The 72,089-nt window shown below is 35.7% G+C and overlaps 1 protein-coding gene across 1 annotated transcript; it reads left to right on the top strand.

The window, feature by feature from the left end:
* The first annotated feature begins 24,919 nt into the window (after nt 1-24,919).
* On the top strand, nt 24,920-63,390 carry LOC136027246 (brain-specific homeobox protein homolog). The gene is made up of 5 exons (XM_065704316.1): nt 24,920-25,022; nt 28,657-28,972; nt 41,669-41,853; nt 49,677-49,791; nt 63,079-63,390. Exons 1-5 carry the CDS (start codon nt 24,933-24,935, stop codon nt 63,186-63,188), a joined length of 816 nt encoding a protein of 271 aa, XP_065560388.1. The 5' UTR covers nt 24,920-24,932; the 3' UTR covers nt 63,189-63,390.
* Nucleotides 63,391-72,089: the final 8,699 nt, after the last annotated feature.

The following is a 72,089-nucleotide window of genomic DNA, read 5'->3' as shown; positions in this document are numbered from 1 at the left end:
TTAGATCTGGAACATTACAGCCATTAGTCACCAGAAGTTCTACCTTTCAATTCGATTCCTATCCCATACCGCTTGTCATGTTCCTTAGGAAAAACCCATGAAAATGATCCAAGTAAATGGGAATCAGGACACAAGCTCTGATCAACTCCAATTCTCCTAACAATTCAACTACTTCACTTCCCGCCTTAAATGCAGCAATATCATTCTTGTGCTTAGTACTTATCGTTTTGAAGTACAAGTCCCATTTATTTTAAGTATTTGTTTATCTGGTATTCAATATAAGAAAATGACTTTTACTAAAACTATTTTATTGGATTAATCCAATAATCTAAATAGTGAGGTTCAAAGGGGTATGATGATCCATACGCTTCTCAATCATTAACCTGAGTTAGGATTTGGTTGACATGCTCTCTCCTTTTCGGGAAATAAAGCTGTCTTTTCTCTGAAAAATGTAAGAATGAAAAAAATACAAAAAATGTAAGAGATCATGATAAGTAGTTTTCTTCCTACCAAAAATCAAGCTAGCGCATCTTTAAGTAGCACATACTCACTCTTATATTTTCCTTCTAAAGGGGCTTCACCTCCCTTCTAAAGTATTTTCTACTTCGTTTAGTACTGTCTTGAACAATACTGTCATAAAATAAATCTTACTTCACTTCCAAATTGTCGAATATTTGTCCAATCTTTTCCATTTAATTTCCCGTAGCTTTATCACACTTGCAGACATTTTTGAAACCTCTCCTACTACTTTTCTTACCGTTAATTGAGCCCCGTTCCTGTCTTTAACTGGGCCAAGTCCAAACTGACTATTTCCTCCTCATTTCTTGCCATGCCAATTCAATATCTTTTTATTCAGCCGTTGGCTGCACCTTCCAGATCATCGGCAATTTTACCCCAAAAAAATACTTTTGGAGATCTGGTGAGAAAAGCTGGAATGTGTGCCAGTTACTGCGTGTATTATATGTTTAACCACAGTTTAGTGTGAACTTAGTCAATATAACATGAAACAATAGTCCCATACCTTCATCCAATGGTCAAAACAAGAAATTGTTTTTCGTGCTTTATATCAGTAGTCTAGAAAGTGGTTTTCCCTTATGAGTTGAAAAACTTAAATGTTAATCAATTGAATAGTTACTAGCGAATTTATTTTTCTTATGTGGCTATGCAATATCCAAAGTATATCTTTATCTTATACAAAATTTTTTAGATTGTCAATTTATAGGAAATTTTGCATGCTTTGTTCCTTATAGACCCATTCAAGCAATTGAAGTCATGAATACTGTGTAAGGGGCTGTCAAATCACAACTAAATTTCATGCTTTATGTTTGGATTTGCTTGGTAATAGCAAGAATTATTCTATAGGAGGGTTCCATTATGACTGGTAAAGAGGCTAATCTAAACTTAGTGTGAAATTGTGGGACTTGGAAAGTGATTCAATGGGACTTATTGTGAACACAAAAGACTCAGACCGCGTCACTCCATGTCTTTACTCTGAATTGACTCCAGATGAGAAATCTCTTAAAATGAGACTATATGCTAATTAAGCGTGCAATATGGGCTCATCTTTCGAAAACAGATAGGAAAGATAAACTATAATAGAATCTAAGGGTGGATGCGGGGGTAGACACAAGAGTTTTTTGGCAAGACATTTCAGAATCCAGTAAAGAGCCTAATGTTTAGCAGTGGTGCGGGTGAGTAGAAGGGGCCGCTGAATCAAGATTTGCATCGACCTTAGGCAAAGTAAAAGTTACAAACATAAAAAGAAAAAAAATGTTTGTATAAATATTATATAATAGTACTGAACAAACTAAATACATTATTTTGAGTTATATTCATTTACATTTTATCTCACTTTCAGATTATTTTATTTTTCTTAAAATAAATTCCAAATTATAATAAATAAATTAAATAAATAACTTCTGGTTATAATAAGAACTCTCTCTGGAAAAATTAACAGAAAGTAATACCTGATGTGTAATGATAAGACTATTTCTCCAAAGAGGCATTCATTTTAATATTTTTTTTTTTTAAGAATTTTATGTCATATTTCAATTCCATCAGACGAGCAATGAAAATCAAACAGTTCGTGGTAACGCAATGTAGTAAGGACCGACCCGGCTCAATAGTAACCGAAACTCTAAATAAAGGAATTTTGATACCAAAATTCAAAACATCAAAGGAATCGCATTTTAATGCTGATTTTAAATATATAAGTTTCATCAAGTTTAATTTTACCCATCAAAAGTTATGAGCCTGAAAAGATTTGCCATATTTTAGAAAATAGGGGGGAACACCCTGTAAAAGTCATCGAATCTTAAGGAAAATCGCATCGTCAGATTCACCGTATCAGAGAACCGTATTCTAAAAGTTTCAAGCACCCATCTACAAAAATGTGGAATTTGTATTTTTTGCCAGAAGTCAGATCACGGATGCGTGTTTTTATTCCCTGGTGTGATTGTATCGACCCACTGGTCCTAGAATGTCGCAAGAGGGCTCATTCTAACAGAAATCGAAAGTTCTAGTGCTCTTTTTAAATGACCGAAAAAATGGAGGGTACCTAGGCCCCCCCCAACGCACACTTTTTTCCAAAGTCACCGGATCAAAATTTCGAGATAGCCATTCTGTTCAACTTAGTCGAAAACCTAATAACTATGTCTTTGGGGACGACTTAATCCCCCACATATCCAGGGGGAGGGCTGCAATTTACAAACTCTGACCATGGTTCACATATAATAATAGTTATTATGAAGTGTACAGACGTTTTCAGGGGGATTTTTTCGCGTTGGGGTAGGGGTGGGTTGGGGGGAGGGGGTTAAGGGGGAGTATCTTTCCATGGAGGAATTTATCACGAGGGAAGAGACTTTCCTGAAGGGGGCGCAGGATTTTCTAGCACTATTAAAAGAAAACAATGATAAAATAAATGATTTTTTTTTAAACTGGAAGTAATGAGCAGCATTAAAACTTAAAACAAACATAAGATATTACGTATATAAGGGGATTCGTCTCTTCCATAATACCTTGCTCTTTACGCTAAAGTATTTTTAGTAATTTCAACTACTTATTCAACGGCCTTTATGATTCAGGGGTCATTCTTAAAGATTTGGGACACAATTCAAACTTTAGCGTAATGAGCGAGGTATTGACGAGGGGGCAAACCCTCTCATATGCGTAATAAAAATACACAAATATAGAAGTTTGTTACGTAAATTAATTCGTAAGGTACGCATGTTTATTACTAACAAAAACATTTGTTTAAAAAAAATCTAGTTTCATTTATAAGTAGCCAAAAAATTGGAGGACAACTAGTCCTCCTCCCCCACTACTTTATATCAAAATCGTCCTATCAAAACTATTAGAAAGCCATTTAGCGAAAAAAAAAATATGCAAATTTCGTACTAATTATTCATGTGCGGTGAGCCAAAATCAAAACATCCATCAATTCAAAAATGTTCAGAAATTAAATTAAAAAAAAACAATTTTTTTTAACTGCAAGTAAGGAGTGACATTAAAACTTAAAACTAACAGAAATTATTCCGTATATTAAAGGGGTTGTCCCCTCCTCAACACCTCGCTCTTTACGATAAAGTTTTTTTTATTGTTTTAAAAAGTAGAGTTGTAACAAAGAGTCAAACTTTAGCGTAAAGAGTGAGGTGTTGAGGAGGGGACAACCCCTATAGCATACGGAATAATTTCTGTTCGTTTTAAGTTTTAATTTCGCTCCTTACTTGCAGTTAAAAAACTTGTTTTTATATTTAATATTGATATTAAATAACCTAAATATTGAACATACAAGGCTTGATTTCATTTTCTTTTTTTGATTCGCTGCAAAATATATTGACGGAAGAAAAAAATGTGAAGATAAAAATCATGCTCCAAAATACTCCGACATTTCTTTTGCTACAAAAGAGGGAAGGTTGCAACTATTGTATATTTGGGACTATTCAAAGGCCTTTAGAGGAATATCAACCAATTAGAATGACAAAGCATCGGTACTTTGAAAGCTTTCAGAACTATTATCACAAATTTGATGCTTGTTACAACCCTTTCATCTTTCGAAAGTTCATTGGTTCCTCTATTAAATTAAGTAGAAGACTAGTTGAAGCACCTAAGTATATCGTCATTTTCAAAGAAATACTATAGAAACCGCTAGATACTTTTCAAGACTCCTTTATGTCAATACAGCAAAGACTTTTATTAGATAGAAATATAGAAGCTATTAGACATGTAACTTTCTTTAATCCTTTCCTTTTTTTGTTTTGGAATTCACAGGACACATTTAGGGGTTCTTTGTGAGTAAATTGGATTATAAGGATTACTTGAGGTCTGCCTATTCATGATGGACCTGAAAAACTGATCCATTTTATTAAGGGATTTGGGTGGTATCCGACTGCTTACAGCCACAAAATTTGGACTGTTTTTTAAATGTAGGACTTCTTTGAAAAACCAGGTGTGCACTCAAGGAGATTGGCGTTTGGATAGAGTCGTTCGGAGGTTGAGGGTCTTAGAATCAGTATGAACAAGCACAAGCCGACTGTCTTGAGGTTTTTCAAGCGCAAAGACATAACAAGTAAAGTAGAGCGATGAATTGAAATGTTAATCTATTATGGGGTTATTTGGATTTTATAAAGCCATTTAAAGGATTTTCAAACACATTGAGACAAAATCATTTTCTCACCATTTTATGTCATCAATTTCTTGGCAACTACCAAAAGTATAATTTAAAACAGTAACTTTTTTTTGTGTCATCAGACAAAGTGTAATTTTTTTATTTTTGTCTTTGGATAAAGTTTTTTTTCGTTATTGCAAAGGATTCTATTTGCTCATTCAGTTGCTCATTCAAGAACAAATCAGTCTTTCTTTCATCTGTCGTTGCCAAAAATGTAATTGTTTTTCTGTAATTGGAGAAAGTGCAATGATTTTCTTGAGTCAGGGCAAATAGTCTCAAGCTAGGGAAAAGTCTCATTGTTCTAATCACTCATTGTAAAAATTGTCATTCCATGTTTCAGATGATAATCACAAACTGACACCCTGATTGAACTAACTAGACTGCAGGAAACATGTACGCTAGAATATACATTAGCTCAAATTTGAGAAATGAAAAAAAAAGTGGAATTAAGTGAAAAATAAAAGACTTACGTTTGGGAGAAGGGTTGTGCTCGCATCTGCATGCTCCTGAAACATTGGCACATTGCTTTGAAACCACTGAAGATTGTGCAAATAAAACTCGCACATAGGGAGAAAGGGTGCAATAGAATCTTGCCTCGACAGCAAAATACCCGACAGCAAATAGCAGGTTGTAACCTGACAAATTTTTAATCGTTTCTCATGGAACAAAATTAACATCAACAAAATTTTTTAAAGAAAAATTGCGATTTCCGTATTCTGTTCTGTTATCGCGTCAAATTCCATTGAATTTTGGTCACAGCTAAAAATTTGATCTCTTTCCCGTCAAACAGTTCTTAGTAATGAGCTGCAATTAAGGAGCGACTTGGGCTAATGGTAACAGGAACTCTAGGAAATTCAGGTTTGATAACGAATAATTTATCTTTTCATTCTGGATTAATGGATTTGCTTTTCATTCTGGTTTCAAATATATTAAACCCATTAATTTTTCAGTTTTTGTTTAAGAAATATGAAGAAAGAACGAATGAGCGTTTCTTTCGTGTTTTTTTTTTTTCCAGATGCGATCATATCGAGCCAAAGCTCCTAGAAAATTGAGAGAGGCCTTATTTGAACATAATTCAAAGTTCTAGTGTAATTTTCAAGTAACCATAAAGATTGTACCATGGGACAGTGGTATTTTCTGCCACTTCGTGGAACTAAACTGTCCTATTATTCCAAAGATGGTTAAATTGCTATTCATTAAACATTCTGAGATATCCAATTGACTGGGAAACATCGACAGGCAGCATTTATGAATGTGGAGCGATGGGCTATTGTACGGGGGATGTAAGATACTTTGAATAGACCATTTCATATGAAAATTGTCAAACTCTCTATGAGCTTTCAGACAAGCAAGAGAAAGGGGTCTGGGGTAGAAGTTAGAATTACCCCCTGATCTCCAGTCGTTTGATCTAAGTCTGAATAAAGGTGCTGGAGGGTAACAGCTTTTTCTTATTGCATAAATTTTTTTTTTTTTGTGACATAAATGATTTATTCGTATTCTTATCGGCGCAAGGTAAGATTGGAGGGCGCAATTCATCATCAAAAGATTTACCGGGAGAATGAAGCTGACTCCAGAAATTTTCTTTTTAATGACATTGAACGGAAATATTCTGTTCTATACTGCTTGCTTACATTGCACAGTCGGTGGTAACGAACAGCAAGTAAGGAATGACTCGTGATAATAGTAACCAAATCTCTAAAAAATGAATATTTGATAAAAATTTATCCACTAGAAGGATTGAAATTTTACGCTGATTCCAAATATTGAAAATTCCTTACGTTTAAAGTTATCCATCAGAAGTCACAAATTTGAGAAAATGTGCCCAATTTTCGAAAAAGTGGTAGAGCAACCCAAAGGGACGAGGGATTTTAACGAGAAGTACGCCATCAAATTTAGTTTATGAGAGAACTCGATTGTAGAGATTTTAAGCCATATCATATCTACAACAATCAAAAAATGTTCCATTTTTTTCGAAAAAGATGGTCATGGATCGGTGATTATTTGTTTGACTGTTTTTTAGTTATCCCATGGGTGATCCTATTTAACCGGTGGTGGTAACGACATCCTCCCATCCCAGACGAGGAAGACCTGCTTTCCGTTTAGCCACAGACGGTTAGCGAAAAAGGACAATCTTCGGCAATCTGTCATCCTTTATCCACAGAGCGTGGCCTAGCCATCTCAACCTTTCTTTCATTGTAGCCCTAGAAAGCAGGATTGAACCCGAGTTTTCGTACAACCTAATGTTTGAAATACGATCAAAGATTTAAAGGAAGTGGAAACTTCCAGGGAGAGTGTAAAGAGAGAGGCTTTGAATAGATTGGGATGGAGGAAGAGTGTGCGTAGTTGTGTTGGCCTCAGGTGGCTTGGTGCTGAGGTGAGTTATTACTAGTGGTAGTAGTAGTATTTACATTGCGCTGCAAAAATCGGCAGCCTAGATGTTCGTCGGCTACTAGTTATAAAAGAAACCACAGTAGATACTGAATATTATTGTTTTCTGACCATGTTTAACTAACCATAATAATACTTTCGATTACGTTGAACTAATCAAAAGAAAATATTTTCATTCTAATGCTACTGCTTCTACTCTTACTACTGCTTCTATTATGAATATTTCTTCTGCTAATACTACTGCCGCTAAAGCTAAGGCTATTACTATTAATTCTACTGCTAGTATTCCTACTACTGCTGCTACTTAAACTATGATTATTAGGGCTATGATTTTGGGAAATATTGAAAGTGTATGGAATTAAACTGAAACACACTATGCCCACACAAGTTAAAAAGAGGAGGTATCAGAGAAGGTTCAGTAACGGTTGATGGTATTATGTTGAAACTTTCATCGTGTGCTGAAGGGGATATTGAAGAAACCAAAGGTGCTATGTGCATAAGCTACTACTGCTACTATAACTATTGCTACTGCGCAAGCTAAGAGTATTGGGGTGAAGCTGTCCAGGAACATTTTGGTGGATGTTGAACTAGATCAAAAGGAACTAAAAGTATGTAGGTTTTCAAAAAGGTGACAAAGTAATATCCCAATAGCAGCTTACATAACTAAGTTAGATCTTCAAGGTTAAGTTGCAGTGGAGTTTGAACTAGCCAGAAGTAACTATCTGTGTTATATTAATGCTACCAAAAAATTTACTACAACTAACGACACTAAGGGTATTAAGGTAAAACTCTTAGGGAAGGTTTAGGGGAAGTTTTAATTAAATGAAAAAACTATAGGCATGCAGTTTCTCAAAAGGTCATATAGGCTATCTCTTTGGCAGCATCGCTCTATATTAGCTAGAAATATCATTGAAACTTTTAAAGGAGCTAATTCGACTGGAAATTAAAAGTTCTAGTCCCTTTTTAAGAATAAAAGAGATTCGATGACAAGCAGCCCTCCTAACAAACCCATTCATTTTCCAAATACATACAGTCAAAATTTTGAGACAGCCGTTTCGTTCAGAAGAGATGAGGTCTAGTAGCTTTGCGTCTAGTGACATTTGGTATGTCAACCCCCACCCTCCACAGCTACGCAATTGACGCATTATGGTTGCCATTAAGACGCCTCAGCAATCCATTGAGAGGGGTATTAAGTTGAAACTCTCGGGACTACTAATATTACTACCCCTGCTCTTACAATTTAAAGAAATCGAAAGAGTGGAAGTGTACCCTGGTTGTAAGAGAACATAGATAGGATTTTTCGAGAATAATATTAATTTTTTTTTTCACGTCAACTTGAAGAGGTATAAAATTAAATCAGAAAATACTATTCGTATCAGGATTAAAAATTGTTGAAAATATTTCTCCAACATACAAATAGCAAGCCAAACTAAGGATTCTTATAGAAAAAACCGAAAAGATATAAAACATTTTTCTCATTAAAATGACTGTCGACAAAAACGAACAGAAACCAATTAAAAAAAAAAAAAAATACACAGAAAAAATTTTTCAAAGAAAGTAAAGAACTCCATTAAACCAAAAATTAGCAGAAATAAAGTCACATAATCTTCCACAAATTCCAACTAATAAATTAATAAAACCCAGAAAGAATATAAATTACAATAAATAACCGAGATAAACTTAAAACAAGCAAAAATCATCATGAACAGGGCTTACAACCCCCTTGATTTCTCAAGACCAGAACATATTTTGTACTTTACTGAAAAAGAAAACTAAAACTATTGACCATGGATTGTCAGTTTGATATATTTACTCTCTAAAGTTTTGAAAATTTTTTGTTTATTAAATAAAAAAAAAATAAAAATAAAAAAAAATTTTGTTACACACTTGGATCGCTTTGATTTAAGTTAACTGGAGCTCTTTACTTTTCTTTGAAGCTTGTTCTGTGTCAAAGTTTTTTTTTATTTATTTATAAAAAATAGAATGAGCAGCCTCAGTTCAGACAAATTGAGGAATAACCATGCTAAGCAAGCAATGTTTTGTAATATTGATTACATTTTCTTTTACCATTATGTTCAGTAGTATTCAGTTACATTCTACTTGTTCAATCTTGATAAATAGAGTGGTTAAAAAGCTAATGGTAGCATGTGGGAAATTTTCGGCAAATAAAGTAATATTTATTCGAAAGGGTATGTATTCTGTACTACAGTTTTAGTTTTCCACTCATTCTTTTCCTTTCTGTTACTACACATTTATTTCGGATTCATTGTAGTACAACACGATCGATATATTTTAGATATAATAATGTATACCTCATTTACCAGAGTGGTACTGAAACAATATATTAGTAGATAGGTTTTACCTTATTGATACACAATTTCTAACAAATGGTCTTAAAGTAGTCTTTTTGTAACAACTTTTAGTTTTATCTCAAAATATGACCTTCTTTTGTCTTTTTTCTTTCTTGAAGCTGGTTGATTAATTTATTTTTTTGCTTATAGTATTTGATGTCGTTTTGGTGTTGTTTTCTTTCCTTTTCATTTTTCGTCTTCGTGCTCCACATTGTTGTTTTTGTGGTTAAAACATATACTGTTGCTACTATCATTTAGTTCGACCGTCTAGTTGCGTCGACAGGGGGACTTAAAATTCCAACTTCCCGAGATGCCAGCTTTCCCAGTAGAGACGCTTGATTTGCAGAATAAAAAGCTTAGGCAGAGGTATTCTAGAAAAAAACGATCAATGGCCGCTATTAACTCAATATTCTAATGCAGTTTCCCCAGCTTTAGTCGGTTAATCATCTGATTATCGCCTTTTTCCCGAATCCAAATTTGTATCCTTTATGCTTAAAGCTTATTAATTTACTGTCTTCTGCTTCATCCCAAAAATTGAATTGGGAAAAATAGCATCAATCAGCAGGTTCTTATCCTAGTTAAATAGATTGATAGTAAAAATCGCAGCCAACTCAGATTTCCCAGCGATTAGTCAGGTTTCTGTTGGACAAATTGGCAATCCAAGATACCATTCAGAAGCCGATAACACACAGATAAATAGATCCGTGGGAAAAATGTGGGGAATATTAAGTCGTTCTCTGGCCATCGGAAGTTTATAAGCAAAGGAAGTACATCAGGCGTAATTTTCTAAATTATAAAAGCTAACACAACGAGTGGTCAACGCTAAAAACTTTGTCAACGCTAAGGAACCCCAGTTATCATGCAGGGCATAATATGGAGCAAAGTACCGAACCTTTACGCAAGTACGGGGGGGGGAGAAGTGGCTTTGTGACTTTCCAAGAAAACCGCTCTATAAGGCTTTTGACGAAAAAGCAATCATTTTTTAAATAGCTGGCGAGAGACGGTTAAAACAAGGAACGAACTCTAGTAGTAAATACGACTTATTTACGAATAAAAATCACATTTCTAGTTACGAGTAAAAATATACGATATGTATCTCTTTTTAAACCTATCACATTAAATTCATTCTAGTTACTGAAGATAACTTGTTGCTTTGGTCTTATATTCACTTTAATTATCGAATATGAAGCAAATATTTTATCAGTTAGCAAATTAGTATGTTATTTGGTAAACCTGAAATAACACGGTCAAGTCTCAGCTTGAATGAAGGAATAAAATAGTCCTTTATAATCTTGACACTCCGTTATAATGGCTTGTTATTCGTTTGAAGTGCGAGCAGTTTATAAGACGACATCTTGAAGAAATAACATAGCTCTTTATGATCAAGGCACCTGATTCAGTCTACTTCCTTCTTTAGATACCTTCCATTTTTGAGACAAAAGATCTCAAAGTTTAGCACTTCTTACTGGTTTATTTGTGAAAATTAGCAGAAGTTTTACTTGGGACAATAAAGGATTCAGATAAACTCTAGAGCAACAATTTGAGGAATTTTCAAGCGAGAGCTGAATTAAAATTGGAGAATCATAATTTGAAGATGGTTTTAAAAATTGGGAATGCAAAAATATACTTTTAATATAAAATGAAACCAATATTCTGCACCAACTTAACACATACTAGATTAGAACTCACAAAATTAAAATTTATCAATATTGGGCCTAATTCTTAGATAGCCACATAAAAAATACTCTATAGATTTTGTTCTCCTCATGTCAATTTCATGAAAGGTAATCTTATTAGTAGCTATTGATAATCTATAAGAATCTCAATATTTTGTTATACCATAGTCTTGGACTAGTTACTAACTTATACATTTCCATGTAGCACAATCGATTATTACCCACGAAAAATACCCTCTGACGGAGAACACTCCAGAAAATACCCCCCCTCCCTGAAAAATTCTCCCACCTGCAAAATTGAGCGACCAAAAGAAAATACGAAAAATGAAAATACTGAAGAAAACAAAAGAAGTTTGAATATTCTACCTACATTCCAAAATACAGGCTGAACATAAGGTATAACATATCCTATAGTATTTATTTCTACGTTCCTTTTTATTTTAATTCTTCTTTCGTGTTTTTGCTTTGGATTAGCCCAGTAGGGCAAGATAAAGGTTAAAGAAAATAATTTGAAAATGTGATATTACGGGCAACTGTACACAATAGAAGAGTTACCCGATAATGGAAGTGCGCAGAGATAACAAGTTGAGACTAAGAAGTATGAGTTATTACTCCCGCTTGACTTCATGCGGTACTAACCTGATTCGTCACTATCCAAAATGTTTGGCGGTGCGCAATATTTTTACCAACTGCCCGATCATTTTTACCGACTGATTTGGAATATTTTATTATTGTGATCACAAAAAACTTATCTATGACTTTTCTTATGGAAAAAAAATAATTAATAGTTCCACGATTTCGTAGATAGGAGTTTGAAACCTCCAGGACAGGGTTCTCCAACATACCGAATCTTTTGGCGTAATTTTCTTTACGATCACTTGCCTTTTTGGGGACATTTTCCCCAATTTTGTGAAAGTCAGGCAAATTTTTCATGGCCACATAAAACTTAATGAACATTCTCCTCCGAATGAACACGAGAAACAATTCTGTTGATATTTTAATTGTTATCAAGATTCCTTATCTATAGTTTTGGTTACTACCGGCCCGAGTTACCCCTTACTTACAGTTCGTCACCATTAACTATTTGATTCTACACCATATTTTGGTCATGTATTTTGGAAAATAGGAAGAATTCCTACAATCCTTCTGCCTATCTCTCTTTTTATTTGTCTTGATTTTCTTTAGCTCCTCAATTTTACACTTTGGCAGAATTTTCTACGGGAATTTTCTCGGACCGGTTAAGTGCCAAATGGTACAACACAAAACCTGGTTTGTCTGCGTCAAATCATAGACCAAAAGGTAAATGTTTTCACTCTGGTCAAAAATGAAAAAAAAGTATGAGAACCGTCAGCAAATACAAGAAATTCAGTGAACAAATTGGATAAAATGCAAGTGGGATTTTTGGGATCCATAGTGTGCCCAGCACCATGAAGTGTTTTGTGTTAAAGGTCAAAAGAAAAAAGCTATATTCTATACTATGTTCAACAAAAAACGATTTACAAGGATTCATGCTGATGTCTATTCTAGCCTAGGAAGTTTAACTTTGTCACACACAGGAAAACTTTGTCACACGAAAGCATAAATCCCCTTTTATTAAGCTATGCTTCGGTGATAACATAATTAAAATTCAAGACAGCGTCAAATACTTGGGGTTTATTTTAGATAAAAAGCTGCTTTGGTTTCCTTATATAATTTACAGAGTGAATTCCGCTAAACAGTTCTCCAGCCACCTTAATGCTATGGCCAGATCAGCTTCGAGTCTAAAACCGTCAGCCCTAAAATTGCTTTATAAGATAGTTATTGAAAGTACTACTCTTTATGCTGTTCCTATATGGATTAGTGCAATTGGAAAAATGCATGTAAGGAAAGCCTTACTTTCAGCTCAAAAGCCCTCCCTGATTCTGATTTCTAAAATTTTAAGGAATGCTAAAATAAGGTCAAAGCCCCCATTCCTGGGCACTCCCAATTGACTACGGGGGCTATAGAAATATCCCTGCTACGCTATCTTAATGAAAATCCTCCCAGTGTATGGTCAAATTTGGCACCCCCCTTTTTTCGCATTATTATATCATTTGCTGATCTTAGTACCTTTGCTGAAGGATTAGTTGCTCAGTTTTTTGGGCACAGACATTATAGCACAAAAAGATACCACTCCCTCCCTTGCTGTTCTTCCTATCGTATTGACCAATGTAAATATATCATAATTGGCAAATAGGTTTTGGAATTTTGTCAGTAACTGGACGATGGATTTCTGTCGTAATAAGAGTGACCTTTTGTCTCTTAAATAATCCAACCTGTCTCCTTATTTAACTTAATTTATAACTGGTCGAAGCCACCTTAAATACTTCCTACACCGAATTGGGAGAAGTGGTCGTATAGGGGTATTGAAAACTGTTAACATCTCCTCTTTGAATGTACTAATTATTCGTACTTTCGCTCGCTTTCAATAGAGTGTTCAGATGAGCTGTTAATCTTCTCTCCTTTCGGTTTGTACTAACTTAGAGCTTGTAAACTTAGTTTTCCCTTTGTAATTCCATTTCTTATTGATGCGGTCTGATTCGATCGATGTTCATAGTTGATCTTTAAGGAGATGATGGTGATCACCAGTTGGATCCGGCAAAACTAACAGCCACTACACTCCTCATTTCTTCCTTAATAATTTTAAAGTTTAACGGCGACAGTCTAAAGATGCAGGTGTTTTTACGCAATAGATAATGTTTTCTAAAAAAATTCAAATAGTTTCTTTGACTATTTCAAAACCCACGAGGGTCAGGAAAAAAGTTCAGAGTCCCCGTTAAATCATGCTATCTTCGGCTGGTACGTAACAGAGAGTCTTAAAAAACCTTTAGGATCCCCTCCAAATTAGAATTACCGTGATTTTTATGTAATAGAGTTTAGGTAGTGCGCAGTAGAGAGTGTTAGAGTCTGTTATTCATGCGGAGATACCCCAGTTGCAAAAAAAATTATCATGGTCCAATATTTACAGGAGAGGGTGATGTAATCGTTCGTGACTTGCTAGGTTTACATCAGAATTGAAAAATTGTTCAGTGTGTCAACATCAAGGATATTTTTCTGTAATAATGGATGTTTTTACTCTATTAAATATTGAAGGTGCTAAAACTGGGAAAATAAAACCTAAGGTGTCTAGTGGTGCAGTAGAAATTATAAGAGGGTGCCGGCTAACCCTAGAGTGGGACGATATGATTGCGTGATTTGTTCCATCATAAAGCAAACTCGAGTCGGAAGAACAGTTATGTTTTGCAGTAAAAGTGAATACAATGCATATACAAAGATTACAAGACGGATTAAATGCATTTGTAGGGTAAATTGAAGACAGTCACCTGAATCAATCTATAAAAAGGAGTAAGTTTGTTACGAGATCTGATGTTAATTTATAATCGGTATTGAGAGTGTTAGGATTAAAAAGACCGGATTTGAGAGGGAAAAATCATAAGGAATTTAATGACTTCAGAAAACGCTTTGATTCTAGATGATGACATATCTCTTCAAAGGAAAATTTTTTCTCAAAATGATTCATGATATAATTAAAAAGTAGTCTCCGTCTTTGGACTACTGCACGAAGCTTTAACGTCGTGGTCCACGTATATTAACTAAATTTATTGATATATTAATTGAAATAAAACAAAATAATATTATGGTTTTGCTTTTAACCACTACCTAGACGGCCATTTTGCAAGGCAACAGGAAATAAGCTTTGTGAAGTCACTTGATTACTCCATCTCCTAGAACACTCTAAATTTATTGATGTCAAGTCAGTTTCTTTTTAGCACTGAGACAGTCAGCATCGACACTTTTTTTTACAGATGTCCATTTTGTTTGCACACATTTAGCTTCTGGTCGTCCTGTGAGAATTATACTTTTGTTGATGACTATAATCAAAATGGGGATTGTGCAATCCATGTAAATTGCATAGAGGATGAGCAGTAAAAATTAAAGACTGTAATTACTGTCCTGAAGATATTTGTGACTCTCTTATTAGTGATTGCTATGCTGCATTTGTCACTATGACGCGGCTGACCAACGGGAAATTACTTATCCTGGCATGATTACAAAAAACCCTAAATGTGATTCAGGTTTATTTGTACGAGACAGGTATCGTCGTGGTTTTCAAGTGCTTTGGGAAGAAGAACCAGGTCTACAGTTCAATTGCTGGAATATTAAGAGGGCCAGGACTTTAAGATATCGCTCTGAAGATACAGGCACTATGATTATAAACCTACTGACTTTTATTTGACTCTGACAAAAATGGATTCTTCAAATTAGAATATCGTGTGTGACATTGCTTCAAATAAGCAAATTGAAACACTTGAATTTTACAATTTGAAACAAAATAGTCGTACTGACTTTAGAAAGAGATATAATAAAAATAAAGTTACATTATATTGTCGAAAATGTGACCCTGAATATGAAGGCCAAGATGAATACAAGTTGAACATTGATGAGCTGCCACCAATTATGATTAGCGATTGTTACCTATACATGGAAGAAGAAATCTAAAGGACACAGAGTTTTGTACATACAAGTTTCATTAATAAACAGATTCATAGACATTTTTAAAGCACTTATCTCTTAAGGCACTAAAATGTATATTATAGAGGTAAAAGGAACTATTTTGAACTAGACAGTCATTCAATTTAGGATTCTCCCCATAAATGCAAAGAAATTCACTGTACGTATGTCCAAAACATCGAAAAATAAAATACAATAGTGTATGCCAACCACAGCTTATGGTTGATAAATCTTGTATTCACTCCAGGATTTGAATAACAGATTTTCCACTTTGCTCAAGAAAGTTTTTAATGTGAGGTGCGTAGACCGTATACGGTAGGCCGAGAGAATAAAAAAAAATCAATTTTCTTCACTGTTTTACAGATGCATAGCCAATACCCCGTCTTTACAGTTGATGGACTACTATTAACAATGACAAGGGTATTGTTAAAACTTTGAATATGGTTGAGGAAATCCGAAGATACGCAATAGGATTTGTATATGGACATTTAGGGATCCGAATTGATTACATTGATTATTTGATTTGTACTCATAGTGCCAAGTCTAATAGAACACTGATTTCAGGAGTAGTTTTCCAAGAGGTTTAAAATTCTTTTTGCGTGATTAATGTTAAAACTTCCTCAAATGGTTCGGCAAAGGTACTCACTAAACGAACTGTGCCCGTTCGGACAATAATCATATCTTAAGTAACGGACAAATTAAACTCGATATCCAATTCGATATCCTTTGTTTTTGCAAATATTTTTTAGGCTATACCATTTTCAAATAGTTGTGAATCTCGGTCTAGGAATTCATTGTCAATTCATATAGGGTCCTCTAGGATTTATCAAATGATAAATTGTAGAGTGTAATTCCGATTATTTTACATACAAGAGATGAAGTCCAAACATTTAAAATTTATGTGGAGAATTTGTCCATGATCCAACGGCATTAGCAGTTTTAACAAAAGCCAAAAGCAAGTTTTGAAGGAGTTTAACCATTGATAAATGACAAATCGGTAAAGGTACGTGCACCAGTAGCAATATGTCGTAGATTTGTGATTATATGAGGAACGAGCAGTTTGATATTATTTCCAATAGCTCTTAACTTTTCAATTGCCAAAGCCACAGAACTCATAACGTGTTGTTTTCGTACATCAGTTATTGCCAAGGTGAGAGAGACAGTCACATCAGGTGCATTGCCAACTACTTTTCGCAAAAAAATAGGATGGTGCATGTTCAAACTGTATATCATTTTTTACCTTTGGAGGCAAATATTGAGTTATATTAAAAATCTCATGGTTTATTTTCCCCACTAAATGTAAATCTTTAGTTGTCACATCTCTAAATATATTGCTGGTGTCAGTGTTCGTTTTATTTTTGTATCCAATAGCCATACCTCTCAAAAGCTTATATGGAATTGGAATCATCGAAACAAATTGTATATAACTAGCATAATTTGAAAGATTTATGCTTGTGCTCACCAATGCGCCATTTATGTAGACACTGATTTATCAAAACAAATTGTATGGTACACAATTTTCATATGATAATTCTTATCGGCTGCAGTTGGTTTTTTATTGTTAGATTTTTTGAAAATGATATGTAACTCTATAAGTGTGGAAGTAAAATCTATGAAATGATCTTTACTCGAACAAATTTGAAAATTTACATTATCAGAGAGTGGTTATTGCGGATAAATATATTCATAGTAACCATGTTTTGCAATCATATCAACATTTTCTGAATTGAAAAGATTTAGAGATGTGTTGACTGAAGGATGAGCTTTTCTATGTGGTAAATATGGCATTTTTAGGAAAAGGAATCCTTTTTTATCTAACAATTTTCACTGTTGGTTTCTTTTTCTTCTTCGGCAAGAGTGATGTCTTACGCTTCCGACCCAAACTGAGACTGATGAGCGATGAGGTGTATCCCGCTCTTTTTAAGCCTTTTGCACTTCGTAATGATTTCAATCTCTCTCCAAGCGATCGCACGCTAGGTCGCAGATTCTGTTAAACACTTTCTTTAAAATATTTCTCAAAACCCGAAACATATAGTGGAGTAATATATTCTTTAGCCAGGGGAAGTGAAAAACAAAATAACTTAGCAAACCAATTGCTGAGACTGTAGATGGACATGGAACAACGATTCCTATGATAGTCGATTCCATGACCAAATTGTCGTGGTCCAAGAGTAGCAGCATAGCAATCAATATCAGGACAAACAAAAGTGTTTTTTTCTACTAACCATCTCACTAAATAAGACGAAAATGACGTGTAATCACGACCACACCTTTTGTTATTGCTAGAGGATGCCCAATTGACTTCTTAATGTTAACTGAGAGAGCTCCAAATAAGATGTGTTGACTGGAATATATTAAAGGCGCTTTATGCTGTAACGGTAAATTTGTTAATGAGTGGTTTATTGTTCAAGAATAGGTAGAAGAGGAGTGTTGGTTTTAACTACTCTCGATGTCTTAAAAATGGATGCGTAAATAAATGTACAATTGTCTGATGAGAAGCTGGATGCATGGTCTTCAAAAATAGCGTTATCCTTGCTACTGAAAATTTTCTCTGATAATACGATCCTTAAAGCCAGAAACCTCACATAAATCCTCATTGAGGAAAGTTCTTTCATTCTCCAATGAATACCTTGTGTAAATTTTTCTTGGTTCTGTAGAATGATTGAATGTGAAGCCATCCTTTTTTACTTAAATATTTTTGATAGCTCGACACAGCTCATGCATATTGATGTTTTCCTCGAAGGGTATAGTAGCAAAGGTGTAATCATCAGAGTCAAAATTTGCCAACAAACCCTTGTCGGAGAAGTCAAAGAGTCTTACTTTTACATCATATGAAAGTCACTTCAAGCTTTCACTCAAATTCGATGGCTGGGGAGACTTTTGTCCAAAAATCACTCTCATATTGAATGTCAGAGACATTGGACATGAATAAATCATAAAAATCGTTCGACATTGTGAATGTATTCAACAGCAATCCAAGAATCAAAATCAGAGTTGTATGTTAGTGAACAAACAAGCAACTCTCTCTTACCCTTGCGAGTTTGAGTCTTTAATATCCTTTAAATTTGATATATTCCACAGGATTTACCTTTTGGTAATTCTTAATCATAAAAACCAAAAATAATCTCGTCATCTTTCATATCACTACACGATACTTTACAGGTTTAGCGTCTAAGAGCCTGGATATTTTAAAAAGTTCAAAGGACGTTCTGTAAATTTTGGTTCACTGGAATACATTTGCTTGTTATAAATTAGAAAAGAACTTGAAATTAGAAGAGAACTGTCTTTTTTTAGCTTTTTTCTTCTTTTTTAAATTTTCTTTTTCTTCAAATTGTTTACTTTTTTTAGTTGTTTTTTCTTTTTTAGGATTTTTCTTTTCCTTTTTTAATTATTTTTCAGTTTTTTCTTTTTTTCTGTTTTTACTATTGTTAGTTTTTTCTTTTTTTCCTTTTTTAGTTTTTTCTTTTTTAATTTTTTCTTTTTTTTCTTTTTTAGTTTTTCCTTATTTAATTTCTTTTTATTTATTTTTTATTTTTGGTTTTTTTCTTTTTTTAGTTTTTTTCTTTTTAGCCTTTTTAGTTTTATACCTCTTTTATTTTTCTTTAGTTTCTTTTTGATGATTATAGCTTGCAATTTTACCAAGGCACTACTTCTAACTTATACTTTCAAAGTAAAAGGGCAAATTTATCATAGAGCAGGGTCCCTTCTACCATTCTCAGGTAAGAATCATAAATTTTTACAGCTGTACTACAATTCTGAACTGAATGTACGTTGCAAAATTTCTCCCGAAATTGAAAGGCGTATCGTTTCCCAATTGCAACATCTTTTCCACGAAAACAATGTTTTAGTGAGCCTGTTTAAAACAACAATCGATGTTATGCCTACTGATAAGCATTAAACTGTTATTTCCGCTAACAAAATGCCTATTGGCGAACATGTGCGTAGATACAATGCTCCAACTATCGACGAAATGGCAATCGTTATGGTCGGTGATCAGTTTTTACCTCGAGATATCATTTTTCATAAGCGAAACGCTCAGTTGGTAAGAATTGCTTCTACTCATCGATGCTACGATGCCCCACAATATCCTATCATTTTTCGGGATGGAGCCGACGGCTATCACTTTAATAATAAATTGATAGATCCATCCACTAGCAAACAAACGGATAAGAAATGCAGTGCAATGAATTATCATTCCTATAGACTAAAAATTCGTCCCAATGACGAAAATTATATTTTAAAATGCCGTCAATTGTTTCACCAATACATCGTTGATATGTATGCAAAGATTGAATCAGAAAGTTTGCTATTTATCCGTCTGAATCAGACCAAGCTACTCCTTGAACAATACATTCATTTGCGAGATGCAGTTGTAAATGACGATAATACCACTAACGTCGGAAGATTAACGATTTTACCTTCGTCATATGCTGACAATCCCCGTAATATGCATTAATATGCTCAAGATGCTATTGCGTATGTTCGTCTATATGGTCGTTCAGATTTATTTATTACTAGCTGTTGGAGTGGCGCTTCGCACCACACCATCACCTAGTTGGTGGGGGCGCTTCACCAAACCCCCCCTCCCAAGCCCCCCCGCGCGCGTAAATCGTTACGCGCCATATTAGTTACGCGCCATTGTAGTTGTGTCCCTGTGTCTCACCTGTGAATATAGATATATATATATATATATATATATATATATATATATATATATATATATATATATATATATATATATATATATATATATGTTTTTAACTACATAAAACTTGCAAATATACAACATTCTTGGCTATCCCATTGTCTGTGTATATAAATAGATTGTCAGGTTTACCGACTCTTGAACATGCAACATATAATTGTCCATGGGAAAAACAATCTGTATTCAGATCTATACCTCATTATTCTAATTATTGGCATTGAGCTCTGTTGATGGTGATTGCTAATCGAACATTCCCTGTGTCCCCGTCGTCATTTATATATCCCCCTGTGCCCCCCGGCGTCCCCGTTGTAGTTGTGTCCCTGTGTCCCGGTCGTCATTAATATTCCCTATGTCCCGGTGTCCCGGTAGTCATTTGTGTCCCGATGTCCCGGTCTGTAATTTCTTCAGTCGACAAACATGACGTCAGTCGACACACAAACATGACGTCACTCGACATACATAACACACAGACAACTTATTTATATATATATATATATATATATATTACATGTAATCAGTCTTGGAACGAGATACAGCAGCTTTTACTTCAAGGACAATCGACGGTTCATAGACATGACAATATGGCCCGTGTCTTCCGGCAAAATTTGAAATCACTGATAAACTACATAGCAAAACTTACAGTGTTTGGGTCAGTGCGATGCTGGATGTACTCAGTGGAATGGCAAAACCGAGGATTGCCACACACACATATTTTAATCTGGCTACATGATAACATTACTTCTAATGAAATTGAGGATGTGATTTCCGCTGAAATACCTGATGAAAATATCGATAAGGGCTTATATGATATTGTGGTAAAAAATATGATACATGGACCTTGCAGTGCACTGAATGAAAAATCACCATGCATGGCCAAAGGAAGGTGCACAAAGCAATATCCTCGACTTTTAGTACCCAACACAATTACCGGCAACGGTGGTTACCCACAATATAGAAGAAGATATACTGAAGGTGGCGGTAAAACATCAATAATAAAGAAGCATAACGGTACCACCGTCGAAGTAGATAACCAGTGGGTTGTTCCATATTCACCCTTATTATCAAAACATTTAATGCTCACATAATTTTTGAATACTGTAACTCCGTAAAGGCAATCAAATACATATGTAAATACGTCAAAAAAGTCAGCGGCATGGCAGTCTTTGGCTTGCAGTCCAAAATCAGTGATATCGATGAAATTGTACAATATCAGGCTGGAAGATACATAAGCAGTAATGAAGCTGTTTGGCGAATTATTTCATTTCCAATACATGAACAAAGTCCAGCTGTTGTTCACTTAGCGGTACATTTACAAAATGGACAACGTGTTTATTTTTCGGAATCCAACGTGCAACAAAGATCCCTGAATCCATTGGATACATCGTTAACTGCTTTCTTTTCGTTATGTCAAAATGATTCTTTTGCAAAAAAAAACTGCTGTATACTGAAGTGCCTTCGTACTACACGTGGAATGCAAAAAATAAATCATTTGAACGTCGAAAACAGGGTAAGTCAGTCGACGGCCAACCTACCGTCTTCAACGATACCACGATAGGAAGACTTTACACCATTCAGCCCAATCAACATGAATGCTTCTTTCTCCGCCTGCTTTTGGTGAATGTACCCGGTCCGACGTCCTTTGTGTATTTGAGAACTGTAAACGGTACTATACATGACACTTACCGTAGTACATGCCAAGCTCTGAATTTATTGGAGAATGACCAACACTGGGATAACTGCATCAATGACGCGTGCGGAACGTCAACTCCATGTCGAATTCGTGCATTGTTTGGAATCATACTAACATCATGCTATCCTTCAGCTCCTACAGAGTTATGGCAGAAATATAAATCGGAAATGGCCAAGGATATACTCCATCGAAAACGTTTATAGACGTTAGATATGACTTTTGATTTTACATCAGAAATTTATAACTACACTTTAGTTATTATTGAAGATTTGTGCGTATGTCTGGCAAACAAACCTCTTCAGGATTTTGGAATGCCTTCTCCTAGTCGTAACGCTGCTGTTTCGACATGTGTAGAATTGGATCGTGAACAAAGTTACAACACGAGTGATCTGTTGTCGTATGTACAAAATAATAATTTCTAAGTTAACGTCTGAGCAAAAAGACATTTATGATAAGATAATGGATTGTGTAAAAAACAACGTTGGCGAAATCTTCTTTTTGGATGCGCCAGGAGGTACTGGTAAAAACGTTTGTGATAAAATTCATTCTGGCATCAATTTGATCAAAAAATGACATAGCGTTGGCAAGTGCGTCGTCCGGAATAGCCGCAACGTTGCTGCCTGGTGGAAGAACTGCTCATTCCGCTTTGAAATTGCCTCTGAATTTACACTTTACAGAAACTCCCACGTGAAATATTTCCAAATCACCTGGGATGGGTAAAGTATTGCAGCAATGCAAACTTATTATTTGGGATGAGTGCACAATGGCACACAAAAAATCGCTCGAGGCTCTGGAGCAATCATTACGAGATTTGCGAGGAAATTCGAAACCCTTTGGCAGCACAATGATATTGCTTACGGGAGATTTCTGGCAAACATTACCTATAATACCTAGATCGACCCCTGTAGACTAAATGAATGCTTGCCTGAAAAATTCTAATTTATGGGCACACGTAAAGACATTAAAATTAACTATAAATATGCGTGTCCGATTCCAAAACGATGACTCTGGTGAAATATTTTCAGATCAATTGCTGGCAATTGGAAACGGAAAGCTCCCAGTTGACTCAATTTCAGGATGTATTCAACTGCCTGCTGAATTTTGTAATTTAGTGACGTCCAAAAATGAATGGGTTGAAAAGGTATTTCCGAATATTCTAGCGAATTATAAAAATCATAAATGGCAGCGAAGAATAAAGACGTCCACGAAATCAACAATATTATTTTGACCAAGATTCGAGACCAGGTAGTCCTTTACAAGTCAGTCGACACAGTTCTGGAATCAAATGAAGCGGTTAATTATCCATCTGAATTTTTAAATTCCCTGGATCTCCCAGGGTTTCCACCACACGTGCTAAAACTAAAAATAGGTGTACCTATAATACTGATACGAAATAACAACCCACCAAAGCTTTTCAATGGCACGCGAGATGCCGTAAAAAAACAATGGAAAACGTAATAGAGGCAACAATCTTGACAGGGCCTTTTGAGGGTGAGGCTGTTTTTATTCCTCGCATTCCCATGATTCCAACGGATCAGCCTTTTCAATTTAAAAGATTGCAATTCCCAATTCGATTAGCACTTGCAATCACCATCAACAAAGCTCAAGGGCATTCACCATATATAGAAACCTGCCGCGTGCCATGATGGGGCCAGGTGGTGAAGCACCCGGGTCCCAGCACTGTCTGTGGTTAGAACACAAGAGACAATGAGAATCCTTATATAGAAGCCTGCCGCGTATATATATATATATATATATATATATATATATATATATATATATATATATATATATATATATATATATATATATATATATATATATATATATATATATATATATATATATATATATATATATATATATATATATATATATATATATATATATATATATATATATATATATTTATATATTTTTATATATATTTTCAGAGAGGTTGATTAAATTATTCACTTATTGCATTGAATTTAATTATCTCCAAAAATGTCTCTTGTTGCATGAAGACCAAAAAAGCTGTTTAAAAAGATATTTTGTTGTTGAGCCGAGAAGTATAGTGACAACATTTTTTTTGTCGTGATAGTTTCCTTCTGATTAAATGTTTGAAGTTGACTTTTATTCGGGAATGTGAATTATGGTTGTTAATTTTACCAACAAATATAAAGTTTATCAACATGGTAATCCAAGTTTATCAACATGGTAAACATGATATGGTTTATCCACCATATCAACATGGTAAAGAACATGGCAAATGTTCTTTTTAGAACATTTGTTCACAAACTGACCAAGATTACATTTTTCGATTTATCTTACTTAAATACAAAAATGCCATAATAACATTATTGGTAATTCAATCACAAATGAAGCAATCGGTTACAAATTACGATATGAATAGAGTAATTAATAAACATTCCCAGAATCACACTTTATTCAGAATTCGTTTCCCCTCTATCTTTAAATCGAGTTACCTCCTTGATATAATAACTTCAAGAAAACAAAGAAGTACGTGACAATGCTGTCGATTTGTCCTTTCATTTACCCCTTAGTCATATGCGACGCTGTAAATTGTCCTTAATTCCCTCTCGTCTTCAATATTGTCCCTGGTCATTGTTTTCCCTAATTAATACTAAATTGTTAGGTTCCACAAAAGGTCTCCGAATCGTTAATTACATTACTTGGCTAATAAGCATTGCTCAACCTTGTTTAGCGAGTTGGAAATTGAGGTATCCCCAGCATATTACCAAAGACCTATGGGAAAAGGTGGGGTAAAAGTATTCCTATGAGCCAATCAAGTCATTTTACGGAATGAGAAAACGTGCTGATTGGTGAACATTCAGGGATACGGGGGATAAAATTTATATTTCATACGCTTGAGCTAGTTGGAGGAGTATAGCAGTTGGTCTTGCTAAATCAAGTTGTGTCTAAAATGAGTCAAAAGCTATATGAATCAATTTTACATAAAGATAGCCAAAAATCTTCTTTCCTTATTGAGGATATACTTTTCAAGTCATCTAAGGTATAGATATGCATACATATTTTAAAATATAGAGGTAGATACATATCGATTAAGGATTTTTGTCGCAAAGATTTGATTTTTATTCCATGCTAGTTTTAAGATAAACAAAAACGGTTAAATTTTTCACTTGTGCAATAAATTAGCCTTTTTTCAATTGTGGTGTCACACAGATTTTTTTTTTTTTTTTTTTTTTTTTTTTTTTTGCAAGGATAAAACTAATAATAATAATAGATAAAACTAATTAAGTTTTCACCTTAACAGTTACATTTCATTCACAGAAATCTAATTTAAATTGCGGTTTATTAAAAGCAATAAACATATGAAAAACAAACTCAAAGTATATGAACTGGTATGGGTAAACATCACTCTTTAAAAAACTCTGTATACACAGTCACTACTAGCCATCCTTACCCCCTCCCTCCAAAAAAAGAAAAAAAATTTAAAATAAATAAATACAAACAAAATAAACACATTTTACATCCTAATAAAAATTTGCGGCCTAACTGGATGTCGAAGACGCAAAATAGTAAAAAAAACATCCTTAAGTATAGCTTACCATACCTTAGGGCTAACATGTCTTACAGAAAAAAGCTATCGCTTTGTAAAAACCTGAGGTCGCAAAACTAGCAGCAATGCTAGTCGAGTGATGATGGAAATTAAAACTACGTGTAAAAATTTCAGTATAACACTCAGGTAATGATTCACGAATACATTTAAACACAAAAATATCATTATAAAAGATAGGGTTCAAGAACATTTAAAAATATAGCCTTCAACAATTGTTCGAACAATGTTGCGGTGTGACCCCTTTCATAGAACTATGTAAACAACCAGTTGAAACATTAACATTTTTGACAAATTCTCAGAATAACCACACTTTTCAAGAAAATGTTAAAACAGCTGTGAAGTTGAAGTTGAAATTCCAGCTGATATTGGGTTTTAATCAAGTTGAATGTCATCGTAAAATACTGTGCAAGTGACTCAACCCCGTTCAAATTAACCCTTTACCTCAGCCCTCATTTAACGCTACCCCCAGTCAGCTCTCATTCGAAACGACCCCCATTCAGCACATCCTCCGTTAAATTCAACCCAATTTAACTCAATACCTATTTAATTCAATCCTAATTGAAATCAACCCATCTCAAGACAACTCCGTTCTACTCAATCATATTCAACTCAATCTTTGTTCGATTCAGCCTCATGGAGTTCATTCCCAGATTAACTCAAGTTTTTTTTCAAATTAGACATGTAACAACTCAAATAAAATTAATAAAACACATCACTTGAGAGCTTTATTGCATAAATTTATGGCCGGTCTTTGAATAAGTTATAACTAGTTCTGGTTAGAAGCTAATTAGATCGGACATTTCACAGTAAATTTGAGGTAAATTTGATGAACATACCATCTCACCTTTCTTTCAGCGCCCTTTCCAAATATAACATCCTGTACCATACCAAATATAGTTGCATACCAAATCTCCTAATTACTGAAGAATGTGGCACCAATTCACTAAAATATTTCTTAGTGAATATATTTTTGAAAATCATAGGGCGGCAATTCTGTTCTTTTGATTCCTTCAATGAAAATCCACAAAAAAAATGTAGTTTTCAATGACAATACGACTAACAAAGGTATTTCTCGAAATATAGTGGTAAAATCTAGAATACCAAATACCCCCTTTTATCATCCCCTCCTCCAATTGGTGCAACGTGCTAGATGTGATCCTGGATCTCAAGCAAAACATCAGTGATTTGTTTTTGTTTCTTTTCAGATATATTACTTGGAATAATTAAACAACTGTTGACGAGAAATAACTATTGAAAGATAATAAAAACCAACAAAAACAGCAAATTTTTATATACCAATAGCCTAGGGCTATATTCTTTAAATTTAACGATGTTAATTCCAAGAAGTATCAGCAATTTTCATTTTCCGATGTTGTAATTTATAAAAGAGTATTTAAAATATATAAAATCTATCCACAGTATATAAATGAAAGATATATTAGATTTTTTTTTGCTTTCAACAAGGGCGTAAAGGACACCCTGGCCTTTAAAGAGTTTAAGGGGTTGGTAGCCTTGCTCTTATTTGTGGTAATTTGTGCTTACTTCAAGTTTGACTTGGTTATTCGTTTTAATTTATTTACGTAGCAGGATTTATCTATTGGCCTAGCAGTCATTATCTGCTGTCTTTTTGTTCGATCTGGTATTAGTAATTATTGTTTGTCTTATGTTTTATTTATTTGTTCATAATAATTTCTGTTCCTTTTAAATAATTGTTATATGGCTTTATATCTATTCGTTTTAACTTTTGATATGGCTTTTTACTTTTGCTTGAAAGATGTTTTCGGAAAACTTGTTTTAATTAATGACAAAAGTATTTTTGATTTCATCAAATATTGTTTTCTTACACACTATCATAAAATCTACTAGTCAAAATATTCCTCTATACCTACATTGGACAAAACCAGGTTAGAAAACCAGATTGAAACAATTCAAGAAGACCACTGGGTTAAATTTCCCAGTTGCATTGCTCAAGACTTGCGATTTGAATGGAAGTCGAGTACCAGAAAGGTTTAGTTGAATTATAGGTGATTATTTCAAGAGGGCTGAGATTAGTGAGAGTGGTATACGCAGGGCTGAATTTCATGGATGTTCAGCAAAATAGATGTTGTGTTTGATGGGGCTGGAATGCATGGGATTGAGATGCAGGGGCTAATTTGAATTGGGATTTAGACACACGAGGATTGAATTGAACGATGTTGAGTTAAACGAGGTTGAGCTTAATACAGTTGAGTTTCAATGAAACGAAAAAAAAATAACGAAAAGGAACGTCACACGGTAATAGTAACAAATGATAGCTGCTGAACCCAAAGAGCTTCAAAGACTATCAATAGAATACTGTTTTTGTTACTTTACTACTACTACTACTACTACTACTACTACTAATAACTCACTGCAGCCCCAAGCCGCCTGAGGCCAACACAGCTACGCATGCTCCTCCTCCAACCTAATCTATTTAAAGCCTCCCTCTTTACACCCTCCCAGGAAGTTCCCATTTCCTTTAAATCTTTATTTATGACATCCTCCCAACCCAGAGAAGGACGACCTGCTGTTACTTTGCTTGAATGAAAACAAGATTTCCAGTAGTTTTTGACGACATATCTGTATCCCATTTACAGTCCAATCTTCTTCTGCTCGCATCGCATTTGTACTTGCTTGCAAGTAAGTACTCGTACTTGCTTTTTACCGGCAGTGTAAACATAATAGTTTCGACAAAGTAAGTGGCTGGTGTCATATGAAACAAATAGGATCAATTTCGTCAAATACGATCAATTTCCCATTGTACCATAGAAACCAGGGGAAGAAAGTATACACTGATGCACCTTTGCGAAGAGTATATCACCCTATTATAAAAAAAAGGAAATGAAAATACAACTTTTCATTTAAAAATAGAACCAAAAAAGGAAATGAAAGCCCAAAATACAAGGAGGCCTTAGAACCGAAGGAGATTGTTTTTTGGCTACAATAACAATTTCTTGTTAAACAACAATGTCTTGTAAAATTATTTTACGCTTGAAATTTTCAAAGCCTTTTTTTATTAGAAGAAAAAAAACAAGAACTTACATTCTAGGTAGTAAAAGTTTCCAAGAGTGATGTATCCTACAATCAAGTGTCACCAATTAGTTGTACAACATCTCATTTAGACGACAGACCTCGAACCGGATCTCCAGCTGGACACCTTGAACACCCGCATTTTTCTTCACCAGCTTATCCCCATGAATTGGCTTTATTCTCAGCAATAAATCCAGCTGCAGCCGCGATGGCATGCGCTGCAGCCACTTACTTAGGACCACAGCCACCATACTTTTCTCATGGACAAATTATCTCAGGGCCTAATCACCAAGACATTAGCAGAGACTACTCATCTTCCATGTTCTTGCAAACAGGTAAACTGTTTTATTAATTGTCTGAGCCATTACAAGATTATATTTCCGTGATTAATTACGAAAAGTGAAGCCCATAGTAAAGGCAACTAGGTATTTCTCTTAAATGGTTACACTTTGCAAATATGACACTGATATGTGTTTACTTCTTTGTCTTCTAGAAGAGGTTGGCCCCTAATGTGCAGAGTTTAGCTTAAGAGACAGACATTAACTTAGAATTAGAGCATGTATCGTTTTTTTGTTTTTTTTTTTCTTTTTTCGTTTTTTTTTAAGTTTCTAGAGATTTTTAGGGAAGTCTTAGAGACAACTGAAGAGAAGGATGTTTTTTGTTGTTTACTATATGTTCCAGGGCTAAGTAAAAACTTAAGAAAATTTGTGATGCGATGGTTTAATGGCAGCTTTAAGGAGTAGTAATACTTTTGGTAGTTTTAAAAATTCTGGAAAGGATCGGACTTCAATAGAGAAGCAAGGTGGGTTACATCAGATCCCATGTACTTGCGGAAGCTCGTATGTGGGACGTACTATCCAGAATTTAAAAGTGAGATTGCTACAACATCAAAACTCTATTTCGTTGGCATTAAAGCAAAACTCCAAACCTGCATATTTCACGTCAGATCTATCGGAACAGATTTTTGATTTTCTAGATCATTTGATCTTGTTCGATAAAGTCTCTTTGATTTCTAGGGACCGAGGTATAAAGTAAACTCTTAGGGAAACGATTGAAATTAAGAAAATTTGATTCAAAAACCTAGCTTTAAATAGAGACGCAGGTGAATTCGGTTTAAATCCATTTTACGATAATTTACCAAAGTTGCATAAAGCAAGGTTCATTTCTCCAAATGCGTTTGACCTCTGCCCACCTATTAATTCAAATAAAGCTAACGAACTGGAACGTGGGAGGTTGAGAAGAGTTGCTTTCGGTATTGTATTGAAAAAATATAATTCCGAAAATACGTATATATATATATATATATATATATATATATATATATATATATATATATATATATATATATATATATATATATAAGCTGTCTGTCTGTCTGTCTATCTGTCGAGTGACGTCATGTCATCATGTCGTGCTAGTTATCGTCATGTTTGTTATGACGATGACGTCATTAAAAGTATTTAAGAAAATCGTTCAAAGACAAATTTTTAATTGCAAGAAGATCGTGGACGGAAAAATGTTTAATTGTAAAATGACTGAAGAACCTACAATGGCAACAGCCGAGGAAGCTACTCAAAGAGTCTATGCCAAAAAACTTGCGGCTGATAGAGAAAGTAAGAAAAGAAAGCGTGCCGAGGAATCACAAGAACAGCAAGAAAACAGGCTTGCGGCTAAAGAACGCAAAACCGCGCAGTTAGATGAAAATCCACCTGGACAGCGAGAGTCAAAACATATCCAAACTGAAAATGATAGCGATGATGATTGGGTTTGGGATTTTGACTTGGATAAGGTCATCAATGCCTAGCAGATTTTAGTTAAAAAGCAAAGGTTCGGCGATATGTATTTCATAGTGACGCTGAAAAATAAAGAAGAAAAAGAAAACTGAAAAAAGAAAAAAAGGTAAAAAACTAAAAAAAAACTAAAATGAAAAAACACTCAAAGAGAAATTACAGACCGGGACACAAATGACTACCAGGACAGAGGGAATATAAATGACGACCGGGACACTCAAAGAGAAATTACAGACTGGGATACCGGGACACAAATGACGACCGGAACACAGGGAATATAAATGACGACCAGGACACAGGTATTTAAGAAAATCGTTCAAAGACAAATTTAAAATTGTAAGAAGATCGTTGAAAGAGAAATTTTTAATTGTAAAATGACTGAAGAACCTACAATGACAACAGCCGAGGAAGCTGCTCAAAGAGTCTATGCCAAAAAACTTGCGGCTGATAGAGAAAGTAAGAAAAGAAAGCGTGCCGAGGAATCACAAGAACAGCAAGAAAACAGGCTTGCGGCTGATAGAGAAAGTAAGAAAAGAAAGCGAGCCGAGGAATCACAAGAACAGCAAGAAAACAGGCTTGTGGCTAAAGAACACAAAACCGCGCAGTTAGATGAAAATCCACCTGGACAGCGAGAGTCAAAACATATCAAAACTGAAAATGATAGCGATGATGATTGGGTTAGGGATTTTGACTTGGATAAGGTCATCAATGCCTACCAGATTTCAAATGACGACCGGGACACAGGGAATATAAATGACGACCAGGACACAGAGACACAACTACAACGGGGACGCCGGGGGCACAGGGGGATATTTAAATGAAGACGGGGACACAGGGAATGTTCGTTTAGCAATCACCATCAACAAAGCTCAAGGGCAAGCAATCGTTAGAAAAATGCGGTATAGGTCTGAATACGGATTGTTTTCCCATGGACAATTATTATGTTGTATGTTCAAGAGTTGGTAAACCTGACAATCAATTTATATGGACAGACAATGTGACGTGTCTGTGTGGCACGTAACTAATATGGCGCGTAACGACTTACGCGCGTGGGGGGGCTTGGGGGGGCGAAGCGCCCCCACCTACTAGATGTTGGGGTGGCACGAAGCGCCACCCCAACAGCTAGTATATATATATATATATATATATATATATATATATATATATATATATATATATAATGAAAAGAGAAGTCACCAATGCAACAGCACAATTGTTTTATTACAGATACCTGGGTTACGATTTTTTTCATTGGGTTTGGTGATGATTTTTTCTCTTCAGAAGTTAAACTTACAATTTAATGAACAAATCATATATTTGTAAATATATTTTTCTTATGCGTCAAAGGAACTTCATCTGCAAAATGTTTCACGATAAAAAGCTCGAGAAGTTACTTGGTTATAAGTTACAGAAGTTATTTGTTCCTGGTGTATTAAAAAAATAAAAAATAAGAAATAAAACGATTCCTCAACCTTAAAAGAAGCACACTTAGTATTAGGCCCCAGTGCATGCGCTGATATAGTGCATTATGCAGTTTTCAACCGTCTAACCATTTGCTATTGTTGAGTACAATATAAGTAGCCTACAATAATTAAAAGTTAAGTTCTTGAGCACAATAATGTTAGTGAACGAACAAATATGTATAAAGCGGATTAAATAATATTCATGTCATGATTGAGAGCTTTTTCATTCATAGTCTGGATTCTCAGATGGTTAATAAAAAGGACAAATCCTCACCTTTCAGATTATCTTTTCAGATTCTATTCCGAGGAGTTAATCGTCAATTATATTTAAATTTCGGCAAAATTTAGAAACATAGGGTACCTAACGGTACTAAAGTTTACCTAACGGATCTCTAAATTCTTTCATCAGAATCATACACTTCGGGGTAATGAACTGTAAGTAAGGAGTGACCCGGCTCAACAGTAACCGAAACTTTAAGAACGGAATTTTGATACCGACAGATATATCAAAAGAATTGGCTTTTTATACTGTTTCCAAATACATCAATTTTATAAAGTTTAGTCTTAGTCTATTAAAGTCTATTTAAGTTTAATCTATTCAGTTTAGCATTAACTTAGTCAAAAGTTGCAAACCAGAGAAAATTTTCCGAATTTTTGAAAAAGGGGGAAACACCACCTAAAAGTTAAGTGATCTTAATGACAATCACACCATCTTATTAAGCGTATCAGAGAATCCTACTGTATACGTTTCAAGCTCCTATCTGCAAAAATGTGGAATTTTGTATATTTTGTCAGGAGAAAGATCACGGATGCGTGTTTATTTCTTTTTTTTTTGCTTTTCCCAGGAGTGATCGTATCGACCCAGTGGATCTAGAATATTCGGAGAGGGCTCATTCGAACTCAAAATTAAAAGTTCTAATGCCCTTTTCAAGTGACAAAAAAAATTGGAAGGCAACTAGGCCCCCTCCCCTGGCCCTTTTTTAACAAAATCCTCCGGTCAAAATTTCGAGACAGTCACTTTGCTTATCATAGTTGAAAGGCTCAGTAGGTATGCCTTTGGGTATAACATGACCCCACACAGACACAGGGGAAAGGTCTTTAATTTATAATATTTGCCCATTGATTACGGATAGTATTTGTAATTGGGATGTATCCATTCATTTTTGGGAGGTGGAGGGGCAAATTTTATGCTGTCTTTTCTTCCGGGGAACACTTCATTGGGAGGGAAGCTTCCAGGGAGTGAAATTGTCAAGGGAAGTTATACACTAGGGGAATTTGCCACAATTATTATATAAAATTCTTACTTTCTCTTTTCTGTCTCAATTTTCCTCGCAAGGTGGTTAAGAGTAATTGCCCGGGGTAAACTTTCACCGGGATTGAATTATTGAGAGTATATTTCCGTGGGGTGGGGGGTTTCTCCGTGAAGGTGGGGCCAGGTTTCCTGGTATTGTTTAAAAAACGATCAGAAACTAAATACAAAATAATTTTTTTCCACTCAAAGTAAAGAGCAGCATTAAAACTTAAAACGAATAGAAATTATTACGTAATACGAAGAGGGTTTCCGCATCCTCAACACTTCACTCTTTATGCTAAAGTTTGAATTTTGTCCCAATCCTTTAAGTATGACTCTTAAAACACAAGGGCCGTTTAATAGAACAATAAGACGCTTTTTAAAAGTACTAAGAAACTTTAGCGTAAAGAGTGAGCTGTTGAGGATTTGCAACCCTCTTCACACACATAATAATTTCTGTTGGTTTTGAGTCTTAATCTGGCTCTTTACTTTCAGTTGAAAAAACTTTTTCTTTTATTTAATGAATATCTAAAACCGTTGTCCGATCTCAACCAAACCTAGCAGTAAATAAGGTGTAGTGACATAACTATGTTTTTGAAGAGGATGTTGAACTGGTTTGATCGCTGTGGAAAGGGAGAGAGAACTACTCCCTAAATTACTTTCATCGGGGGATGTAGCTGAAGAGGGTACAAGAACTCAATCAAATTTGATAAGAAGTACAAGTAGGTGTCCTAGTTATACCTCCTAAGGCTACACACCTTTTTTTATTTCTGTAGAAAAGGGTTCGAATAATCTCCACTTGAAGGAGAACAATGTCATCGAGCCATTGACTATAGAAAGAAAACACCATGAAAATATCTTCTTTTTGGTGGAGTCGTTCAAAAGTTGAATTTGCTTATCACAGACACAGCGTTAAACGCAATGTCCAGCTAATTTCTGCCATTTTAGCTAGTAACAAAATATATATATATATATATATATATATATATATATATATATATATATATATATATATATATATATATATATATATATATATATATATATATATATATATATATATATATATATATATATATATATATAGTCCAGTTTAGTAGAAAATTATACAAAATTTAATCAAGAATTATCTCAACTTAAGAAATATAAGAGACTTAAGTTTAGTCAGAATTATTCAGAATAAAGTTGGTTAACTTTTCCCAGCCGGTAAAATCAAGAGACATGGTTCACCATTATAATTTCCCTCAAAGTGCAGCTGCTTCTTCGGAGTGTTTTCCGATTTGCGTGAAATGAAACGCGAGTTCTTATGAAAATTGCTTTCGGTTTCAAAACTGAAAAAATTAGATTTACGCTACTGTACAAAGTGAAATGTCGCAGCAGCCTTTGATTGGCTTCACGGACAAAAATGTTACAGGAGTAGCTCTTTGGTTATGTTTCTATGCTTTCGGTTGAACCTTGTCATTCTCGACCCTCTCAATCCCCTCGGCAGAAGAATTCAACTCCTTATAAGAAAATGGTACACATTCCTTAAAGGGAGTCTAGTGTATTCCCTGGAATACTCTCCGACAGATAATTCCCTCGAAATACCCCCCGAGGCTCCCCCCAGAAGAAGAGTACTGCAAAAACTTCATATCCGTGGAACATTACCCCTGGAAAAATTCCCCAAATAGCTTCCCCATCAATAAAAGCTTCCCCATATATAAACTTGACCAGCCAAAGGGTAAGTGAGAAAAATAATAATAATGAAAGAAAGATTTGATTTCGGAATATTCTACCTATATTCGAAAATACATAGAGAACATGTGGTGTAAAATCAAATATTTAGTTATAAGAAACTCCGAGTAAGAAACGACTCGGGTCAATAATAACCAAAACTACAAAAAATAGTAAGTTCGATAACAAATAAAACATCAAAAGAATTATCTTTTTTGTTGATTCCAAATAATAAAGTTCATCAAGTTTAATATTACAGATCAAACACTAAGAAACTAAAAACTTTTCTTGACTTGACCCCCAAAGAGGCAAGTGTATGGATTTGGCATATTAAAAAAGCATACTGCGGAGGTTTCAAGCTCCTATCTACATAAATGTGGAATTTTGCATTTAGTTCCGAGAAGAAAGATGATAGATGTATATTTATCATTTTTGTTTTATTTTGCAGTTTTTTTCTCTGGGGTGATCGAACTGGATCGATGGTCTTAGAAGATCGGGGGAGGGCTTATTCAAACGGATATAACAAGGTCTAGAGCTCTTTTAAAGTGACCAAAAATAATGTGCCTTGGGAGAATGACGCTTTCTGCCATTGTGTGGCACCAAACTATGATTTAATGATAATATTTATGATTATTCTATGATGGAGGACCAAGTTGCTATCCATTAAAAATTATATGATAACCATTCGATTTGAAATTGTAATAAAACTACATATTGAGCTTCCCATTTGCAGAGGATGCAATACTGCACTGTTGCGCGTTTGAGAATTCACATAGTCCATACACGTATTATATAAAAAAATCAAGTTTTTTTTAACTGCAAGTAAGGAGCAACATTAAAACTTAAAACGAACAGAAACTATTCCGTATATGAAAGGGATTGTCCCCTCATCAACGCCTCGCTCATTACGCTAAAGTTTTCCTTTCTTACAACTCTACTTTTTAAAACAATAAAAAACTTTAGCGTAAAGAGCGAGGCATTGAGGAGGGGACAACCCCTTTCATATACGGAATAATTTCTGTTCGTTCATGCATTCTTTATGACAGTGCAATTTTTCGTGTAGGAGAATTTTTCACGGGAACTGGGAGTAATTTTTCACATGGGGAAACTTTCCAGGAAGGGAGGGATTTCTCAGTGGGCGAATTTTCCGGGGAATTTTCCACAGCAAGAATTTCCTGCGAGGGGAATTTTTCAGGGAGGGGGGGGGTTTCGGGGTGAATTTTCCAGGAGGGGGGACTTTACAGTTGGAATTTTCCGAGGGAGAATACGACTTGCACCTCCTTAAAGACAGTTTACAAATACGCTGTTATTGTAAGATTAAATAAATAAATATTCTCTATAGTCCGACAAGTCAACACACCATGTACTTTTGAAATGCACCATGCATATAAGCTGATGCTGTATTAATTTTTTCCAAAACATAAATCCTAGCCCGAATCCATATTTTAATTTCAAGAAAGTGAGTACATACGACCTAAGGCCACGTCGTATTCACTCAAAAACATAGTGAGTGGGATGGTAAGAAAAATTTGGCTCTGTCTATCACCGAGGGATCACCACACAAATTTGACTTACTTTGACTTAAGGTTCCTGTTGCATAGTTTGTGGTGTATAGAGCATAGCAATTTTGCTCCTCAAGGAGGACTTATCTGCCACCATAAGGAGCCCTCGACAGTAGCAACATCGACCATATTGATGAACTTTTGAAGGCTGTCCTTCCATATAGTCCGAGGTTTACCCTTCAGGCGTAACCAACCAAGTGATATAGGGGGTTAAAGCCGTCTTTAGTTCTAGCAGGGGCTGTTGGTGGCATTTGAAGGAGATACCCATACCATCTAAGAGTTCGCTGGGCAATTTGTGTTGAAAATGGAGATTGGTGAATAAGGACAAGGAGCCTTTCATTACTCATAAAATTATCCCATCGGAGTCCCTGGATTCGATGGAGTTGTTTCGTCTGACAGGCACCCATTACGTTCAAGATAGTGGATAGGTCGTGTTTCACAAATAATCATGAAAACACGTCATTAAGCTGCATTATAAGTTTTCCTGGCCTAAAATATATCAGAAGCGAATAAAAGAAAGATCAATTAGTAGATTTATGTACAATAAACCTAAGCCATGGGTTGTAGTGGTCATCAATCTACAATTTAACGATTTTTTTATTCTTCTTGGCGGTAGTTACTTGTCTAAAAAAAACTTTAAGCAAGTATGGGCACTTTAACACGAAAGGTTGGTGTAAATCTATTCACAGCTTCCCTCAGCCAAATTAATTGCCCCAATAAGTTATAATTGGATATGAGTACTTCGTAAAAAAATCAGAGAGAGGGGGAGGAAGGCACTGAGTACTATTACTATCATGTCCCATTTGCCCAACGTACTTCCTCCATAAATTTCAAGCCGGTTAACAAAATAAAAAATCTTTAAACCTAGAGTTGGGGGTGCTAATGGAGGAGCCAAGGGCTATCTTGATTATAATCACACATATTAAAAGTTCTTGTAAGATTCCGCTTCAAACAATATGCAACGCGTGCAAGTCTTCAAAAAATCTAGCGGGAAGATGAGTGGGGCACTGGAGGGGCAAAAAGCCCAATTTATGGTTCAAAGCGTATAGAACGAAAATAATTTAAGTTTTCAATTTCAACAAAGCCGAGCTTTTTTTAAAATAGCCGAGCACAGTTTCTTTTAAGAAACTGTGTAGATCGGAGTGATGGGGACTTGAACAGGAGGGACTAGGCCACATGAAATCCTAGTGTTTTCTGAATTTCTGCGTGCTTCTTATGAAAATCACCAATCAGCTTTTTTATTATTATTCCTCCCTAGAAAAAAAATCCTGCACTCTTGTCTTAAAAGGCGCTAAGGTGTTGGGGGGTCTTGGGCCGCTTTGGTTAGTAAAATGACTGAGATTAAAAATCCTTGAATGATTCCTAGTTCAAAAAAAAATGGAGCACGCCTACGTTTAGCGATAAAAAAAGTGGAAGGCAGTGGCATGTCTCTGATTCTTTCACTCTACAATCATACCAATCGACAACCTTTGAGTGGTTCTAGCTAAAATAAGGCAGAACGTACCAACGTGAAAAGTTGGCAAGGGAAGAGGCAGGGGGGCGTTGGGCTGTCATTGGTCCACTTTTTTCATCCAATAGGTTGAAAATCCTTGCATGATTCCGCTTCATATACTATGGAGCGTGCTTGCCCTTCCACAAAAGCTTGGTGGGGGACGGGTTGTTCAGAATCCAATTTTTACCTTTAACTATACTGACCGAAAATCCTTACGTGATTTTTTTTTCAAACAAGGCTCCAAGTCCCTGGATTTTCACTAAAATGTTGACGGCGGTGCTGTTTAAAGAAGTATTTTGTCCCACATTTGCCCTCTGGTCATGTATATTAAAATTCCTGCGTCATCCCGGTACGAATGAGGTACAGCACACCCACCCATTGGCTAAAAAGATGGAAGTGGGAGGGAAACGAGGTTGTAGAGGGGACTACTGGCCACCTTTAGTTTTCTAGTCAGGTAAAAGCTGGTTTAAACAGTGTTTAACATACTTACCTTCAGAAAAAAAGCTGATTGTGCAAGGGCCAGGGGCAAGAAGTGGGGGATTTGGAATGGTCACAGAGGAACTTTTCGCCTCCATGAATATGGCTTGAAAAGTTTTCTTTTATTCTGAATTGAACGACGTGTATTATCCTTAATTTTCCACTAAAAGTTGATGGGGACAAACGGAAGGTGATAGAGAGGCACCGGGACAATTTGGTACCTCCAGCTCGTTTTTACATCAAATTGGGACTTGCATGTGTCTGTGCAAAGTCGTAATCTGACTATTTTTTTCCTGATAAGTGTACCGTAAAACTGAAATTTTGAGACCCTTGAAGCTTTCAGGAGTGTGGTATATACATAAGCAATTTTTTGTGGGGAAAAAAATAATGCTATGTACTTTTATCAGCTCCTAAGGGATTATATTGATCATGTTTAAATTAAAATTGCATTCCTCTTAGGTCAAAAGTTGATTTTCTTGCCTTACCCTCCTACTACTGCTAACAACTCAATACAGCACCAAGCCCCATGAGGCCAACACAGCTACGCACGATCCTCCTCCGTCCAGATCCATTCGAAGCCTCATATTTGCACCCTCCTAAGAAGCTCCTATTTTTCTCAAGTCTTTCCAGTCCTCTCTGAAATCGATTATAAATCTCCACTTTAGCTTCCACGCTGCAGGTCCACGCTGCAAGGACAAGCGAATAGTATTCTTTTTGGCCTAAACAAAACTTTTATGCAGTATCGGAAAAAAGGACAGAACCAACGTTGGCGCTCGCAACACAATTAACATTAGCATAGAATTTACTTTTTACAATTTCCACTTTAATGCAATATTGAATTTTTGGAAATTCCAATCAAAATTATAACACATAGGTTCTATATTTTAATCAGCTTCAGTTTGTAAGCTCTTTTATCTAACTAGGTCTATTTGAAGTCAAATCTTCAAAGAAACTCGGATACCCGTTTACAGGTAATAGAATGACATTTATCATATAAAGGCAACTCTTGATTGTTTGGAGCCAAGGTAGACATGGTTCCCACATCAGTTTTCACAAGCGATATTTATTAGTACAAATTACAAAGTATCAATGTTAGACTGGTGAATAATAATCTTTCTGCCCTAGAATATTTACCAGTGACTAAATAGTAGAATACAATTACTAAAAAAAAAAAATGGTCCAACTGTGCTAGTAAATAAACAAAAATGTTTTCTCCCTTCTAACTGGTAAAATGTAATTTTAAAGATCAGAAATAAAGCAAGGGGTGATCATGCTATTAAGAGTTGTCCCTGATTAATTGTCTCTCTCTTTTTCAGTCAATCAAACAGTTCGTGGTAACGAACTGTAGTAAGGAGCGACCCGGCTCAATAGTAAACAAAACACTAAAAAACGGAATTTTGATGCTAAAATATATATCAAAAGAATCGGATTTTTATGCTGATTTCAAATATATAAGTTTCATCAAATTTAATCTTTGTCATCAAAAGTTACGAGCCTGAGAAAATTTGCCTTATTTTGGAAAATAGGGGGAAAACATCCCCTAAAAGTCATTGGATCGTAACAAAAATCACACCATCGCATTCATCATATCAGAGAACCCTGTAGAAAAAATTTCAAGGTCCAATCTACAAAAATGTGGGATTTCGTATTTTTTGCCAGAAGACAAATCACGGGTGCGTGTTTATTTGTTTTTTTTTTTGTTTTTTTTTTTTGTTTTTTTCCAGGGGTCATCGTATCGGCCAAGTGGTTCTAGAGTTTTGCAAGAGGGCTCATTCTAACAGAAATGAAAAGTTCAATGGAGGGCACCTAGGCCCCCTCCCACGCTCATTTTTTCCCAAAGTCAACGGATCAAAATTTTGAGATAGCTATTTTGTTCCGCATAGTCGAAAACCATAATAAGTGTGTCTTTGGGGATGACTTACCCCCACAGTCCCTGGGGGAGGGGCTGCAAGTTACTAACTTTGACCAATATTTACATACAGTAATGGTTATTGGGAAGTGTACCGACGTTTTCAGGGGGATTTTTGTGTTTGGGTGTGGAGTTCAGGGGAGGGGGCTACATGGGAGGAACTTTCCTTGGAGAAATATTTCATAAGGGAAGAGAAATTCAATGAAAATTAGTAAGGAAAAGCATTAAAACTTAAAACGAACAGAGATTATTACGCATATGAGGGGTTCTAAAAATACTTTAGCATAAAGAGCGAGGTATTTAGAAGGAGATAAATACTTCGCTCTTTATGCTAAATTATTTTTAGTAATTTCAACTATTTATTCTACGGCCTTTCTGATTCAGGGTCATTCTTAAAGAATTGGGACAAAACTTAAGATTTAGTGTGAAGAGCGAGGTATTAACGAGGGGACCAACCCCCTCATATTTATAATCAAAATACAAGAATATAAAAGTTTGTTACGTAAGTTAATTCTTGTTACGCATATTTTTTACTAATAAAAACGTTCGTTAAAAATTAAAAGTTCCAGTTGCCTGTTTAAGTAACCGAAAAATTGGAGGGCAACTAGGCCTCCTTCCCCACCCCTTATTTCTCAAAATCGTCTGATCAAAACTAAGAGAAAGGCATTTAGCCAAAAAAAGAATTAACATGCAAATTTCATTTTAATAATATATGTACGGAGAGCCAAAATCAGACATGCATTAATTCAAAAACTTTCAGAAATTATATAAAAAAAAAGTTTTTAAAATGAAAGTAAGGAGTGACATTAACTTAAAACCGCTCCTTGCGCTTAAGTTTGATTCTTTCTCGCAACTCTACTTTTTAAAACAATAAAAAACTTAAGCGTAAAGAGCGGGGTGTCGAGGAGGAAAAGCCCCTTTCATATACGGAGTAATTTCTTTTCGTTTTAAGTTTTAATGTCACTCCTTACTTTCATTTCAAAAAACTTTTTTTTTATTTAATACATTTATTTCACTGTTCGTGCATTAGGATATATATATATATATATATATATATATATATATATATATATATATATATATATATATATATATATATATATATATGTTTATTTCTCTCTTTTAATTTGGTTTAATACAGGATGTAGATCGATGTTAATCAGGTGCACTCTAATATGTGCACCTTAATAGGATGAATAAAATTTAGTTTTCAACAAGCATTTGATAGGCTACATTCGCACGAAACGCAATTTGTTATTTTCATGAAGTTAGGTATTTTTACATAAGATTTATATATATAGATTAGGTAATCTATACCATATAAACATTTTTAGGCTTGCCGTTTAGTGCACTTTTTGCTGCGGATGCCAGTGCAAAACATGGTCGTCGAAGGAAAGCACGGACTGTATTCTCGGATCAGCAGCTGAATGGTTTAGAAAAAAGATTTGAAGTCCAAAGGTATCTGTCAACACCTGAACGAATAGAACTAGCAAATGTATTAAATTTGTCGGAAACTCAGGTAAGGCACAAGTAAAATTGTATAAATATTGTTCTAACCCAAGTTTAAGAAAAATACAGTATTTTGAAAATTTTTATCACGCGGTCACTATATTTGCTTTATTTCAATATATCTTTTTGTCGGAGGCTCCAAGTATATTGGTGCCTCTTTCCTTCCCTCACCCTTAGTCTTAGAAAACAAAAACAAAATACAAAACTGGAAAAAATTGCAGTATTTGGAAAGAATATGACACTTTTCTGAAAAAAACGTACTACCCTCTTCCCCTATAACACCAAGAAAAATGTTGTGCCCACGATTCTTTAGACCTATATAGAAATATATATATATATATATATATATATATATATATATATATATATATATATATATATATATATATATATATATATATATATATATATATATATATATCTAAGATAATAAAGTGTTAGAAAAAGATACAATCCTAGTCTAGTTGGCCAATAAGCTGGTGAAATTTCTTGCTGTTTTTTTGTTTTGCAGCAGAATTCGGTTGAATCTTTGTTATTGTTTACTTAGGCCTATGTGCTTGAGCATAAATAATACCGTTAATGTCATTTCAATTAAAGATTATTTTACCATTACTTTTGGTTTGACCTTCATTCCTAGATATTATCTTTTGGTGTGCAATAAGGGAAGGTTCTGACTGAACACAAAAAGGAAAACGATTGAACCCAAAAAGTAAAAAAAAATGGAAATGAAAAACCTTTTTGTAAGTTTGTAAGAGGCTAGTGCCGTACTGGATGATATAAACACAAGGTTGTTTATTTGAGCCAATTGAGAGTAAACTGGGGTAAAGAAAATTTAAGGTAAAAAGAGCAACTTTGGAGCGAAAAAAAAAGACTTTTGCTTGGTATTTTTTGTGATTTTAATGCCACCTTAGAAGGGTGCCTTTTGGCAGAATGACACCCTGTAAAATAGTTTGGCAAATGAAGTGATCGCGCAATTGGTTATCGGGCTAAATGCTTGTGTGTCTGAAGGGATGTTTGCTTGCTTCTCTTTGTGTGTCTGACTGTGTGTCTGTATGTGTTTTCGTCTGTCTCTCTCTCTTTCTCTCTCTCTCTCTCTCTATCTCTATCTCTTTCTCTGCACCTTTCTGTCTAAATGGATGTTTGCTTGTCCCCGTGTCTTTCTTTATGTGTTTGTGTCTGACTCGGTGTGTATTTGTAAGTATTTTTTTTCTCTCTCTCTCTCTCTCCTCTCTTTCTCTCTCTCTCACTCTCTGTGTCCGTTTGTCTGAGTGGGTATTTGTTTGTCTCTCTATCTATCTTTGCTTGTTTGCGTGTCTGACTTTGTGTGCTTGTATGAGTTTTTTGTCTCTCTCTCTCTCTTTCTCTCTCTCTCTCTCTCTCTCTCTCTCTCTCTCTCTCTCTCTCTCTCTCTCTCTCTCTCTCTCTCTCTCTCTCTCTCTCTCTCTCTCTCTCTCTCTCTCTCTCTCTGCCTATGTGTTTGATCTACTGTTTGCTTATCTCTATGTCTGTCTTTGTGTGTTTGTGTGTTGATTTGGATAATACCATTTGAGGTTTCAGTAGTACAATAGAGGATTCTCGTTATATCAGGTGAGATTTTGATAAGGTAGTGCAAGATATTTGATAATATCACACACGATTTGGAAATACTTTGCTAGAATTCTTGTCAATATCACAAACTAGTGTCATATTCCAAAAATTACTTGACAGAACCAGCTGCTAATAGCCTAAGAATTCTGAGTCTGAAAAATACGTCCAAAATATTCGGTCCCAAAAATTCTAAGCAAAAAAATGAAAAGTGTTCATACAAACATTATTTTTCTAATAGGAAAAAACACGATTAACATATCAATTTTGCCTCTATTTTGTATTCTGAAAATATCACAAGTGATTTTCTTAAGTATATTTTGTCATTTTAAGACATGAAAAAAGTTGAAAAAATTTCTAAGTAAAACAAAATAATAAGGCTAAAAATAAAAAAATAAAAAATTAAAATTAATAAAAGACAAGTTCAAAAAAAGTAGGCAAAAATTTGTGGGAGAGTCATTGGGGCCCTTTGACACTGGGATATGGACGATCATAATTTCCCTCTAAAAGAATTATAGATATAAGCACTCATTCCCATGAAAATGATGATACAAGCGGTTACACGACGCATATGATATAGTTACTGTTAAGTAAAAGTTATTACTATGTCATAAATTTTATTAGTCTAATTTGAAATCATATGGAACTATTTACTTTACCTTATAAATCATCCCCAGAAAGGAATATTTAGGTCATTCACCGGATCTAGTTACTAGCTAAACCGATTCTGCTGATGAGGTATCTCTCTTTTACGATTGTTATGTAAGTAGATCAATGCTCTAGTTTAATATAGGCAATCTTTAGTGCCCAAAGACAGTTAGCACTCATTAGTGCCTAAGGGTGTAAAGACAGGTGTATAGTCTGTAGTGCCTTAGGCATCACTACTTCTACATATGCCAAATTTATTGCCTGAACAACCTCAGTTTTAATAGCATACAATATCCTTAATCTAATAGAATATTCTTAACCTTTTTCGTAAGTTAAATTCAAACATGTATACCTTTCTAAATAACATATAGTTTGTGTAACCAATGAACAAATTGCCTAGCTTGCAGCCCTTGTTCTGAGGACTGTGGGGAGGTTGACATCCCCAGTTCTGTACCTTTCAATAATGCTGAACAAAAAAAGCTCTCTTAAACATTTGATCATATATGTTTCGGGAATGATCGGCTTGGGGGGGGGGGGTCTGACGTCCCTGCATTCACTTTTGACTCTTAAAAAGAGCACTAAAACTTCCGACTTCTAATAAATGAGCTCCATCCGATCCAAAGTTTGTACACTTACCCGTTCCATAAAAAACCTTATGGGCAAAAAACCTGGGCAAAACTTACAACACTTGCCCATGGGCTCTGAGGGATCGTGTCCACCCTAAACACATTGTTATAGGGTTTTTGGAATATTGTTAACAAAATGCTTATCTCACAATTCCAATTGAATGTGTTTTGGGAAAAGAGGATGTCAGGGAGAGGGTCTAGCTGCTCTCCATTGTGTTTGACCTTTAAAATGGAACTAGAAGTTTACATTCTAAATCGAATAAGCCTCTTCTAAAGTTCACACGACCACCCCTTCCATAGAAACCTTATATGTCCCAAGGGAATAACTTACAACCCTTACCCCCAGACTCTAGGGGATTCTGTCCACCCCAAAAGGCTTATTGTATGATCTTTGAACAATTTTTGAACAAATGGCTATCTCAAAGTTTTTATCGAATGCATTTGTGGAAATTCAAACGTAGAAGAGAGAGGGGGGGCAACTGATTCTTATCACTTTTGACATTTTTAGACATTTAGACATTTTTTATTTTCATCCAAAACAAATAAATTAAACAAACAATTTACCATTAACGACAAATCTTACGACAAAAGAGTCCTGTCTGTGGCCGCAATTCTAACCACCATGAATCTGCTAAATCATTTCTTCATTTCTTTCCCCCACCCCCCAAAAACAGAAGAAGAAAAAAATCCTTGGGGGGGGGGGGTAAAAACAAAATAATTAATATTAAATACTAAATACATAAATACCCTTTCTTCTTATCACACTTCTCTCCTTTTTAAAAAATGGAATTTAACCATTCTCTTGAATGATGAATGATTCTCTTGAATGACTTTGACTCTTAAAAAGGGAGCTAGAACATCTGACTTCCAATCAAACGCACCCTCTGGAATTTTTACGACTAACCTTTCCATAACAACCTTATATACCCTCAAGGCAAAACTTATAATCCTTACGCTAAGGGCTGTGGGGGTTTCATCCTCAGGGAAATAATTTCCAGACCTTTCAACTACACTGAACAGAACGGCTATCCCAAAATTTTGATTCAACGTGTTTGGGGAACTGATGCGCGAGGCAAGGGGAGGGACTTGTTGCCCTCCAATCAATTTTGACTATTTAAAAAGGCCTTTTCAATTTCCAATCTTATGAACCTTTTTTGTAGTTTCTACAACAATAAATGACCATCTCAAAATTTTTATCAGATGTATTTTGGGAAAACACGAGGTGTAGGGGGGGGGTATCCGCCCTTCAATCACTTTGAATCTTAAAAAGGGTTCTAGAACTTCTGAATTTCAATCCAGTGAGCCTCTCCAAAATTTATACGACCATCCTTTCTATAAAAACCTTATATGTCCCTAAGTCATAACTTACAACCCTTGCCCTTAGAGAGGCGGGGGAGTTGCCATCCTCAAAGACATAATTTCCAAACCTTTTAACTACATTAATCAAAATGGCCATATCAAAATTTTGATTGGAAGTGCTTGGGGAAATGGTGGGCATGTGAGGGGGGTTAGTTCCCTTCTAATCAATTTTGATTATTAAAAAGGGCACTAGCCCCTTCAATTACCAATCAAATGAACCTTTTTCGAAGTTTCTACGACAACAAATGACCAACTCAAAATTTCTATAAGTTGCATTTAGGGAAAATACCAGGTGTGGTGGGGTTATCCACCCTCCAATCACTCTGAATCTTAAAAAGGGTACTAGAACTTCTGATTACCAATCCAAGAAGCCCCCTCCCAAATTTATACGATCACCCTTTATATATAAATTTTATAGGCCCCCAGGACATAACTTACAATCCTTGCCCTGTGGGCTGTGGTGGGGGGGGGGGTATCATCCTTAAAGACATAATTTCCGGACCTCTCATCTATGTTTAACAAAATAACTATCTCGAAACTTTGATTGGATATGTTTGGGGAAATGATGGACGTGGGAGGGTTGTTAGTTGGCCTCCAATCACTTTTGAATATTAAAATTTCTATTAAAGTTCTATTAAAGATTTTGACTATTAAAGTTTCTACGACAGCAAATGGCCATCTCAAAATTTCAATCAGATGCATTTCGGGAAAATACGAGGTGTGGGGTGCGGTATCCACCCTCTGATTACTCTGAATCTCAAAACTGAGCCAAAACTTCTGATTAGCAATCCAATGACCCCCTCCCCCAAAGTTTTTACCATAACTATTTCTATATAAACCTCATATGCCCCCAGGGCATAACTTACGACCCTTACCCTGAGGGCTGTAGGGGGGTTGTCATCCTCAAATAGCCTACATTATTTACAGGCCTTTCAACTATGTTGAACAAAATGGCTATCTTAAAATTCTGATTAGATGTGTTTGGGGAAATGGTGGGCGTGGGAGGAGGGTTGTTTGCCCTCTAATTACTTTCGACTATTAAAAAGGGCACTAACCCTTTTAATTTTCAATCGATGAGCCCTCTTCGAAGTTTCTACGACAACAAATGGCCATCTCAAAATTGCTATCAGATGCATTTTGTGAGAATACAAGGTGTGGGGCGGGGGGTATCCACCCTCGCATTACTCTTAATCTAAAAAAAGGCACTTAAACTTCTGATTAGAAATCCAATGACCCCCCCTTCCGAACTTTATACGATCACTCTAACTATATAAACCTTATATGCCCCCAGGGCATAACTTACAACCCTTGCCCTGGGGGCTGTAGGGGGAGTGTCATTTTCAAATACATAATTTCTAGACATTTCAACTACGGAACGAAATGGCTATCTTAATGTCTGTGAGGACGACTTGATCCACCACAGTCCCCAGGGGAAGGGCTGCAAGATATGAACTTTGCCCATTGTTTACATATAGTATTAGTTTTTGGGAAGTATACAGACGTTTTCAGGGGGTATTTTCTCTTTTGGAGGGTACACAGGAGGGGGTTACGTGGATGAATCTTTCCATGGAGGAATTTTTATGGGGGAAGAGAATTTCCATGAAGGAAATTTTGCGGGATTTTCCAGCATTATTAAAAAAAACAAGGAAAAGTTTTTTCAACTGAAAGTAAGGAGCAACATCAGAATTTGAAACGAACTCATATTATAACGTATCTGGGGGGGGTCCGTCCCCACCTCAATAGCTCGCTCTTTACGCTATAGTACTTTTAATAATTTCAAAAGAGCTATTTATTCTAATAAAACGGCCTTTGTGATTCAGGAGGTCATTCTTAAAGAATTGGAACTAAATTTGAATTAAATTAAAAGTTTCAGTGGAATTTTAAGTAACCAAGAAATTGGAGGGCAACTAGTCCCCCCATCCCTTTTTTTCAAAGTCGTCTGATCAAAATTTTGAAAAAGCCATTTAGCCAAAAAAAGCAAAATTAATGCGCAAATTTTGTTTTAATTACTCATGTACAGTGAGCCAAATTCAAAAATGTTCAGAAATTAAATAAAAAATAAAGTTTTTTTTACTGCAAGTGAGGAGTGACATTAAAACTTAAAAAGAACAGAAATTATTCCGTATATGAAAGGGGCTTTCCCTTCCTCAACGCCCCGCTCTTACGCTAAAGTTTGACTCTTACAACTCCGCTATTTTAAACAATAAAAACTAAAACAATAGGAGGAGGAGACTATCTCCTCTTCTACGCCCCGCTCTTTACGCTAAGTTTGACTCTTTCTCCCAATAAAACTTTTTAAAACAATAGCGCAAAGAGTGAGGCATTGAGGAGGGGACAGCCCCTTTAACATACGGAATAATTTATGTTCGTTTTAAGCTTTAATGTCACCCCTTACTTTCAGTTAAAAAAAAACTCGTTTTCTATTTAATAACTTTCAAAGAGGCACATTTATTTATGTTGGGCTTACGTATGCAGATACAAGAAAAGTATAATGAGTATATCTCTATTATTTTTTTAGCCCTGTTTGACTCTTTAACATAGAAGAATTAAAAATTCTTCTTTTTTCAAAAGCTTTTATGTCCATGGTTCGTCTAGTACCGAAGCTGGTTGTCCAATAGAATGTCCATTGATAACCCATTTATAACACTTCTCGGAAACGTTTTTCAAATCTTGAGCTTTTCGTCCATTTTAAAGACCTGATTTTTATACAAATCATACATACAGATTTTTATGTTCATTTCAACTATAAAATACCTATGGAATATGCTTTCAAGGAACTTTAAGAATTTTAAGCATTTTACCTTGTTAATTTTATTTTCTATTTTACAATAAATAGAGCCGAGAGTTTGAAACTATACAACTTTGGTGTTGACTCAGAAATTTAACAAACCATATTCCTATTCAATTTTTGCATTGACATATTCTACAATTTTCACTGTGTGGAAATTTTGTCATATTGGCGAGAGTTTCCGCTAAGATTAGCACTTATGTCTAATACTAAATCTTTCACGGTTGCTTTCAATTGAAACTTGATGGACTTTTTTTTTTCTTTTACTGAAATTGTGGTTAAAAAAAAAAATCTTTAAATTTGGAAAGCTACTTTATTAAAATGTAATTCAGTAACGAAAACTTTACCATGAGTGTAATATAGCTTAAAAGATACAAAACAGAATAAACAAATAAATTTTCAGAAAATCCTGTTAAAACCACATATAAATTTCCGACGGTATAAGGGTCCGTCGCAAAAGAGTTTGACGCATGAAAAATATGTCTTTATCTAAATAATCGTGAACATGATTTTATCCCAAAGTAAAATATTGTAAAGCATAAACAAAAGGGGAAGTAGGTTAGAAGTTTCTTCTTTAGGTTATATTTAAACCAAAATTACCAACAAAACTGAAACTACTGTGCAATAATGATGAAAAATGCAAAGCTATTCACGTTGTCATGAACTTAGTAGTTTACCGTCGTAAACAATCAACACTCCACATTCTAAAAAACTTGATATGATATTACTGCTTATATTTTTCTTTTTATTTCAAACCATCAAAATATAATATTATACTTTAAGCAAAAAAACAACTTTTTTTCTACTATTTTTATAATATTTTTCAAGGTGAAAACGTGGTTCCAGAACCGAAGAATGAAGCACAAAAAGCAGCTACGTAAAACAGGCGATGATGCAGAATCCTATAATATACAAAAGGATACAGATGACCTGTCAGACTATGGTAATTTTTATTTATGAAAAATAGGGCCATGCCTCCCCCCCCAAAAAAAAATTCTCTTATATGCCTTTTCCATTGAAAATTAGGGGCCCCATTTGCCGTAGCTTTTGTGTCTAAAAACTGGTTCCATAGTCAAATTCTTTTAGTCTACAAACTTTGGCGAAATATTAAAAGTAATTCCTCCACGCCAAAAAATCTTAAGCCGAGTTAAGCTTTCAAAGTTTTTTTTTCTTAAAGGCTAAGACTAGAAATAAGTGAAGATGAAAAGGTGACATTGGCCAACGAAAGATTGATCAGGTCGACAGTTTCACTTACCTTGGTCGTATCAAACAGTTCGTGGTAACAAACTGTAGTAAGGAGCGACCCGGCTCAATAGCAACCAAAACTCTAAAAAATGGGGTTTTGATATCAATAGCTACATCAAAAGAATCGCATTTTAATGCTGATTTTAAATATATAAGTTTAATCAAGTTTAGTCTTACCCATCAAAAGTTACGAGCCTGAGAAAGTTTGCCTTATTTAAAAAAATAGGGGGAAACAACCTCTAAGAGTCATAGAATCTTAACGAAAATCACACCATCAGATTCAGCGTATCAGAGAACCATGTTGTAGAAGTTTCGAGCTCCTATCTACAAAAATGTGGAATTTCGTATTTTTTGCCAGAAGAAAAATCACGGGTGCGTGTATATTTGTTTTTGTTTTTCCCAGGGGTCATCGTATCGACCAAGTGGTCCTAGAATGTCGCAAGAGGGCTCATTTTAACGGAAATGAAAAGTTCTATTGCCCTTTTTAAGTGACTAAAAAAATTGGAGGGCACCTAGGCCCCCTCCCACGCTCATTTTTCTCCAAAGTCAACGGATCAAAATTTTGAGATATCCATTTTGTTCCGCATAGTCAAAAACCATAATAACTATGTCTTTGGGAATTACTTACTCCCCCACAGTCCCTGGGGGAGGGGCTGCAAGTTACAAACTTCGGCCAGTGTTTACATATAATAATGGTTACTTGGAAGTGTACAGCGTTTTCAGGGATTTTTTTTGGTTTTGGGGGTGGGGCTGAGGGAAGGGAGCTATGTGGGAGGATCTTTCCTTGGAGAAATATGTCATGGGGGACCAGAAATTCAATGAAAAAGGCGCAGGATTTTCTAAAATTACTATAAAAAAAACAATGAAAAAATAAACATGGAAAAGTTTTTTCAATTGAAAGCAAGGAGTAGCATTGAAACTTAAAACGAACAGAGATTATTAAGAATATGAGGGGTTCTAAAAATACTTTAGCGTAAAGAGCGAGGTATTTAGGAGGAGATAAATACCTCGCTCTTTATGCTATAGTATTTTATTAATTTCAACTATTTACTCTACGGCCTTTCAGATTCAGGGGTCATTCTTAAAGAATTGGGACAAAACTTACGATTTAGTGCAAAGAGCGAGGTATTAACGAGGGTACAAACCCCCTCATATACATAATAAAAATTTAAGAATATAAAAGTTTGTTGCGTAAGTTAATTCTTAAGTTACGTATATTTTTTACTAATAAAAACATTCGTTAAAAATTAAAATTTATAGTTGCCTTTTTACGTAACCGAAAAATTGCAGGGCAACTAGGCTTTCCCCACCCCTTACTTCTCAAAATCGTCTGATCAAAACTAAGAGAAAGCCATTTAGCCAAAAAAGGAATTAATATGCAAATTTCATTTTAATAATTTATGTGTGGAGAGCCAAAATCAAACATGCATTAATTCAAAAACGTTCAGGAATTACATAAAAAAAACTAGTTTTTTTTAACTGAAAGTAAGAAGCGACATTAAAACTTAAAACGAACAGAAATTACTCCGTATATGAAATGGGTTGTCCCCTCCGCAATCCCTTGCTCTTTACGCTAAAGTTTGACTCTTTGCCACAATTCTGCTTTTTAAAACAATTAAAAACTTTAGCGTAAAGAGCAAGGCATAGCGGAGGGGACAACCCATTTCATATACGGAGTAATTTCTGTTCGTTTTAAGTTTTAATGTCGCTCCTTACTTTCAGTTAAAAAAACTAGTTTTTTTTAATGTAATTATTAGTAAAGACGGTGGGAAGAGCGAGATGTTAATAGTAGAATAGCCAAAGCTCAGAGTGTTTTTCTACAGTTGAAAAAAAACTTTAGAAGAATAGAAAGTCAAGTCTACGGACCAAGATTAGAATTTTGGAAGCTGCAGTGTTGACAATTTTCAAATATGGTTCTGAAGCATGGGCGCTCCGAAAAATGGACGAAGAATTTCTACATGTTTTCCAGAGATATTGGCTATGGATTGTTTTGGATACCCGGCTGACTGAACGTATTCAAACAGTAGGCTGTGTGAAAAGCGTGGTTCAATGAAGAATGACAGATTGCCAAAGATTGTCCTTTTTGGACAACCGTCTGGAAAGCGTCATAGAAAGAAGGTCGTCCGCAGTTGGGGTGGGAGGAACTCATAAAGAAAGGCTTGAGAGGAATGGCTACTTCCTGGGAATGTGTAAAGAGGGAATAAATTAGGATGTAGGAAGAGCGTGCGCAGCTGTGTTCACCTCTAACGGATTGCTGCTGTGGTGAGTTGTTAGTAGTAGTAGTACTTCATTAAATTTTTTAGTTTTGATTTCAATGTCAATTTGTTTTTTGTGTTTAAATATCTTACTGGTCCTTTTTCCCTTTTGGTTAGGACTTAAAAGAGTAAACCTTTTGTTTTGTCCCTGATCCATTGTGGCTCTCCGACATTAAAATGCTTCAAGTTGAGATCATTTGAGGACATCGACTTTATTTCGCATTTCATTCTGCAAAATGTAAGTGGGAGAAAAATCTCTCAATAAGACTTAAATTTGAAATAATGCTTGAAGCAAACTTATTTTGGTTGTTGCTACGAAGATTAGCTCATAAATTTGCTTTTTGGGCATTTTTAGGTCACGAATCATGTTTTCACACTGAAAATAGAGATATACGGGATAAACATGGTAAGTATTAAAAAAAGCATAAATCAAATATTTAGAGATTACATTACATTGTTCTCATCTGTATTGCTTGTGTCTTACTGGTACCAAAAGCCTAACGGAACAGCCAAGGTGAAATTTTGGGATTCAAGCCCCTTTGCAGAATCTAGAATTAGATTTTGCAGAGTTTTTTAGCATTCTAGTTAAAAATGTTTGTAAAATGAATGAATTCTGGATGTTTAGAGAGTTTATAGTGTAGAATAGGTTTGAAAAATAAACTTGAGAAGACTAAGTTTCTAGACTAGAAATAAATGAAGAGGTGATATTGGGTAGTGAGAAAATCGATCAATTGTTTCTCTTGAATTACCTGGGGGGCACAAAAAGGTGGATACATTTAATATGTGAAACTCAGAATAGTCCATATTTTTCCACAGTTGAAAAAGTAAGGGAGAGTAGGAAGATAAGTCTACGAACCAAGATGAAAATATTAGAAGCTACAGTAATGGCAGTGGTCAAATATGGTTCTTAAACGTAATTGTCAAGAGATACCTTTCCCAACCGGTTTCTTCGCTAGTTTCTTTCAGCTTATCGTGAGACAAGACAAAGACAAGTGACGGAATAGATGGGAAGTATAATCTTATGATTTAAGAATTGTTTTCTGACTTTAAACTGACCAAATACTTAACCCCCCATCCTTTTATGTGCAAATGAGTAGCCCAAATTATAAGTTTCTTATATATACCATACATATTGTTATAAAATTATATATATATTATATACTTAAAATATAAAATATATATAAAATATACAATCATAAATTTCATTTTATCTATATATCTATGTATATAAAAATAAGTTGTTTGTTTGTGTGTTGACTGACGTCATGTTTGTGTGTCAACTGACGTCATGTTTGTCGACTGACGTCATTACAAGGACTGAGCATTATGCCGTCATGAAGTTGTTTGTCGACTGACGTCATGTTTGTCGACTGGGACACAGGGACACAACTACAACGGGGACGCCGGGGGCACAGGGGGGATATATAAATGACGACGGGGACACAGGGAATGTTCGATTAGCAATCACCATCAACAAAGCTCAAGGGCAATCATTAGAATAATGAGGTATAGATCTGAATACGGATTGTTTTTCCCATGGACAATTATATGTTGCATGTTCAAGAGCCGGTAAACCTGACAATCTATTTATATGCACAGACGATGGGACAGCGAAGAATGTTCTATATTAGCAAGTTTTACGTAGCACCCCCACCAACTAGGTGCTGGGGTGGCGCAAAGTGCCACCCCAACAGCTAGTATATAAAAATAAGTTGTATGTTTGTTTGTTTGTACGCATGTGACGTCATTACAAGTATATAAGGCTCTTTATATGACGTCATTATAAGTATATAAGGGGGCGATTAAAAGAGAAATTTTAGAATAAATCTTACAATTGCAGAAGAAACAGCCGAGGAAGCTGCTCAAAGAGTTAATGCCAAAAGGCTTATGGCTAATACAGAAAGTAAGACAAGAAAGCGTGACGAGGAATCACAAGAACAGTGTGAAAACAGGCTGGCGTCTTAAAGAGAAATTACCGAAAAAAATCGTGCCGAGGAATCACAAGAACAACGTGAAAACAGGCTTGAGGCTCAAAGAGATAATGCCAAAAGAAGGCGTGCCGAGGAATCGAAATAGCAACCTGAAAATTATCGCCTGACATTCAGGTACAGCCCAGTCGATGATTATGGCTTTAGTAGATGTGTTCAAATCGGGACTATGTCTAAAATTTGTCCCTATTGCAAAGGCCTTGAAATTTAATGGTGAAACAATGGGAATGTGTTGCGCCTCAGGAAAAGTTAAACTTCCTCAACTGGCTGCACCACCAGAGCCATTGAAGACTTTGCTTACTGGAACTATGTCAGAACCTAAGCGTTTTTTTTATCAAACATCAGAAAATATAACTCATGTTTCCAAATGACGTCGTTTGGTACCCAAATCAAAAATCAAGATCAATTTATGCCTACTTTCAAAGCAAAAGGGCAAATTTATCATACAGCAGGGTCCCTTCTACCATTCTCAGGTGATAATCATAAATTTTTACAACTGTACTTCATCAGTGATAGCAATTCTGAATTGAATGCACGTTGTGAAATTTCTCCCGACGTTGAAAGGTCTATCGTTTCCCAATTGTAACATCTTTTCCACGAAAACAATGATTTAGTGCGCCTGTTCAAAACAGCAATCGATGTGATGCCTACTGATACGCATAAAATTGTTATTTCCGCTGACAAAACGCCTACTGGCGAACATGTGCGTAGATACAATGCTCCAACTATCGACGAAGTGGCAATTGTTATGGTCGGTGATCAGTTTTTACCTCGAGATATTATTCTTCATAAGCAAAACGCTCAGTTGGTAAGAATTGCTGAAACTCATCGATGCTACGATGCCCTACAATATCCTATCATTTTTGGGATGGAGCCGACGGCTATCACTTTAATAATAAATTGATAGATCCATCCACTAACAAACAAACGGATAAGAAATGCAGTGCAATGAATTATTATTCCTATAGACTAATGATTCGTCCCAATGACGAAAATTATATTTTAAAATGCCGTCAATTGTTTCACCAATACATCGTTGATATGTATGCAAAGATTGAATCAGAACGTTTGCTATTTATCCATCTGAATCAGACTATGCTCCGCTCTGAACAATACATTCATTTGCGAGATGCAGTTGTAAATCACGGTAATACCACTAGCGTTGGAAGACAAACGATTTTACCTTCGTCATATGCTGGCAGCCCCCGTCATATGCATGAATATGCTCAAGATGCTACTGCGTATGTTCGTCTCTATGGTCGTCCTGATTTATTTATTACATTTACATGTAATCAATCTTTGGACGAGATACAGCAGCTTTTACTTCAAGGACAATCGGCGGTTCATTGACATGACATTACTGCCCGTGTCTTCTGGCAAAAGTTGAAATCACTGATAAACTACATAGTAAAACTTAAAGTGTTTGGGTCAGTGCGATGCTGGATGTACTCAGTAGAATGGCAAAACGAGGATTGCCACACGCACATATTTTAATCTTACTACATGATAAAATCACTTCTAGTGAAATTGACGATGTGGTTTCCGCTGAAATACCTGATGAAAATGTCGATAATGACTTACATGATATTGTGGTAAAAACTATGATACATGGACCTTGCGGTGCACTGAATGAAAAACCACCATGCATGGCCAAAGGAAGGTGCAGAAAGCATTATCCTCGACTTTTAGTACCCAACACACTTACCGGCAACGATGGTTACCCACAATATAGAAGAAGATCTACTGAAGATGGCGGTAAAACAGCAATAATAATGAAGCATAACGGTACCACCATCGAAGTAGATAACCAGTGAGTTGTTCCATATTCACCTTTATTATCAAAAACATTTAATGCTCATATAAATGTTGAATACTGTAACTCCGTAAAGGCAATCAAATACATATATAAATACGTCAACAAAGGCAGCGACATGGCAGTTTTTGGCTTGCATTCCGAAATCAGTGATATCGATGAAATCGTACAATATCAGGCTGGAAGATACATAAGCAGTAATGAAGCTGTTTGGCGAAATCTTTCATTTCTGATACATGAACGAAGTTTAGCTGTTGTTCACTTAGCGGTACACTTACAGAATGGTCAACGTGTTTATTTTTTGGAATCCAACGTGCAACAAAGAGCCCTGAATCCACCGGATCCAACGTTAACTGCTTTTTTTCGTTATGTCAAAATGATTCTTTTGCAAAAAAAACTGCTGTATACTGAAGTACCTTTGTATTACACATGGAATGCTAAAAAGAAATCATTTGAACGTCAAAAACAGGGTAAGTCAGTCGACGGCCAACCTACCATCTTAAGAGATACCGCGATAGGAAAACTCTACACCATTCATCCCAATCAACATGAATGCTTCTTTCTCCGCCTGCTTGCGGTGAATGTACCCGGTCTGACGTCCTTTGAGTGTTTGGGTACTGTAAACGGTACTATACATGGCACTTACCGTAGTGCATGCCAAGCTCAGAATTTACTGGAGAATGACCGACACTGGGATAACTGCATCAATGACGCGTGCGAAACGTCAACTCCGAGTCAAATTCGTGCATTGTTTGGATTCCTCCGGAACATCTCCACATGAAAAAATTGGCAAAGAGAATGTAAGACAATTAAAAAGAATTTTGTATGGTAAATTCCTTCAAATTCCCCCCGTGTAACATTTCCTCTAAAAGATTCACGCCCTAAAGTTTCTCTCCAGAAATACGATGCTCCCTATCCTTGGGGCCTCGCCCCAAGGACTTTTGGTGGGGGGTCATTTTAGACCTAAAGCTATAGTCATTTGATCTTTACACTATACCAAACAATATGGATATCTCAAAGTTTTTATCAGATAAGTTTGGGAAAAAACTGGCGGGGAGGGGCCCAGTTGCCCTCCAATCTTTTTGGTCACTTCAAAAAGACACTAGAACTTTTAATTTAGAACTTTTAGAAGTTTTCGAATGTACCTTCTCCTGCTCTTGTGGGACTGTTTTTTTCGATAGGATCGCCCCTGGGAAAACAAAAACAAAAAACAAACAGATAAATAAACACGCATCCGTGATCTGTCTACTGGCAAAAATAGCAAAATTCCATATTTTTGCAGATAGGAGCTTGAAACTTCTATAGTAGTGTTTTCCGGTACGCTGAATATGACGACGTAGTTTTCATTAAAATTCCTTGAATTCTACGGGATGTTACTCCCTATTTCAAAAATAAGGCAACTTTTTCAGGTTCGTAACTTTTGATGAGTGACACTAAACTTGATGAATCTTATATATTTGGAATCAGCAAAACTAGCTGATTCTTCTTATGTATCTATTGATATTAAAATTTCGTTTTTTAGAGTTTCGGTTAATGAGCCGAGTCAATCCTTACTTACAGTTGGTTACCGCCAACTGTTTGGTACAGACATTTTTCAGGGGGAAGGGATTTTTCTGGATGGGGTCTAGGTTGGAGTATCTGTACATGAAGGAATCTTTCATGGGAGAAGGGAGACTTTCATGGAGGGAAAGCCGGATTTCCCGGTATTATTTTTTAGAACATGTTCAGAAATTATATAAAAAAAAGTTTTGCAAATGAAAGTAAAAAGCAACATTGAAACTTAAAACGAATAGAAATTATTTTGTATGTGCAGGGGGTTGCCCAGTCCTCTATACCTTGCTGTTTACGCTAAATCTTTTGTAAAAGTTTTAAAAAAGCTTAATATTCTAATGAAATGATCCTCGGGTTTCAGGAGTTATTCTTAAATAATTGGAACAAAAAGCCAAACTTTGGCGTAAAGAGTGAGATACTGAGGAGGGGACAACCCCCCTAATATAAATAAAAATTCATGTTTGTTTTAAGTTTTAATGTTACTCCTTACTTTTATTTAATCATAAAAGAATGACTACTCTTATTATAAATATAACATTCCTAAAGTTTAATCTTACCCATCAAAAGATACGAGCCTCAGAAAATGTGCCTTATTTTGTAAAACTGGGGGATACACCCCTCAGAAGTTAAACAGTCTCAATGAAAATCATCATCAGATTCAGCGTGTCAGAGAATCCTGGTGTAGAGTCGTCAAGCTCTTATCTACAAAAATCAAGAATTTGGTAAAAAAAAATTCCACAAAAAAGATCACGGGTGTGTGTTCATTTTCATTTTTATTTTTGCCAGGGGTAATCGTATTGAACTGATTCCTAGAAGATCAGGATATGGCTCATTTGTAAAAACCAAACGTTTTAATGCCCTTTCCAAGTGACCAAAAAGATTGAAGGGCAACCTAACACCCTCCCACGACCCTTTTTCTTCAAAGACATTTGATCAAAATTCTAAGATGTCCATTTGGTTCAGCTTTAAAGATTTAAAATTTCACATAAAGATGTGAAATTTTAGCCCAAGTATAACTTCGCCACTGTGGATAAAGGCGTTTTTTAATGTAGGAACCACGTTAAGAATGAACGATAAAATTGGTTCTTCATGAGCACCTCATAAACCTATTTCACCTCATAAACCATTCTATTTCAAAGAAAGTAATTATTATTATTCATGGCTAATTCTTAAATAATAAATTAACAAAAAAAGCTTACAAATAGAGAGAAAATTAACAAAGGCTAAAGTTACCAACTTACAAGGGTGGGTGAAAATTGAGAAGGCAAAGCTACAAGTATATTTAAAAGCTAACCTGCTTCTCAGCCTTTTAAGCAAATTTAATGCACAGCCATCTCTTTGTTTCATATATACCAGACTGGGGACTCAGGAATTACTATGAAAAACAATTCAAGTAGAAAATAACAAACAAAAGTGCTCACAAATGGAGAGCCTGTTAAGAAAGGCTCTCTTAACCCCCTAACACCCCCCTGCCCCTGTATGCGGCCTTGCAAGCAATACTTGATATTAAATATCGTCACGGACGACCATTGAGGGAAAAGCCAGAAAAAGAGTAAGTTCCGCCTCCTAAAATCATATGAGATTTATACGTCCTTATGGTCTTTACTATTCAATATTTTTATAATATTTTCCTTATGTTCCTTTCTTTGGGAAGGTATATGTACATAACACGATTAAGTACTGCATATTTGCAAGGATTAGATTATAAATTAGATTAGAATATAATACGTTCTTTGCGGCCTGCTTTCCATAATTTTCTGCTGTGATTCCCATAATTTAGTCAATACAGTATTGTATTCACGTTATATTTTGATATATTTCATTAGGATTAACAAACTTAACTTCTTGGGTGTATTCCGTATAATTAACAAGAACCAAAATTTCTTCCAATATTTTGCCCTGGTCTGCTCGTAGAAAACCTATTATCCATGATTTTAACGTCTATTTGAAAGCTATATATATATACTAGCTATATACTAGTCAACACCTAGTTGGTGGGGGCACTTCGCGCCCCCACAAGCCCCCCTACGTGCGTAAGTCGTTACGCGCCTTATTAGTTACGCGCCTTTATATTCCCCGTGTCCCGGTCGTCATTTGTGTCCCGGTGTCCCGGTCTGTAATTTCTCTTTGAGTGTCCCGGTCGTCCTTTATATTCCCTGTGTCCCGGTGCCCCGGTCGTCATTTGTGTCCCGGTTCCCGGTCTGTAACGTTCCCTTATAATGACGTCATATACAAAGCCTTATATACTTATAGTGACGTCATATACAAACCCTCAAACATACAAAAATACATTCAACTTATTTATATATATATATATATATATATATATATATATATATATATATATATATATATATATATATACTTATATATATATATATATATATATATATATATATATATATACATTAAACTTATATATATATATATATATATATATATATATATATATATATATATATATATATATATATATATATATATAGCCCCCCCCGCGCGCGTAAGTCGTTACGCGCCATATTAGTTACGCGCCATTGTAGTTGAGTCCCTGTGTCCCACCCATGAATATAGATAGACATATATATATTTTTAACTACGTAAAACTTGTGAGTATACAACATTCTTGGCTGTCCCATTGTCTGTGCATATAAATAGATTGTCAGGTTTACCGACTCTTGAACATGCAACATATAATTGTCCATGGGAAAAACAATATGTATTCAGATCTATACCTCATTATTCTAATGATTGCCCTTGAGCTTTGTTGATGGTGATTGCTAATCGAACATTCCCTGTGTCCCCGTCGTCATTTATATATCCCCTTGTGCCCCCCGGCATCCCCGCTGTTGTTGTTTCTGTGTGTCCTGGTCGTCATTTGTGTCCCGGTGTCCCAGTCTGTAATTTTTCTTTGAGTGTCGCGGTCGTCATTTTTGTCCCGGTCGTCATTTGTGTTCCGGTGTCCCGGTCTGTAATTTCTCTTTGAGTGTCCTGGTCGTCATTTATATTCCCTGTGTCCCGGTCGTCATTTGTGTCCCGGTGCTTTGTTGATGGTGATTGCTAATCGAACATTCCTTGTGTCCCGGTCGCTTTCTCTTTGAGTGTCCCGGTCGTCATTTATATTCCCTATGTCCCGGTGTCCCGGTCGTCATTTGTGTCTGGAATAATTTCAGAAAAACAATTTGTGAAGTTGCTGATGGTTTCCTAGGGAAGAGTGCTAAGACAGCAACTAGGAATATTAGTGAAAAAGCTTTAGGTTTAATAGAGAGTAGAAGGGGTTTGTATAAGAATTATCTGAGCGATAGGTCGTATGAAAACAAAAGGAATGTAAAGAAATTGGAGAAAGCATTAAAATATGAACTAAGGAGATGTGAAATGGAGGCGATGGATAAAATTGCTGAGGATCTGGAAGATGCGGCTAGACGGCATAATAGTAAAATATTATACTGGCATGTTAATAAATTGAAAGGGAGTAGCCGATCCGGACTAGTCCCAGTTAAAGATAGAAATGGGGTCACAATTAGTGATAAGGGAAAAGTTAAAGAAAGATGGGTGGAACATTTTGAGAATGTGCTAAACCGAGATACAGTTGCAGGAAAAGATATAGATGAAAATGAAAAAGTTTGTGATACCTTGGATGTGAAGGAAGATTTGTTTAGTGAGGAAGAATTAGCGACAGTACTAGAAGGATTAAAAAATAATAAGGCCCCAGGTGCTGATAGTATGATTAATGAGTTCCTTAAATATGGTGGCTCTGAGGTTAGGAATAAGTTACTGAAGATTATGAACATGATTTTTGAAAAAGGGGAAGTACCCAATGATTTTAGGAAAACCTTAATTAAACCACTGTATAAGAAAGGTGACAAGAGTGAATGTCGGAATTATCGAGGCATTAGTCTGGTCTCTGTAGGTAGCAAATTACTGAGTAATATGATACTTTTTAGACTGAGACATGCTGTAGACAAAGTTTTAAGGGAGAACAATGCGGTTTTAGAAAAGGTAGAGGATGTGTCGACCATGTTTTCACTCTTAGGTTAATAATTGAGAAGTCCCTTCGTTGTCAAACACCTTTGGTCCTTAGTTTTATCGATTATGAGCAAGCTTTCGATTCTGTTGATAGAACAGCGTTAACAAAGGTCTTATCGTTATATGGTATACCAGAAAAATACATTAAAGTGATTTGCGCTATGTACGAGAATAATACTGCTGCGGTTAAGGTAGGAAATGAGGTTAGCAACTGGTTTTGTATTAAATCAGGAGTTAAGCAGGGTTGTGTTCTATCCCCCTTTATATGGATCATTTTGATGGACTTCGTCTTAAGGAGCACAGGAAAGGCAATTGGAGACCATGGAATCAAATGGGGAGGAAGAACGCTCCTGGACTTAGATTATGCTGATGATTTAAGCATATTAGATGAAAGTGTGAGCAAAATGAATGAATTTTTAGAGGTTTTACGAGTTCAGGGTGCTAAAATAGGCTTGAAAATTAATGTTAAGAAGACTAAGTCACTAAGGTTAGGAATAAGTGAAGATGAACAGGTGACCTTAGGTAACGAAAAGATTGATCAGGTTGGGAGCTTCAGTTACCTTGGTAGTATTATTAGTAAAGATGGTGGGAGCAGTGAAGATGTTAAAAGTAGAATAGCTAAAGCTCAGGGTGTTTTTTCACAGTTAAAAAAAGTTTGGAAGAATAGAAAGATAAGCCTACAAACCAAGATTAGAATATTGGAAGCTACAGTGATGACAGTGGTCAAATATGGCTCTGAAGCATGGACACTCCGAAAAGCAGATGAAAATTTACTAGATGTTTTCCAGAGAAATTGCCTACGGATTGTTCTGGGTACCCGGCTGACTGACCGTATTTCAAACAGTAGGTTGTACGAAAAGTGTGGTTCAATCCCGCTTTCTGGGGCTATAATGAAAGAAAGGTTGAGATGGCTAGGCCACGTTCTACGGATGAAGGATGACAGATTACCGAAGATTGTCCTTTTTGGCCAACCGTCTGGGGCTACACGGAAAGCAGGTCGTCCTTGTCTGGGTTGGGAGGATGTCATAAATAAGGATTTAAAGGAAATGGGAACTTCCTGGGAGGGTGTAAAGAGGGAGGCTTTAAATAGATTAGGTTGGAGGAGGAGCGTGCGTAGCTGTGTTGGCCTCAGGCGGCTTGGTGCTGCAGTGAGTTATTAGTTAGTATTAGTAGTATATATATATATATATATATATATATATATATATATATATATATATATATATATATATAATTTTAATGTTTTTATATTTTCACGAGCTAATAGTTGGTCAAAAATAGCAAAACACTTTGTGACTTGTAGAAACGAACTTGTTGGGAAACACATCTGTATTTGCATGTTTTTTTTTTTTCAGACAAACCAACAGACTTGTCACAGAGAAGTTTACCTGAACTGGTTACTCCAACAAGTGATAGTGACTTTGACAACTCAGTAGACATAGTTGACGAAGATCTTAAAGATTAAAGATGCAGAATATTGTTACTATTTTTATTTTTTTTTGTGTTACTCTGTAATGTTTCTACTGTTATAAAACATTTCGATTTTATAAATTGGCACTGTATGTTTTCGAGCAAAAAAAAGATTTTGAGGGATACAGAAGTAAAAATAACAAATGGGTCAGTCACGCTTGCCAATAAAATCTTCAACGCCAATTTGGTATCCTGTTCATAACAGAAAGTGTTTTTTGTAACAGAAAGTAAGAAACAACATAAAAACTTAAAATGAACAGAAATTATTACGAGTCTTAGGCTAACTTAGTCACTTTACGCTAAAACTTGACTTTTGTCCTAATTATTTAAGAATGAATCCTGAAACACAAGGGCAGTTTAGTTCGAAGAATCTAAATCTTAAAAGAGCTTTTTTAAAAGTTCTAAAGCAGCTTTAGCATAAAAAGCGAGGAACTGAGGAGGGAGATAGCCCCCTCATATACGTAATAATTTCTGTTCATTTTCAGCTCTAATGTTGCTCCTTACTTTCAGTAGAAAAAACTTTTTTTTTATTTGGTTTCTGATCGTTTTTTTTTAATAATGCCAGGTCCATCTAAGATTTCCTTCCCCCACGAAAATTCCTTCATGGAAACATCCTACCAAGTACCCCCCCCCTCCGAAAATTGTCTGTATACTCCCCAATCTATATATCTGTATATATAAAAATAAGTTGTCTTTGTATGTGTGTGTCGAGTGACGTCATGTTTGTGTGTCGACTGGCGTCATGTTTGTCGACTGACGAAATTACAGACCGGGACATCGGGACACAAATGACGACCGGGACATCGGGATATAGGGAATATAAATGACGACTGGGACACTCAAAGAGAAAGCGACCGGGACACAAGGAATGTTCGATTAGCAATCACCATCAACAAAGCACCGGGACACAAATGACGACCGGGACACAGGGAATATAAATGACGACCAGCATACTCAAAGAGAAATTACAGACCGGGACACCGGAACACAAATGACGACCGGGACACCGGGACACAGGGAATATAAATGACGACCGCGACACTCAAAGAGAAATTACAGACTGGGACACCGGGACACAAATGACGACCGGGACACAGGTAAACAACTACAACGGGGACACATATGACGTCTGAATTATTTCGTCATATACCAATTCAAAAACGAATGTATTCAAGCCAAAAAAAAACTAAAAAAAAGGTAAAAACTACAAAAAAACTAAAAAGAAAAAAACTAAAAATTAATAAAAAATTAAAAAAATTAAAAAACTAAAAAAACTAAAAAAGAAAAAAAATTAAAAAAAGGAAAAAAACTGATAAATAAAGGAGAAAAAAAATAAAAATAAAAATAAAAAAACTGAAAAGGTAAAAACTACAAAAAAAACTAAAATGAAAAAGAAAAAAACTAAAAAAAAAAAGGTAAAAACCAAAAATAAACTAAAAAGAAAAAAAGGGGAAAAACACAAAAATCTATTTCATCATATACCAATTCAAAAAAGAATGTACATACAGACCAGGGCACCGGGACACAAATGACGACCGGGACACAGGGAATATAAATGACGACCGAGACACAGGGACACAACTACAACGGGGACGCCGGGGGGCACAGGGGGATATGTAAATGACGACGGGGACACATGGAATGTTCGATTAGCAATCACCACCAACAAAGCTCAAGGGCAATCATTAGAATCAGGGGGCACAGGGGGATATATAAATGACAACGGCGACACAGGGAATGTTCGATTAGCAATCACCATCAACAAAGCTCAAAGGCAATCATTAGAATCATGAGGTATAGATCTGAATACGGATTGTTTTTCCCATGGACAATTATATGTTGCATGTTCAAGAGTCAGTAAGTGACAATCTATTTATATGCAGAGACAATGGGACATCGAAGAATGTCGTATATTCGCAAGTTTTACGTAGTTAAAAACATAGCGCCCCCAAAAACAAGCGCCCCCAACAGCTAGTTTAAAAATATAAGTTGTTTGTTTGTGTGTGTGTGTTGACTGACGTCATGTTTGTGTGTCGACTGACGTCATTGTAAGGACTAAGCATTATACCGTCATGAAGTTGTTTGTCGACTGACGTCATGTTTGTCGACTGACGAAATTACAGACCGGGACACCGGGACACAAATGACGACCGGGACACAGGGAATATAAATGACGACCGGGACACTCAAAGTGAAATTATAGACTGGGACACCGGGACACAAATAACAACCGGGACCCAGGGAATAGAAATGACGACCGGGACACAAGGACACAACTAAAACGGGGACGCCGGGGGGCACAGGGGGATATATAAATGACGACCGGAACACAGGGAATGTTCGATTAGCAATCACCATCAACAAAGCTCAAGGGCAATCATTAGAATAATGAGGTATAGATCGGAATACGGATTGTTTTTCCCATAGACAACCGGGACACAACTGACGAGCGGGATACAGGGAATATAAATGACGACCGGGACACTCAAAGAGAAATTACAGACCGGGACACCTGGACACAGGGAATATAAATGACGACCGGGACACTCAATGAGAAATTACAGACTGGGACACCGGGACACAAATGACGACCGGGACACAGGGAATATAAATGGCGACCGGGACACAGGGACACAACTACAACGGGGAGGCCGGGGGGCACAGGGGGGATATATAAATGACGACGGGGACACAGGGAATGTTCGATTAGCAATCACCATCAACAAAGCTCAAGGGCAATCATAAGAATAATGAGGTATAGGTCTGAATATGGATTGTTTTTCCCATGAACAAATGACGACCGGGACACCGGGACACAGGGACTATAAATGACGACCGGGACACTCAAAGAGAAATTACAGACTGGAACATCGGGACACAAATAACGACCGGGACACAGGGAATATAAATGACGACCGGGACACAGGGACACAACTACAGCGAGGACGCCAGGGGCACAGGGGGGATATATAAATGACGACCGGGACACAGGGAATGTTCGATTAGCAATCACCATCGACAAAGCTCAAGGACAATCATTAGAATAATGAGAGAAATTATAGACCCAATAGCTAGTGATCTATATAAACGATTGTGGGGTAGGCGTGGTCTTTGAACTTGTGGGGTATCTAAGGTTAAGGCTATTTTACCGAGCTTTGCAAATGATACCCATTATACGGTGACTGCTAAGACAGAAAAGTAGCTGCCAAATGTTTTGAGAAGTGTTATGCTATATATTGAAAAATGGATGAGACTGAATAAACTAAAGTTGAACCACAAGAATAGCTCTTTGGTGATATATGGTAGAAGGGCCAATCATTATCCTGGGATGGAGCAGATTCAGTTAAAGGGAAATACTATCTTACGTACTTAATCAGTGGGGTTTTTGGAGTTGTTCTGGACGAGTGCCTCAGCATTAAGAATCATTTCCGTCACTTTTCTGTCAAGATTGTTCGTAGCATCGGAATGATGAGAAAACTTAAGTATATTTTCCCTGATAGTTTCCTAAGGACAATTTATTTTTTCTTGTGCATACACAGCTACTATACTGTATTATTGTATTGTCTTCTACGCTCGCAGTTCCCCTTCATCCATTATATGTGCAACAAAATAAAGTAGTTAGATTGCTGGTGAATGTAGATAAACTCTCTTCAGCGAGGTCCAGGTATGTTGAATTTAAGATATTGCCCATTTTTGGTCTAATGACATTTCATAATGCTCTATTTATGTTCAAGTGCCAATATAAATTGTTGCCAAAGTGCTTCAGCGGTCTTTTTTTACCGGTTTCAGGTTTTCACGAGCATAGTGCAAGGAGTTCAAGTCAGTATAGGCATACTCGAGTAGTTATTACACGACCGAAGTCTTCTGTGCGCCATTTTTGTCCAAGTACTTGGAATACTTTGCCACATAATATTGCACAGGAAACAAACCCAAGTACGTTTCAAACTTTGCTGAAAGACTATTGTCTTAGGGTTTATGAGAAGGACGGGTGATAAGTTCTCTGGTTTCTTTATTTATTAAAATAATCAAATTGTTTGGTTTTTGGTTTGATGGATTGATGATGGGAGGTATCAAATGGTTTTTAATTGATTTTTTGTCGCTTCTTGTTTTGTTTTTGGTGTTTAATTGTTGTCACCTTTCATAAGTTGATTTATATATATAGGCCTAGTGGGGTGATTATGTACCTAAAAAAGCTTTGCTTCAGATATTTACTGTTAATGAATAAACCCTTTCTTTCTGAAAAAAAAAAGATAAATGAAAAAAAGTCCTATTACAATCTTTAATATAGTCGAATGTTGATCGAATATTTATTTATAAGAAACTTATTGAGCTATATTTCGTTTTAAACACATAAAAATAGGACGTCAAGGATCAATGCAACTAGATTTGTTTCTTGATGAGGTCCAAATCTTAATTGAGGTGTATTATTAAGACTGAAAATATAAGAGCAGGTCAATATTATGAATCTATAGAGCCATATTTTTTTCAAAAATTTATTTTCCTTGATAAATTGTCCTTGATCTCCCGTAGGCAGAGCCTCAAATCCGTTTGACAGCACCCCCTCCCGTTCCAATAGTCACTCAAAGTTAAAACTGCATTTTCTGAGCAGCTAATTTTCGTTTCCAAGATATTACAGATATGGTATTTTTATAACCTGGATGCACATAGTGTTTGTAGATTATAGTTCTAACCTTTCCCCCAAGCCACAATTCAGCGTCCACTTGCCCCCTCACCCAATATTCCTTAAAAGTTTCAATTTAACGCCCTGAGTCACTTCTGATATATTGCATATACGTTATATTGACAACCTGGCAGCACATAAACCTTTTGATCTGTTTCACTACTTTAAAGTGCATAAATTATAAGTCACATAAACTTGTAGTTCATAAACGTTCTTTTGCATAGATTTGAGAAAGTTATTTCCAAATGACTGATTATTCAAATTATTCCTATTATTCAAGAAATTATTCCAAAAATACCTGGAACTTTAATCTCTATTCCCTAAGTGATTCTCAAAATACTGAAGACATGCTAATTCGAATGCCAGAATGCAAAAAGTCTCTTTGGTTATTCCTTCATCTCACCTCCAAGTCAAAATTAAAGATTATCTTGAAACTGGAATAATCTCCCAAAGTTTCAACGCGATTTCTATGATCATTCTCGAGATATTGTAAATAGTTTGAAAAATCAGGTGCATAAAGCTTCTTTTCAATTAGTCAGATACATATTTTGCTTCCATAGTACCCTTTTCAGAAGCTTGAGTAATCTAGATCTCGCAAAAGGATCTATAAGAAATACTCGAAACTTGTTAAGAATTTCCAAACCCCTACCCCATTACCTCAGAAATATCTAATTTCGTTGGTTCAAGGAATGATACTCGAAAGTTTCAAGTGAATCAGACGGCAAAGACCAAGCATGCCCCCATCTCGATTAAAAAGTTATTTGTAAGTATGGGTAACTTGTATTATTTATGAACCTTGTCCCGGGTTTCGTGGGGCTTGCGTCAATCCTGGAGACATATTTGTTAATCCTTTCAACTATTTTGAACAATAAGGCTATCTCAAAATTTCGACCAGATGTTCTTGGAACTAAAAGACTGGGTAGAAAAAAATACATTGCAGGGTATGGCTAGCAAAATATTGTGTTTTATATTGATACTGAAGTATCAACCCAACATCGTAACTGTTCCTAAGATAAATACGCTCTTTTGGAATTCAGGACCTGAATAGTGTCTGTTGACTTAGTTAAACACCCCCATCGACTTCACTGAAAGATCCAATTTGATACCCTGTGATGTTCCTGGGAATTAATATTTATCCAGGGTTATATCATCCCTGGATAAATATTTGTTGGATCTTTTGACTATTTTGAACAAAATGGATATAACAAGATTCAATCGGATGTCTTTGGATTTGAAAGGGGTGGGCAATTAAAAAGGACATGTGAGGGAGGCTGGTTACATTCAACCACTTTTTATTATTAAAAGGAGCACTAGAACTTTTAACTGCCAATAAAACGAGCCCCCTCCCCCCGAAGTTGCAACAGCAACTCCTTCCATACATATTAGCCTGGTCAAAAGAAACAAAAAAATAATACAAAAAAAAATGCTGAATTTTTCTTACATAAGCAACGCGACAGCGCTGCCCATGATAGTTTTTAGTATTGATTAATATTAAGAATGCTGGTAAAGCCTTTTCCCATTTTTTCTGCTTAAGATTTAAAGTGTTGGGTTGTAAATTGAGTTTTGGACAAAACTTGTATATTCAGTCAACAGGTTCCACCAACAGTAGTGTTCTGTAATGCATTGTAAAAGAATGAAGTAAAGAAGGGATTCTGGAATATGCTATCTATATTCTAAAATACATGTAGAATATGCGGTTTTGAATATCCTATAGGATTTATTTTATATTTTATATCTTTTAATCTTTCTTTTTGCTTTTTGGTCGGGGCCAGGGGTTGAGTTATAATGACACGGTAAGATAAAGGGATTAATTTGGACACCCTACCCTCGCCAGTGATGCTTGAGTTTGATGCTGCATCAATTAGTGTTGACGTTTCCTATATCGAAGATAAAAGGCTGTTCTACAAACGTCAGAGTGTTTATTATAAAGTTCAACGCTTGGGCTCTACAAGCTGGACAGAATTTCCCTTGATTTTTCTCTGAAGGTTTGGATGACACCAGCTCTGGCATTTCTTCCTATTTGCGACGTTGTGTCAGCATTCGAAGATCTCCAGGAGGAGCATAGCATTGAGTTTACTGAGTTAACAGATTACTTCAAGGACACCTACATAGGTCATCCACGAAGGAACCAAAAAACTGACCCGCCAATTCTTCCTGACCTATGGAATACCCGCAACTGATGCGCCCAGAGCCTCACGCCAACTAACAATCGGGGATGATCTGTCACCGTCGGATACAAGCTTCCATTAGCTGCCACCATCTGAACTTCTGGAAGTTCATGGAAATCCTGAAGCCTAAACAGGGCAACATGAGTACTGTTGTCACTCAGTTAGCCTTCTGACTTTTTCCTTCTCTTTTCCTCAAGAAAACGTGTAGACCTTAACCTTTAGATTCCCAACATTTTGTAAGCTTACAACCCTCAGGCTCCATTTTTATTTCTGAAAGCCATTGTCTATAATATTAGTAGATTGTTCTTTTGTTTCGCCATGATACTCAAGTTTTTGTGAACAAAATTTGATGACTCTTCTAACACTTTCTTTACTTAAACTACTACTACCTTAGGAGTTCGATCAATTTTAAATTTACTTGGGGCTAACGTAGAGTTTGATTCCGTGTTATTTAAATGAAATAAAAACAAACACAAATGTGCCCCTTAAAAGTACTTCAGACCAGAAAATCTTCTTATGTAAGCCTAGTGGACGCGTACTCAATCGCAAGTGGTCAACTGGAATCCTATGCTATAGTTTTTGGTACTAGACCAAGTCCATGGGGTAATTAATCGTACTTCTTAGTCCCAGCTTGTTATCTCGGTGCACTTCCATTTTAGGGCAACCCTTCTACACTTGCCACTAATTTCACCTTTTCAAACTATTTTCTTTGACCTTTATCTTAAATTTCCATTTTGACTCCCACCCCCAAAACCTTAAAAAAGACTTAAAAGAAATAAAAATGTAAAAAATAAACACTTTAGGATATTCTATACGGTTGGAATACAGGTAGGATTTTCCCAATTGTCTTGTTTTCCTTCATCATTTTTATTTCTTACACTTTCCTTTGACAACTCAATTTTGCATGTTGGGGGAATTTCCCTGAAAAGAATTGCTCAGGGGTTGGGGAAATTGTATGGGGGTCCGGGAATATTCAGAAGCTAATTTCTGTGCGAGGAGTTTTCAAATGGGATTGGAGGAATCTTCTGGATATATTTTCCACTGGGAGGGGATTTTGTGTTGGAGAATATTTTTCAGGAGTGGGAATTTTCCGAGAAGAAATATGCCAATCATCGCTTTTGGTCTATCCAAGCCAAAAATTTGAAATCTATTACCCCCCCCCCCCTCGTCCAATATTCCCTTAAAATTTCAGCTGAGTCCTTTAAGTTGTTAATTTCTATCCTTAACCATAGCTTAGATGTAAAAGAAGCACCATTTTGACAACCTAGATGTACATAGTATCTTTTGATTTAGTTCAACATCCCACTCAACATTCCTTTAATGTTTCGACTTAATATCTTAAACCATTCCTGAAATACTGGAAATACACCCTTTTGACAACCTGGATACATATAGTATCTTTTAATTTAGTTCAAAAGCCCTGAAAGTTTAAAATTTATACCCTTGGGCTTTTCTGAAATATTGAATATACCCTATTATGGTGGAACCCAATCTTCTTTTCATAGAGTCCAGCATATCCCTAACATGCTCTGAAAATTTCCACTTAGTATCCTTGACCATTTCTGAGATCTTGTGGATACGACTTTTTGACAACCTGGATGCACAAAGTGTCTTTTGAATCAGTCAACATCCCCTCAACTCTCTCTCTTAAAGTTCCAAATAAATACTCTTAGCTATTCCTGAGACATCACAGGTACATACTTTCGACAACCAGTGTGCATGTAGAGTCTTTTGATATAATGCAACATCTCCTCATCATTCCTGTAAGTTCCAAATTAGTATTTTAACTGTTCCTGAGATATGGTATATACACCCTTTCGATAACCTGGAGGCATATATCATCTTTTGATTTAGTTCAACATCCCCCTCAATAACCCCTGATAGTTCCAACTTAAAACTGTTAGCCGTTTCTAAAATATTGCCGATGCACCCTTTTGACAACCTGTGCGAACATAGTGCATTTGATTAGTTCAACATCCTCTCATCTATCCCTTAAAATATTACCTTAATACCCTCAGAATATCGTGAGATATTGCACTACGCCCTT

This window comes from Artemia franciscana, chromosome 5 (genome assembly GCF_032884065.1).
Source record: "Artemia franciscana chromosome 5, ASM3288406v1, whole genome shotgun sequence".
NCBI classification, from domain to species: domain Eukaryota; kingdom Metazoa; phylum Arthropoda; class Branchiopoda; order Anostraca; family Artemiidae; genus Artemia; species Artemia franciscana.
The sequence above is the reverse complement of the archived record's forward strand: the minus strand, read 5'-3'. Positions and strand labels throughout refer to the sequence as shown.

Bases quoted from the DNA above. Each gene is read 5' to 3' on its own strand.
- LOC136027246 (XM_065704316.1), top strand. From the start codon at position 24,933: ATGAGTCAAAAGCTATATGAATCAATTTTACATAAAGATAGCCAAAAA. The intron at 28,973-41,668 runs GTAAACTGTTTT...AAACATTTTTAG, and splicing joins TTCCATGTTCTTGCAAACAG to GCTTGCCGTTTAGTGCACTT. The intron at 49,792-63,078 runs GTAATTTTTATT...TTTTTTTTTCAG, and splicing joins AGATGACCTGTCAGACTATG to ACAAACCAACAGACTTGTCA.